The sequence below is a fragment of the Pagrus pagrus genome, assembly GCF_965226575.1.
Source record: "Pagrus pagrus genome assembly, contig: HAP1_SCAFFOLD_61, whole genome shotgun sequence".
Lineage (NCBI taxonomy): Eukaryota > Metazoa > Chordata > Actinopteri > Spariformes > Sparidae > Pagrus > Pagrus pagrus.
The window spans coordinates 21,691-93,779 of NW_028175402.1; the positions used below are offsets into that span (position 1 = coordinate 21,691).

General features: G+C 42.3%; 2 protein-coding genes and 2 long non-coding RNA genes across 10 annotated transcripts in view; 3 read left to right on the forward strand and 1 right to left on the reverse strand.

The window, feature by feature from the left end:
* Positions 1 to 2,776, forward strand: part of LOC311252655 — a 24,451-nt gene extending 21,675 nt beyond the window's left edge. For both annotated transcript variants that reach the window (XR_014621553.1, XR_014621554.1), the window contains one exon: positions 1,391 to 2,776. This is a non-coding gene — a long non-coding RNA (uncharacterized lncRNA). The remainder of the gene's footprint in view (positions 1 to 1,390) is intronic.
* An 11,701-nt stretch (positions 2,777 to 14,477) lies between these two features.
* Positions 14,478 to 16,636, forward strand: LOC311252664 (uncharacterized protein). 2 transcript variants are annotated; one of them, XR_014621561.1, is made up of 3 exons: positions 14,478 to 14,875; positions 15,471 to 16,081; positions 16,168 to 16,636. XR_014621561.1 is itself a non-coding variant. In XM_084384138.1 (2 exons), the coding sequence occupies exons 1-2, from the start codon at positions 16,054 to 16,056 to the stop codon at positions 16,521 to 16,523; spliced, it is 384 nt and encodes a 127-aa protein (XP_084240264.1). In that variant the 5' UTR covers positions 15,421 to 16,053; the 3' UTR covers positions 16,524 to 16,636. The 2 variants fall into 2 exon arrangements, 1 of the variants encoding a protein (XP_084240264.1); XM_084384138.1 differs by lacking the exon at positions 14,478 to 14,875 and having other exon boundaries at positions 15,421 to 16,081.
* Positions 16,637 to 23,416: 6,780 nt separating this feature from the next.
* Positions 23,417 to 27,578, reverse strand: LOC311252674 (uncharacterized protein; the record flags this gene model as incomplete). Its single annotated transcript, XM_084384140.1, has 4 exons — positions 27,547 to 27,578; positions 26,784 to 27,412; positions 23,663 to 23,986; positions 23,417 to 23,572 (listed from the first exon to the last, which is right to left on the reverse strand). The coding sequence occupies exons 2-4, from the start codon at positions 27,270 to 27,272 to the stop codon at positions 23,417 to 23,419; spliced, it is 969 nt and encodes a 322-aa protein (XP_084240266.1). The 5' UTR covers positions 27,273 to 27,412; positions 27,547 to 27,578.
* A 28,047-nt stretch (positions 27,579 to 55,625) lies between these two features.
* The window catches only part of LOC311252632, a 54,136-nt gene continuing 37,672 nt past the window's right edge, over positions 55,626 to 72,089 (forward strand). For 2 of the 5 annotated variants that reach the window (XR_014621546.1, XR_014621550.1), the window contains exons 1-4: positions 55,626 to 55,707; positions 57,629 to 57,791; positions 59,010 to 59,117; positions 69,908 to 70,030. This is a non-coding gene — a long non-coding RNA (uncharacterized lncRNA). The remainder of the gene's footprint in view (positions 55,708 to 57,628; positions 57,792 to 59,009; positions 59,118 to 69,907; positions 70,031 to 72,089) is intronic. The other 3 variants (XR_014621548.1, XR_014621549.1, XR_014621547.1) reach the window with 2 other exon arrangements.

Genomic DNA, 72,089 nt, shown 5'->3' on the forward strand with positions numbered 1-72,089 from the left:
AACATTCAACCACTTCCTCAAAGGCTAATATAAAAGAAAGTGATGTTAAATTCAAAATGAAAAGACGGCCGCATCTAAAACTCTGTCAGTGATTTTTATTACGGCTGCAGCCGTGTTACTTTTTTTCCCCACAGAAAATGTCTGCTTCCTGTTTTCTCCCCTGTTGCCATGGTGAATCACAGTATCGGAGCTCCATTGATGATGGCTTTTTACTAGTCGTCAGGCACGAGCTCAACTCAGAGTTAACGTACTCAGAGTCGACTTACCTAACTCAGATCAGCTATCCTGGAACTGAAAACTCAGAGTTTCACTTCACAGGGTAAGTCAACTCAGAGTTCAGGGATAGACTCAGAGTTTGTTGAACCTCCTTTCTGGAATACCACTCTGGAAATGCACGAGCAGACGCAGCTGCTAAAGCTGCTGCTGGAAAACATGGAGTAAGACACACCCACACCCTGCTTCACTCTGACCCTGAAAAACACACAGACACTAGTGCTTCCAACTCTGACACACACACACAGATATTAGCGCTTCTGCTGATGAAAAAGGAATCTGGCGATCACTCGACTGCACATACACTAACGGCATCTGGCACGGACCTGACAGTAAACCATGTTTACCAAAACACTTTTTTCCACATTTTGCCAAATTTGGGGGGGAATGGGGGAATGTTTGATCTGATAAAAAAACATTGGTTCACAAAAGGCTTTACAGCCTATTCTCAAAGATTTTGCCAATCCTGTCATATCTGCACTACACATAATGCAGGTAAAACTACACGACAGCCACAAGCAGCACATCCACAACCAGAGGGACCTTTTGAACATGTCATGATGGATTTCATTGAACTAACCCCAAGTGAAGGCAAGAAATATTGCCTTGTGATGGTTGACATGTTTTCCAAATGGGTTGAGGTGTTTCCCACCTCAAAGCAGGACAGCGCTGCTGTGGCCAAGGCCCTGATGACGTGTGTGATACCACGATGGGGTATCCCCAGGAAAATAAGTAGTGATAATGGTACACCATTTGTGAGTGAAGCTATTAAACAGCTAGGAGGTTTTCTTGGGATTGACTTGAGACAACACTGCTCCTACCATCCAGCGAGTGGGGGTGCAGTGGAAAGAGAAAATTGCACTTTGAAATCAAAACTTGCAAAGTGTTGTGAAGAAACAGGTCTCTCATGGACTAAAGCCCTGCCGATTGTGCTAATGTACATGAGAATGAGAAAAAGAGCGCGCGCAAATCTAAGTCCCTTTGAAATCCTCCTTGGCAGGCCTCCCGAACTGGGAGTAGGGCCTGTTAATAGACCACTCCCTGAGACCTGTTTCTATGAAAATGATATGTTGCAATATTGCCAGACGTTGTCCTCTGCTTTATCTCAAATCCACAGACTGGTAAAGGACGCCCTTCCTGCTCCGGCCAACCATCCTCTCCACAGCCTTACTCCAGGCGACTACATCGTGATTCGTGACCTCAGGCAAAAACACTGGAGGTCCAAAAAGTGGAGCGGCCCGTTCCAGGTCCTCCTCACCACCCACACTGCCGTCAAAATCGCTGAGAGAGCCACCTGGGCACACGCCAGCCACTGCAGGAAGGTCCCAACTCCACAACACGCTGAGGACCAGGAGTGTTCATAACGCCAGGAAGAGAAGCAGACGGTCACAGTATTGACATACTGTGGGAGGAAACAACTTTCGGAGCGCCGATTGATCAAAGCACTGATTCACCTGTGTGCAACATGGAAAGACGTCAACGTCCGTGGCATCCATTCAGGCAGCCAGGCATGTGCGGTCTCCGAGGCACCTTGTGCTGTCTTGTGGGGATCGCTGTCATCATAGTGGTACCCATATTATGGCCTTCGTCTCATCCCAGCAAAAGTGTCTCACAAAACACTACCACTCACAACAACACTGCACTTCTACACAGAACCAAAAGACACCTGACCTCTGACCCCTATGGACCAGACAGGGCCCCTGAAGAATCTGTGGATGCAGTATGTCAATTATACTGCACGCACAATGACAAACTCATCATGCCTCATCTGTCAAGGCTACACAGCAAACCTGTCACTGGTCAGTCTGCCTGGAAATCCTCATTGTCGCACTGAACCCAAACCAAGAGTGGGTCCCTTTGTAGTGTGTCTGGTGGACTGTTTGCTCACTAGAATATCTACACAACCTCACTGGAGGTACAGCCACTCACTGTTCAAATCTTGCCCTCCGCTGCCCCGTTTCTCAGTTCCTTCACCACCATTACCAGTTGCAGGACAAGTTGAAGTAGCATCGGGTGCTACCTTTATTTGTTTCAACCGCACCTATGGCAGTATCAGTGTTGGACAGACACGTCTTAAATGTGCAAAAACTCATATCCTGTATCCTCCTGACAGCAGCAGGCAAAGAACTAATCGAGGATGGCTCTTATGGTCGGCGCTGGAAGCGTGATGCGTTTGACTATAAGATAGAGCCATACCCAGACATCTACTGGGATTGTGGTAGAATGCGAAAATCTCTACCTGCTAATTGGACTGGTTTGTGTGCAGTAACCATGTTTGCTTCGCAGGTACACCTGTGGCCGGTTGGAGAATACCATCACTCCCAAAATTACAGGGTGAAACGTTTCTCTAACCCACTTGGCAGTTTTGACAAAACAGTGTACATCGATGCTATAGGGGTGCCTTGTGGTGTCCCTGATGAATTCAAAGCTAGAAATCAGGTTCTTGCAGGCTTTGAAACAGCTTTTTGCTGGTGGTGTACACTGAATAAAAATGTGGACTGGATTAATTACATCTATTACAACCAACAGAGGTTCATAACTACACACATGATGCCCTCACTGGACTAGCTGAGCAGATGTCAGCAACATCTCTGATGTCTTGGCAAAACAGAATGGCGCTTGACATGCTGCTGGCTGACAAGGGGGGCGTCTGTGTAATGTTTGGTGACTCTTGCTGTACTTTCATTCCCAATAACACAGCCCCAGACGGATCTGTCGCCCAGGCTCTTGAGAGACTGAGGTCTCTTCGTGGAGAACTTTCTGGTATTAACAGCACCTTTGGCTGGTTTGATACAATGTTTGGTAAATGGAAAGCACTGATCTTGTCTCTGCTCACTGGGCTCATTGTAGCATTAACTCTCATGGGACCAGGGCCGCCCCTGGCCAAATTGGGGCCCTAAGCAGAGTTTTATTTTGAGGCCCCCCCCCCCATTACAACATGACTCTTTCAACAATGGAACAAGCCTTTTACAGATGCACACGTCTGCATTTTCTGGATGCAAAGTCATCAATGAGGTCATCATATGACAGCTGCTGTGCCACTTCTGAGTTGATGCTTATGATAGCCAGGCCACTAAAGCGTTCTTGCGCCATTGATGAGCTTCAGTTTTTGCTCAGCAAAGGCAACTGTAACAGGGAGAGTTCCTGCAATGGTGCTAGCCTCCTCACAAAGATTAAAATGCAATTAATGCAAATACGACTACAACTAATAATAATATGCATTATGATTTGATTTGATGATATTTCTATATTTAAATATTTTTTATATACTTATTTATACATTTAGTAATTAGGTTCTATATTCACACTGCTGTTTGCTGCTGCAACGCTTTAAATTTCTCCATTGTGGGTCAAATAAAGGATTATCTTAATTTATCTTATTTTATTTTATCTTATATGACTGTTATGAATTAAATTCACCAAGAGATGGCGATATTTTACCTCCATAAAAACAGCCCAAAACTTCTACTGATAGCATAGATTGATAGGCTATAAACCTGAGCCAACATACGACCACCAACTGGTCAATTAACCGCTCCTTTTTCAACAGAGGTGAATGTATATGCAGTTAACAAGACATTCAATAAATGATAATCAGGGCCGCTGGAAAATTTGATCTCCAGTCCACATCTAGACAGAATTATCCTCTCTTCTGTCTCATGATTAGCAGGCTAGCAGCTGGGGTGTTTATGCCACAAAGTTTGCTTTTTTATTTCAACAACATACCCACCTTCAAGTGAAGCACGAGCCTCCTCTTGTTTTCACTTTGTCTTTCTTTTGCTTGCTCCTGATTCATGTTGCCGTTTAGAGGCCATCTCTCCACCTGCATCCAACTGCCTGTTGGCGCATCTGACCGCTGATTGGTCAGATATTGCGTGCTGTCAGTTGTTGCGGCAACGTGTGCGGTGTCAGATTACTCGTCTCTTTTTTTTCTCTCCTGCCTCGGACTGACTTGGTGCTCTACGCGCGCCTCACGGCAGCGATGCGCATCCTTTGCGCATTTGCAGAGAAAGCGTCCCCTTGCGCAAAATGGGCCCCCCCCACGGATCGTGGGGCCCTACGCACAGCGCGTGTTCTGCGTTTAGGGAGGGGCAGCGCTGCATGGGACTGTGTGGTTGTTGCATCATTCCTTGCATTTTTTTTTTAAATTTATTTATTTAGCACAAACAATATCATATAAAGAAAAAAACCAACATGAACAATCAACATGACAGGGATGTGCAAAGGGGAGGTATGAAACCCAAAAGGGCTTATATGAAAACCTCACCCACATATTCAAAGATCAAATTTAATACAGTTTAAAAACAATAACATAGGAAAATAATTAAACAATAATGAAAAATAAGTAGAAAAGTAAGTGATTAAACAGTAAATGTAAGGAAGTAAGGGGAAAAAATACATACATAAATGAATAATACAAAACAGAAATAATGAATGAGATGATAAGGAAAGAATAAGAAGTGTGAGAGAGAGAGAGAGACGAAGGAAAATCATGACAATAATTGTCTTATGTTTGATGGTACATGGTTTGACTGATTAGGTACTTTTTGAGAGCCTTTTTAAATGACGATAAATGAATAATTTTTTTCAGATTGTCGGGTAGCTGATTCCAGAGACGTAATTGCATTAGAGTCTTAATTGTTGGAGCCATAGATAGGTCCATCTCAACGTCAACTGGAATGGCATCACTTGAACCACCTCCATATTCAGAAGATAATTCCCTTGATCTGTTCCCTCACCCTGGTTGGTCCCCTCCTCCTTATCCTGACTCTGACGATGAAGACGTGTAAGGTGTGGTGAGTTGAAAGAACACACAGAGACTAATGAAGTCACTGTGTGTGATATCAGTATTATTTTTCTCAAGCTTATACTATTATGAAAAGTTTTGACATTTAGTAACAAGTTCACTAATCATTTTTTCTCAAATGTTTACAGCTATACTTTTATGATTATTGTTTACCCATTTCTAGTCATAAAATATGTGATGAATAAAGATCAGGGATTTGCAGCAGAAGACGACATCATACTACCTTGTGATCGTGCTCGTAACCTCTCCAAGGTAGTGGCCCCCTCTACGCTTGCAAAACACAGGGGCTGGAGAGGAGCAAGCCTGCATCCCTGAATCCATTTTAGCTTGATAAATTGAAAAATATTCTTTAAGACACATAGATGATTAAGATGTGTTGGTCTATTTTATTAGTGGATGTTTGCTTAAGAATCAAATATATGCAGTGTTCTATATTTTTGTTAGAAATAATCACATGACATGATCAGTAATTCACATGTGTTTTGCCTCCTCCCAGCTTGCAATGAATACTAGTAATGTCTATGTTCCACAAACACAGCTATTATTGATTTTCAACTATACAATATGTGATAACTTAAATTGAATCCTGAGTGAATTTTTAAGTTTGATGTCTAGTGTGTAGTTTGTATATACTTAAAGTGATCAATAAATGATCAAAAGGGAGGAGTGTAATGGGAAATTGTATTACTATACCATTTTTATTCATTATTATGTCTTACATTGTCTTCACTGTGTTCTTCCCACATCCTTGAATGTTTGTACTGTCTGCACAAAGAGAGATATGTGCTTCTTGTTATGGGAACGGAGCCTGGTACAGACATGAGAAGGACACAGTGTAGGAGATACACTAGTAATAATTGTAATTTATTAATCACTGGCGATTAATAAAACACTCGTTAATGGGGCACCACCGCCGATGTTTTGTCTATTTGAATAATCCGGAGGTAATTAATCAAATCCGACTAAACAAGGTTAACTTGTATCAATTCTAATCAATTTTAAATCAATTTATTCAATCTCATAAATGAAGTAGTGAATTCTACACAGTTTCCATCGGTTCTCCACATTAAAAACAAACCTGCACAGACAACGACATACGGTTAAATAGGTTTATTGACTAAATAATTCAGATTAAATAAATGAAATGGCAATTTAAATGAATAGCAACAGGGAACAGGAAATGTTACCAAATTTCTCTTAAACTAAAAGATCAGAACCCTAAGACACCACTCATTTATCATGTGTGAATCCAGCTGTTATGGGTGATGGAGAGCCTACTTTCTTAGCAGAGTGGCGGAGTCAGCGGCGGAGGGTTTCTCTCCGGTGGTTTGCGACTCTAGCCGGAAGTCCCGGTCCAATGGCCGAGTGTCAGCTCATCGGGAATCAGCCGGTTGGGGACCACGGTCCGATGTCTTAGGAAGAGTGTGGCTGGTCCAGTACTGAGCCGGTGACGATTCTGGCTCACTGCCCAGCGGGGAGTTACCGCTTGAGAGCGTGCTGTCTTTCACAGGAACTCACTAAAACTAAACTATAGTTTTTAAACGTTTCAAAACAGTGCTTCACCTTTCACAGAATCTCACCATGGCTCAATAGATGAACTTTGTCTATCATGAAAAAGGATTATGTCATGATTAAAAATCACTGAACAATTAAAGGAAATTAAAACAGGATCAAAATAAAAACACACTTGAATATACCGTAGAACTAGTAGAATTGATCACTTACTTATTCCTCCTGGTTCTAGCTTAATACTTGTTAAAACAAAACATATCAGAAACATTTACTAGTTATCAAGGAACTTATTACACAAAAGATCTCCTGAAGGTCTGTCCCAATCGTACCAGAGCTTATCATCAGGAGGTGCTGTGGTTTCACCGAACACAGGACACATTAAACATTAAACTTGATTTTAATCAAATTTCATCACAGAGACACGGGGAAAAGTTCAGTGTTATCAACTTCTTTAGCTGTTTCTTAATCTGTTAACATTAAGAGCATAAGTTCCTGGTTTAATGACAATTAGAACTTGCTTAAAATCTGGATGAGTGCAGAAACCATTATAGGATGGAATGTGTGATAAGAGAGGCATAGTCCTAAACCATTTGGGCAGGAGGGCTAGGAAAACAGAGGAGAGGCCCAGAGTGCTTTTACTCTGGAGGGTGTACTTGATAATTCTTGTCACAAGAAGACAAGAAGACACAGAACATCAGAGTCGTTACCTAATTTACAATTGCAAAGAAATAAGTTATAACACATGATTATGACAGTTCTTCTGTTCCTCATCATCTCTGAAAGGAGATTCATTTGATGATGAACTCGACCTACCTGAGAGAAAGGAGTGTTCATCTTGAGTGGGGGAAGAGGGCAAAAAGGGTTATTCAAGCTGTAAATAAAGAAGAGGGGTTTTTCCTGTGATGCGTCAATCTGACGGTTTCATTGGAAGCAAAACAAGTCAGGTGAAGAGGTGAGAGACTTCATAGCGTCTTTTTCCTGAAAACAGTCAGCTTGCAGATGAGAGGAGTAATTAATGCAAGAGCAGAACCTCAATGGAATGTAGAGGCGATGGACATGTGTTCCTACAACAGGGCATTCCTTTCCTTTAACAAAAAGGGTTCTCAACTGTCTCATCTTGTTCTTCTTTCTGCAGACCGCATGCCACTCTGTTGACTAATGAACCTTCTTTATAAAGAATAAAATCCTTAAAAGACAACTGGTATTTCTTACAAGTTTCTTTCAGATATCTCACAAATTAGACAAATTTCCACAACAAGCCCAACAGAGGATGTTCTTCCTGCGGCAGCTGAAGAAGTTCAACCTGCCAAAGACGATGATGGTGCACTTCTACACTGCCATCATCGAGTCCATCCTCACCTCCTCCATCACCATCTGGTAAGCTGCTGCCACTGCTAAGGACAAGAGCAGACTACAGTGTATCATACGTTCTGTCGAGAAGGTGATTGGCTGCAACCTTCCATCCCTTCAAGACCTGCACAGCTCCAGGGCTCTGAGGCGTGCAGGTAGGATTGTGGCCGACCCCTCCCATCCCGGTCACAGACTATTTGACCCTCTACCCTCTGGCAGGAGGCTGCGGTCCATCAGGACCAAAACCGCCCGCCACATGAACAGTTTTTTCCCCTCTGCAGTTGGGATCCTCAACAAGTCCCGGGTCCCCCACCCCCACTGACACTGACTCTTTCACTCCTGCACTCAAACCCACCTCTGCCCTTGAATCTTTGCATTACATTAATGCAGAATTTGTACATCCTGTATTTTTAATATCTTCTATATTTTATCTTCCGTCTTTATTTATCAGCCATCCCACACTTTTTGCCTCTGTGTGTTGATAGCGTTTATATTGTTTATATTGTATATGTTATAGTCACTGTTTGTTTGTTTATTGTTTATTGTCTTCAATGCATGCACCTTATTCACCAAGAAAAATTCCTTGTCCGTGTAAAATCCCTCTTGGCAATAAATCTGTTTCTGATTCTGATTATTATGAATGCAGAATTGACTTCAACATAACACTGTAATGTATCTTATATTAGTGACAGGGGGTTGTAACTGCATGTGTTGGCATGTGTTGAAAGGCGTGCAAGATTACAAATTGTTATGTGTATGTGGATGGATTAGTATTTTGCACTGCATTGCTTTAGGCTCAAGTTCACATAGAATTGTTACGTTTATGAAATAAGAAAAAGTTTGGGAAATACTTCATACTTCAAGTCTCATGTGCTGATCAGAGTTGTGATTAAAAATAAGGGCGGGCCCCAGATGATTTCCAAATACCAATAGGGTCGCGTCATTCTTAAAGTAGGGAATGACTACACTCCCATTAAGTGTAATTGTTGTTTTTGTACACTTTTGTGCAGTTATGGTTACACATACCCTTTTTCCACCCTCCCACTCTTGTATTTCGTTTGTTATTCATTTGACATAAAAGAGAAAAACACACAGTAAATCATGCAGTGAAAAGCTGACAGCCCTATGCCAAACACATACTTTATATGACTTGTTAATATGGATTCAAATGGGCAAGCTGAATCATCAAGATACACATTTTGTAAACAACCCTAACCTGAAGCTGCACTTGTACTACTGGGATTGCTTTGAGTGTTGCTGTATATAATCTGAAACCATAGACAGCTGTTCTTGATCACGGAGACAAAGATCACAAACAACAAAGCATCAGGGTACTGTCAGTCCAATGGCCATTGTTCTCGAACATTTTTCAAAACAATTGAAGCACCCAGCCTTTACACCCACTGACTCATCCTCAGCATTTTTTTAATGTACCACAGTAATTTAATTTTTTTTAATGTAAAGTATACACTTACTTACTGGACAAAAGATTATGAGGTGCACACTCCACAGTAAACTGCACCCCAATAGACCCTAAAAATTGCTTCTTTTTTTCTTTAATGCCACCTAAAGATGTGCACTGAGCTCAAAACTCATATCTGCATATTTTGTTGTAGCCACACAGATATTGGCCGCGTTTCCCAGATACCATAATTCTTAAGGACTTAAGAAGGCTTGTAAATGACCTTTAATATGAGCATAGTATTTCTATAAATGTGTTTTTATGTTTACTTATTAACATTCTTTAAAGCCAGGCTTTTATTTTTTATATATTAAGCAGACGTTACATTCAGTGCTTTTATTTTGAAAGCGTCTCGCCGAGACCTCGTACACATCCGGTGCTTCGGACTTTACCTGCAGTAGGAAAAGTGTGTCTGCAAGGCCAAGAGTTTGTCTTCAATGCTAAAGTGTGCCTAACTCACATGAAACGCCCTAGCACCTGGCTAATAAGGGGCACAAGGTTTGTTTTGTTACCTTTTCATGCCATATTTATGTCCGGCTCGAGTTTGGTTGCCGTGGATATTTTCATGTATAGAACGTGTTGTGGTTAACGGTAGCTACTATTAGCAACGGCCAAGCTGTCGTGTCGGTCTGTATTGGAAATGAGATGAAGCTATAAGCTAACTCGTAGGTTGTTTTATTAGTGCAACAGGATGTATTTTGTCTGTTTTATGTGAGATCTGCTGAGGTTAAAAACTGTTTTTTTTGAGTTAGAAACGAACGGTTAAAAATGCTAATTTCATGTTAAATATTGTTTTATATTTCACTCTATGGGAGGTTGTCCTTCAGTTAAAATATGAATTTTCCTTCATGATTGTTACATCAATCGTAGCAGTTAAAATATATATTTAAATTCATGGAGTAAAACCTGTGAGTCTACAATGAGTTTATTAAAATAGTTAAAAGGAGAGTCAACTTACATGATTGTTTATGGGATAAAAGCAGTTAAAAGTAATTTCATTTAAAGGTAACTGTATTTTGTTTTCTTCTTTCATAGCTCTTACGGTGTGTTTACATTGAATATGGTCCAAGGAGTAAATCATTGTGAACCATAAGTTTGAGAGTTCGACCATCATTTAGCCGGGGATGCTACAAGGCTCTTAAGAAGGGTTCGGCTAAGAAGGAGCGCTAATACACGGGTGTTTCCCAGACGCGTTCTGAACTGCCTTCTTAGGAGAACCTTAAGATCAAGCAAAAGAAGCTCTTAGTGGGAGCTGTCCACCGCAGTGGTGCTGAAACTGAATCAATCGATGCCAGGCAAATTGATCACCCACCTCTTTATCAGCACAAAAGTCACACACAGCGCCCCGTGGTCCCCCCACACAGTGCAATTAGGCTACGCATGTATCGTGTGTGTGTGTGTGTGTGTGTGTGTGTGTGTGGGGGGGGGGGTTGCGGGTGTGTGTGTGTGCCAACAGGTGTATCCAAGTAGTAATCAAGCCCATTAGCGCATATATACCCCTGTGGATATAGCCACACACGTGAGAATGGAAGAAACTGGCAGCAAAAGAAACAAGCGGGCGTCTTAGTGGACGAGGTCTGGCAGCACCGTGATGTTTTATTCGGGGGAACAAGGGGCAAAAAGAACATCACAGTGAAGAACAGTGTTTGGCAGGCCATAGCCGAAAAGATCTCCCCCTCCAGCCCATGTGGCCTGCGTGAAAGTCCTCTCCATCATCGAGAAGACGGCCTCTGAATGCATTAGTGGGGGCATCGATGTTCAGGGGGACGAGGGGCTCTCAGAAAGTGAGGATGAAGAGGAGCCATCCGGGAGCGGAGCAGGGGTGTGCCCGCCCCCAGGAGAGGACGACCCCCACAACAGTGCCCTGTCCCTGCGCCAACCAGCAGGGCCTGCTGTCTGCATGCGGGGAGGCTTAACAGGGCAGCCCACAATAACGACCTGCGCCTGCAGCGAGATGCTGGTGGAGAAGCTGGTGGTGCTACGGGGGATAGAGGGCCGACTCGAACGACAAACTGCCCTGCAGGAAGAGATGGTCCGGATAAAGCAGGAGAGGTTGGAGCTGCACCGGAGACAGCTGGCGCTTGCCGAGGCGCAGTTCAACCGTCCCTCCATCTCGGTTCCAATCATCCTTCCCCAGGATTCAGGTACGGGGCATTTCTATTTTGTATCTGCATTATGCAATGTATCCCGTTCAATTTTACTAATCAATCTTCCTTCATTGCAGGTGATGCAGACGCCCAGTAAAGACAGTGCGGAGCCATAATGCTATCCGCAGCTCGAACATCTGCATCCCAGCTGACTTTGCTATCATTAGTAAGAGGATTTAGTAAATCTAATGCTGGGATTCAAAGGAAAATATCTGTGAATGAATGTTTAATTTTCATAGTTTTGGGGGGCCATTTCGATAAATTATGATAGTCTAAATAATATAATATAATATAATATAATAGTAGTGACCAAAATAAATTTTGAAATTAGCGCTAGCTAAAAGTAAGTAAAGATATTTTACTGATACTTTTCTAAGTTTGATATATTCCAGGTATGTTGTGCCGTTCTCACTACCAGTGAGTCAAATACAGCAGCCTGGTCAGTTGTCCTATGCTTCTGAGTACGACACTGTAGTTACCCCTCTATCCCATTGTACAGTGATTCCCAAAGTGTGGGCAGCAGCAGGCTGTGGCCCCTGGTGGGCTGTGAAGGTAATTCACAATAAATAAATATGGTTTAAAAAACATAAACACACACAATAAAACTAAAATCACAGGATCGTGACAAGAAATTTCATTAACAGTCTGATGATTGCCTTAATAGATGTGTTCAAAATACACAAATCACAATTTCCCTCAAGATACAGTAGAGGATAAGGAAGATACGATTTGGATAAGGAAAAACTCCCAGCTTTGAATTTACAACTGACAACTTAAGAGCTATTTGAGAAGGTGGTTACATGCTAAAGTTGATACACAAACAATTACCTTACCAACATACAGTAGGCTAGCAAGGGATATTGAGCGGTAGGATAGCAGATAGGGATGCTGATTATCAATCACTGATCGAAACACCGTTAAGAATTTTTTGTCGTATTTAGTTTATTTTTCATGTAACTTGGTGTATACCTTGTCTGTTCCTTTAACTCATAATGTAGCCTTATGTTGGGACCCACAGATGAAGTCATTCATTGTGGATTTCAAAATGGACTCTGAACTGAACTCAGTGTCCCAGAATTCCCCATTCTTCACACCTAGGTGCAATATTTAGCTTTGAGCTACTATTGGTCAGGGTGACAAACCCCCCTCTGATCAGAGAGTCAAAACTCCAGCGCCTTCCTTTGTTCTCTCTCTTCTCCTCAAGCCTCTCCGCTCCTTTGACTTCTTATCCTCAAGGGCTCCTCTCCATCCCCCCCCCACCGGGCTGCCTGCCCTCAAGATCTCTTCTTCCGGGCTTAACAGCTGCGGAGAGCTGCAAGCTTCATTTGCAGCAGGCCCAAAGAACTTCTCCTCACTGCAGCGGCACGAGGTCCTGCCAGTATTCCTGATCAGTTAGCACCAGCAGCTGCGACACAAAGCTTGCCAGCTAACTTCACCATCTGAGGAACACCAAGCAGGTTAGCACTGAGCTGCTACCCTCGCAAAGGACAGGAGCGAACCTTTTCCTCCTCTGCTGACTTTCATCGGTCCTTGCACAGCAAGAACAGCATTCATTGGAATCCCAACGTTCTCCTGCAACCACCGACACCTTTTCCTTAAAGACTGGTAACATTGAACTGGGCTTAGATAGCATAGCATAGCACAGCTAAGCACAGGACTTTAAACTCTGATTGATGTAATGCATGTGTGTTCAATTTATGTGTGTCCACTGTTTGAGTGTTATTGTAATCTCAGGTCAGGTTATTGGTAGTTTGCTTTCCTAGACGGCTAATTCTACATTAGTCGATTGATGCTTCACACAGACTCAGGGTCTTTGCATGCAACTAACCATCTTCTATAACCTGGCATCCCGTCACACACACACACACACACACACACACACACACACACACACACACACACACACATTCCTTGAGCCTGGAGCATATCAAACCCACATGTGATATCAGTGACCACCATTGTTTCTTTGTTCTGCCAGACACACACTCACACACACACACACACACACACACATACACACACAAACCTGTATATAGTACATGGAAGTTAGTGTGTTTCATCTTTGTAAATAAAAGACTTTTGAACCCACATGTTGTCTATTTAATAGTGTACAAGAGTGATTGTTGCCAACTTCTACTTTGTCAAGAGCTCCAAAATCCTTCAACCATTACTAGCTGTTATGGTAATTGGTTGTAGTTATTAAGTTCATTATTAATCAGAGTTACAAACAGTTTAGTACCTTTTCTGAGACTGATTTGGTGAATTGGCTTTTTTTCCCTTCTTCAAGGGTGGTGCCCCGAGGTGATCTAATGTAAATTGGAACTTATTAGTAATCATAATTTATAATTATCCCTGATAATCATTAATTATTATTGATAGCCAAATTTAACCCCAAACTCCCTATTACTGTTGCATGAAGCACTACATTATGGTGGCTCGTGTGTTGTGAGCACAACACTTATGTTTAAAGTGTTTTCCATAAAACAATGTTCATATTTCATATATTATTAATGATTAATTGATAATCAGCAAAGTATCAATTAAAGAAATTGTTTAAAATGTACATCCCTAGTAGCAGATACTACGAGCAGTGTTACTTTTAAAGCCCCACTCCAATATCCAGTGTTACTTCATTATTAACAGTTTTGTTGTAACATTCTTTTCTAACAGACTATGAGCATTTCTCAATACCAAGAATGCAAAGAATGGACTTGTGTTCTTGAGGAGAATGTTCTTGCTAGTCGTTCTCCGAAGAATGAACTCCGGAGATCACAAGAATACAGAATGCTCCGTTTTCAGTTTTGAGACGATGCATTCTTGTGGAGCCAAATGCAGCCTGCACTGATTAAACAGCTGGGCGTTATCATCCAAAACAAGTGCTCTCTCTCTCTCTCTCTCTCTCTCTCTCTCTCTCTCTCTCTCTCTCTCTCTCTCTCTCTCTCTCTCTCCTGTGTATGTGACATGTAAATAAATAAATACACACGTACATAAAGCAGCAACAACCTTCATTCGTTGTACATAAGTATGTTATTTTATTTTTAAGTGCTTCTCAATCTCACGAGCCAACAGCGGGAAAAAAAACCCGCGAAAAGGCTGTTGTTTGTAGATGATCGCCATTGTGGATTTGTGGATTGTGTAGTTAGTAGAGTATTACCACCGTTAAATATGGACCGGCAAGTGTTGCTAGCTGTCGCGGTCGGTATTCTTTACTGGGAGGCTGAGGAGGAAGCTGCTGAGCTGAGGGGGCGTCTTCAGCGGAGGAGAGCCAGGATGAGGAGGAGGAGTCTGGAGAGACCTCGCGCTATCCTAGCCTTTGCTGGATTCGTAAGTTATCTTTTCTTCGGGAGCACTTGGTTTTCCATTCATATTAAAGTTAACAAAATAAATATGGTACGGTTTAGAAGTATTATTATAAATATTAATGTATGAAACAGGATTAACAGGGTCCGCCCCAAACTGTTTAGTAATAGTAACGCTATAGACCCACCCCTTTCATTCATAAATTTCCTACTATGCTACTATACTTGATATGTGATACCTATCACCACCTACTGGTGAAATCATGGGGGGACCCAACAATTACAGGTGAAATAGAGGAGCATATTAAGTTGTATAATTTCTTTATTTCTGATATCTGATACAAGTCTGATAAGTCTTGTGTAATGAATCAAGTGAAGCTCATTTGTATAGAACACAAAACATACATTAAGTTTCATGAGAGAACTATAAATACATTTTTACAGCATGTGTTTAAATTCATCAGTCTATTCAAATATTCATAGTTGATAGTTAAAAGCAAGTCATTAATAAATAAATAAATACATTCAAATATTATTTCATAAAGTAATAAATAAATAAATAAATTCAAATATTATTTCATAGTTTTACTAATTAAAAAATATTTTTTATTTTACTACAGGATCATTCTCCTCGAATGTATGCACAAGTTAACAACACTGTGCCCATCCTCTGCGCCTTCTTCTCTGAGGAGGCTGACCTCAAACCAGCCTTCAGGCTGTCAAGGGAGACCATCAATCTGTTGGTCCAGATGTTGCCCCGGCTAAAGCCACATGGCTGGAGCCACGAAATTGAGGTGGCTGTCTCTCTGTACTGGCTGGCATGTGGCACTTCCTACAGGGTCACGGCAGACATATTTGGAGGCCATGATGGGCATCCTCCACAAGGCTATCCATTTCCCCAAGCCTGAGGAGATGGAGGAGGTGGGAGCAGGTTTTGCTCGGCTGGCTGGGCATGAGGCTTTTCCGGCGTGCAGTTGGAGCCATAGATGGATGCCACATCCGGCTTGTCCCACCTGCGGAGCAGAAGAAGAGCAACAGGGGATTTTTGCATTTTTGGATGTTTACATCGGCAACACGGGGTCAGTCCACGATGCCCTTGTCCTCCAGAGGTCTCCTATGTACAAACAGTCCCTCTACTCACCAGCTGGCTTCTTCCTCCTGTGAGACGGGGGGTACCCTTGCCTGCAGCATCCGGTGGCCCTCATGACTCCCTACCGTCAACCTGTAGCAGGTGAGAGAATAAATTATTTATTACAGTTGTTACTTTGAATTTGAATTCCTGGATGTATTCTACATTACCTGTATTTTAATCAACAGGCCAAGTTGAGGCCCGTTTCAACAGGCATCACGCCAAGGCCCGCAACATTATTGAGCGCACCTTCGGGTTGCTCAAAACCCGCTGGAGAGCCATCTTCCTCCGGGCTTTGGAGATCCGGGCTCTGTTCGCCCCCAAGGTTGTTGGAGCATGCTGCATCCTCCACAACCTTTGCCTGTTAGCTGGTGACATCCAGGAAGAGGAGGAGGCAGAGGAGGATGACTGGGAGGATGAGGAAGCTGGGGGGAATGCTGCCCAAGGTCAGGAGCTGTCGGGAGTCAATCTCAGAGGCAGACTTGCTGCCGAAGAGTCTGCCCCTCAAGAGCTCCCGGCATTTCTGAGGGAGCATGATTACTAAAGAAAAACCCCAAATTCATAATCAGTTCAATAATTATTTGTAATTTTAATTAATGTTAATTGTAAATATTGTTTTGCTGATTAATTAAACATATAACAATGGTTAATTGTAAATATTGTTTTGTTGATTAATTAAACATATAACAGTTAGTTAAACATATAACAATGGTTAATTGTAAATATTGTTTTGTTGATTAATTAAAAATGATTGTATAGTTTATCTCAATTAAAAATGATTATATTATGTGTATAGTTAAACATATAACAATGGTTTGAAAAAACACCTGTAAGTAAAGTCAACCTCCCAATCAGATTTCAGTTTCAGAAGCGTTTGTTGTGACCACCGTTACAAGCCTTGGTGCCTCGATTTGTCTAGGAAGACGTTTTACCTCTCATCCAAGAGGCTTCATCAGTTCATGTTCGCTGACCAGGCTGAGACTGGTCCAAGGTCCGAGGACCAGTCTCAGCCTGGTCAGATGCGAACATGAACTGGCAAATAACTGACAGATAACCAAGTCCAGTTGCGTTTCGAATTTCTTTGAGACCACTTCATTCACAACTCAATACTCACACTATTTAATTGACAGAATAACAATAAAACAACAACAAAGAACTACATTTAAAAATTACCTACAACTACTACGTATATACACTATTTACATTTTCTCCACAAGCCTCTCAAAGAGAGACAAATACTTGTCAGCTCTCTGACTTGCTGCCCTCTCCCTCTCTTCTTCCCTCGCCTCTGCCCTCTTCTCCCTCTCTTCCTCTTTTTCTGCCTGCTCTCTCAGAAAGTCCATCAGCTGCCCACTGGCCCTGGCCCTCTTGGGACCTGGTGGCTTTTCCCCTTCTCTGGGAGGGGCAGAGGACGGGAGGGTGACAACACCACCTGTAGCGGGGGTCAGATTGGCCGCAACTACCAGGGGCGGACTAATGGAGTGCTGCCCCTGGAGTGCGGCATCCATCTGACCATACCATGGCCAGGTGGCAGCTGTCACCCCTCCTGCCTCCACCCCTTTCCCCGTTGGTGGGTCCCTAAGCTCCTAAAAAAATAAAAATTCACTGAATGAATGTTGCCATGTCCAACTTGTTTACTGAAAAGTAGATAGAATGGTGGTACCTTGTACTTTTCTTTCAGGTTATTCCACTTCTTTTGCGCCTGTTTGGGGGTGACAGGCACAGCACTGTCTCTCACAAAGACTCTGGATAAAGCACACACATTCACACAAAAAAGGACAACTTAAACATATTATTACACATTGAGAACACGTTAACAAAGATATTACAGTGACTAACACACAAGCTGACAGAGACTACTGAATGTGATGTAGAATAGGGATTCTCTATTCTCTTCCTTGCATGCATGTAAGTGCAATCATATTATATAGTGAATGTCTGTGTAAATACAAATACTTCATCAATAGTTATATTGATAATATATAGTTAATATTGTTAGTACAAACTAGTATATCACTTAGGTTGATAACTACACCTGTACTATTGCTGTTGCCCTTCACTTGTACTTTGTGGCACTTTAAGTCATTTTTGTTCACCAGGTTACAATTCACACTACTTATTTGATTTGTAGTATTATAAACATTTAGTTTAGCTTTATACTATATTTTCCTTTTATTCATTTAGGTTGCATCAAACTATTTTAAGAGGCTGTGAAGTCTGGCACAAACAAACACACCACCGGACCACTGCTCCTCGTATAAAAACACATAAAAAGCTTACTCACTCCCATCCGGTTTTAGACGAATTCCTCCATCTGGTGAAGAGGGCTTCGTTAGCGGCTCTCCATTTTATGAGAGCTGCGGTTTCGTCAGTTGTCCCTTGATTGAAGTTAAAACAATACAAAAATCAACCAAAATACAGGTCGTTAAACATTTGGCTAGGCTAAGTATAATCTCTTGAACTGACGTTAGTTTACATTATAATTACTCGGATATTAATTTGACGGAATGGCAGCTGTACGAATATGAATTGAAATCGGGGAGAACGGAGGAGCCTGATCCGGGGCCGGGGAGCGACTGAGCAGGAGAGGGAGACCAAAAAAAAGACATAACATACACACACATGCGGGGCCGTAACACCATGCATGATGTACACTTATTTACGTTTGAAGGCACGGACCACAGCACCAAGCACGCAGCACGAAATACACAGACCACAGTACGAGTGGACAGACCACAGAACGAGAGCACAGTATACAGTACACAGCATACACACACAGACCACAGTGTACCGTGTAGATAGATAGTTTATTTCGAACATGTAAAAACCAAAATTATCATGTACAAAGTAAACATAAACTGAAAACTATAAATTCTGTTTACATATCCGAAAAGGAATGGGAGGAAGGATAAACTTATTTTATTCCACCCCCTTTTAATAAATAATACCACTGAAATACTTAAAAACAATATACCCCTATTGATTATCAAACACCTGCCTCATTTCTGTACCTTGTAAAAATCATCTCCTTATTTTTTTTTAAAAACTGGTTTATGTTTGGACATTCCCTGAGCGTCCCCTCCAGACTGTTCCATACCGTTCTAGTTTCTTGAATAATATATCATGGTTTATTGTGTCAAAAGCTTTTTTTTTTAGGTCTATGAATATCTCAACTGTATACTCTTTTTGGTCTACTGAATTTGTTAGTTCCTCAACTGAATCGATTAATGCCAGTGATGTTGCTCTGTTCGATCTAAATCCATATTGACTTTTAGTGAGTAATTTGTGTTATTTATGAAACTGTCCAGTCGGTTATTGAAATGTTTTTCTAGAATTTAAGAGAATCTATAGTAATGACACAGGTCTGTAGTTTGTGAATTGGTGTTTGTTCCCAGTTTTGTACAGAGGTATGATCTTTGCTATTGTCATTTTGTCTGGAAATGTCTGGATCTGGGATTTCAGAATCAGAATTCCTTTATTTGTCCCGCAAATGGGGAAATTTCTTTGTCACAGCAGCCAAAGGACAGTATCACACTTAAACAGTAATAAAAGTAAAACATAAACAATATAATAAGACATAAGAAATAGAATTTAACTGGTATATACATAATATCTACAATATGAAATTGGTATTTACATTATGACATAGTATTTATTATTTATAATATGGACAGTGTAAGTTTAAACAGTTGATATTTTTATTTACAAACAATAAATAATAAATATGGATATTAAAAATTGTCCAATTTGTGCAAACCAGAAAGTGTGTAGATATGTGCAGAGTTTTTTATTGTACAGTGCACAGTGAGGTCTACTGGGAGCAGTGCTGGTTGTAGACTCTGACAGCAGCAGGAAGGAAGGACCTGCGATACCTCTCCTTCACACACTTGGGGTGTATCAGCCTGTCACTGAAGGAGCTGACCAGTGCTGTGATAGTGGCCTGTAGGGGGTGGGACTCCTCCACCAGCAGCGATGATAGCTTGGCCATCATCCTGCTGTCTCCCACCACCTGCACTGGGTCAAGATTTGTTCTGCTAGGTCAGGTCCAACACTAACAAAAAATTTATTAAAGCTGTTAACTACTTCATTCATATCGTAAAATACTTAGGATAACTTAATTGTTTAGAGCTATTTTTTATTACAGTCTTCAGTATGTTCCATATACCTTTAATGTTATTCTTATCATCTAATAGTTTGTATACTATTCTTTCGGAGCTATTCTTATAAAAAATATAAAAACAAGTTAACTAATATTATATTTTTTTTCTGCCTCCTTGATTCTCTGTCTCATACTTTCTCTGTACAGTGTATTTCTCTTTTTGCAGGCATTCTGCAAACCCTTTGTGATCCAAGGATGATCAGCATATTTAAGTTTCCTATTAATTTTTATCATAGTGTTTTAAATATTTTTAAGAATTCATCATATGCACTATTTATATTATTGCTATTGTATACAATATCCCAGTTTTGCACCATTAGGTCATTTTTGAATGCTGTTATCGATACTTCTGTTCTCACTCTCCTGTACACAGTTTTATTGTCAAGTCAAGTCACAAGATAAGTCACAATTTATTTATAAAGCACATTTAAAACAACCTCAGTTGACCAAAGTGCTGTACAATTGCAAAAGCACAACAAAGTTAATCACAAACACTACAACAAATAATTAAAACAACATAAGGGATAGTAGTCAATTTAAAACAAATTTAGATTAAAAAGAGAGAATAAAAAAGGAGTAAAAAAGAGAGAGAGAGGGAAAGAAAAAGAGAGAGCCAAGATTGCTTGCTTAGCTGGGAGTGAACGCCAAGGAGAAAAGATACGTTTTTAGGAGTGTTTTAAAATGTTCAACGGACTGTGCAGCTCTAACATGGAGAGGTAGGCTGTTCCACAGCTTAGGAGCCGCGACTGAGAAGGCTCTGTCTCCACGAGTGGAGAGTCTGGACCTGGGTACTGCCAGGAGCACCTAAGTGCCCTAGCAGTGGTGTGCAACTGTAAAAGCTCAGATAAATAAGGTGGTGCCAGACCATTCATACATTTAAAAGCAATTAATAAAATTTTAAACTGAATCCTAAAATTAATAGGCAGCCAGTGCAAAGATGCAAGGACAGGAGTAATGCGCTCGCGTTTTTTCTTTCCAGTCAGCAGGCGGGCAGCCGCATTTTGAACAACCTGCAAGCGGCGCAGTGCTTTCTGGTCCAGGCCAACAAACAAGGAATTACAATAATCTAAACGTGATGTAATAAAGGTGTGAATTAATCTCTCAAATACATTTTTTGGGAGATAAACATTTGCTTTTGCCAACAGCCTTAGTTGGAAGAAGCTTTGTTTTGACTATGGAGGATATCTGCTTGTCAAACCTAAAGTCACTCTCTAAAATAACACCAAGGTTCCTTGCAAAAGGATGACAGTAAAACTTAAGGGAGCCAATGGCGCCGTCACATCCATCAAGCAGATTTTGTTGACCAAATAAAATGATTTCAGTTTTGTTTTTGTTTAAAGACAGAAAATTAACTTCCATCCAAGTTTGGATATCTTTAAGGCAGTCTAGTAGAGTCTGAACAGAGGCTTGCCCATTTATCTTTAGGGGTAAATAGATTTGTACATCATTGGCAAAACAATGAAAAGAGATGTTGTAATTTCTAAATATGGATCCCAGAGGCAACATATATATCGAGAAAAGGAGTGGGTCCAAAACAGAACCTTGGGGCACTCCACAACTTAGAGGGGAAGTGGCTGAAAAATGCTGGCCAAGCTGAACAGAGAAGCTCCGGTCTGAGAGGTAGGACTGAAACCACTTAAAAACAGTGCCCCTAATGCCCACACAGGTGTTCAAACGTGACAGAAGAATTTTATGATCCACTGTGTCAAAGGCAGCTGTCAGATCTAAAAGGACCAGGACAGCAGAGTTACCAGAGTCAGCTGTCAAAAGGAGGTCATTAAACATTTTTAAAAGCGCTGTTTCTGTGCTGTGGCGTGACTTAAACCCAGACTGGAACTTCTCTGAGATACCATTTTGATCAATAAAAGACTGAAGCTGTTCATATACCACCTTCTCCAAGACCTTAGAAAGAAAAGGAAGCTTGGAGATGGGCCCTAAAGTTTGATAAAACTGTTTGGTCAAGGTTATGCTTTTTGATGAGGGGCTGGACCACAGCATGTTTTAAAGCAGCTGGAACACAGCCGGTCATCAAAGATAAATTCATCAGGTCCATAACACGAGGGCCAATGATATGGAAAACCTCCTTAAAAAGGCGGGGGGGGGGGGTGCTGTCAAGAGGACAATAGGAAGGCCTGAGGTGCTGTACAATATCAGTTAAAGATGGGAGGGAGACTTGCTCAAAATTCTCAAAGACAGCAGGGCATATAGGAGGGACAGCAGGATCTGATGCAGACGGCAAAAGAGAGGACCTAATAACAGAAAATTTTATCAATAAAGAAATTCAAGAAATCTTCACACAGTTTGGATGAAGGAATAATAGCATTGTGATCACAGGGGTTCAAAATATTATTCAAAGTACTAAAGAGAAACTGAGGCTTATGGTTGTTAGCTGACACAAGATTGGATAGAAACTGACTTTTAGCAAATTTGACAGCTTTTTGATATTTGATCAGACACTCATTTAAGATTTCTATGGAAACTTGTAGATGATCTTTTTTCCACTTTCTCTCAGCAGGTCTGCATGTGCGTCTTAACGTGCGAGTGGTGTCATTAAGCCAAGGCTCTCCTACTCGCTTAGAGCGTTTGCACCTAAAGGGAGCCACTGACTCCAATATGTCAATACAGGTACCATTAAACATGTCCAAGAGCTCATTAAGAGTGAGACCACAGTCGTGATCCTGCAGTACAGAGTCGCAAAAGGCTGCAGAGAATTCGCAGGCAGTTGTAAGGGTTAATTGTGCGCACACGGAGCTCCGTGGTGCACAATTTAACCGGGGGATGAGGCAGTGTGATATTGAATAAAACAGCAAAGTGGTCGGAGATGTGTGTGTCAACAATCTCAATGACATTTAACTCCAGACCGAATGACAATATGAGGTCCAGTGTGTGTCCCTTTTCATGTGTTGGGTCAGATACAGATACACACAAATTAACTTTAATCTGTAGATGTTGCTCGCTGCACTATACTGTATAGTATACTGTAATACATACAAGCAATGATATATACCTATAAAGTCTCCCTAAATGTCCCACCCACAGCACTCTTTGTATATATAAACTGTATACACACAGTCCACATACACAGTATACGTATACAGTCCACAGGATATGAAAAGAAGGATTGGCTGACTGTGGCTATCCTGAAGAGACTGTTGCCGGTGTGGGGAAACGAACCCACCATAGATGATCCGTCAGATTCATAGTCCAGTATTTCAGTTTCAATTAAATTCTTTATTGGTGATTGAGCATGATTGCAAACTTAATTAGGTGTGGTTTTCCTATAAAAGGAAATAAACAACAGAAATAATAGCGAAGGCTTTGACCATCTGGAAGCCCCCGGCAAAGGCACGGACCGCCGGCGGCGAAGGCTCGGACCCTCTGAAGCCGGAGGCGAAGGTGGCTAGAACCCTCTGGAAGCCGGCAGCGAAAGGCGGCTGGAGGTCGGCAGCCAAGGCTCAGACTCTCTGGGAGCCGGCGGTGAAGGCAGCTGGAACCCACTGGAGGCCGACGGCGAAGGCTTGGACCCTCTGGAAGCCGGCGGTGAAGGGGGCTGGAACCCAATGGAAGCTGGCAGCAAGGGCGGCTGGAACCCACTGGAAGCTGGCGGCAAGGGCGGCTAGAACCCTCTGGAAGCCGGCGGCCAATGATCGGACTCTCTGGGAGCCGGCGGTGAAGGCAGCTGGAACCCACTGGAGGCCGACGGCGAAGGCTTGGACCCTCTGGGAGCCGGCGGCGAGGGCGGCTAGAAACCTCTGGAAGCCAGCGGCCAAGGCTAGAACTCTCTGGAACCCACTGGAGGCCGGCGGCCAAGACACGGACCCTCTGGAAGCCGGCGACGAAAGTACGACCTGCAGCGTGAAATACACAGACCACAGAACGAGTACCCAGTACAAATGCCGCATACACAGACCACAGTACGTACACCGAATACACAGAATAGAGTACACAGACCACAGTACATAGTATACAGCATACACACAGACCACAGTAAAAATCCACGGTATACAAAACAGTCCACGGTATACGTATCAATCCGAAGTGCACATACACGGTATACACAACAGCCCACAGAATACATACAGTCCACAGTATAAATCCACAATATACATAACAGTCCACGGTATACACAAGAGTCCACAGTGCACAGACACGGTACACATAACCGTGCACACAACAGTCCACAGTATGAATACAAGGTATATACATAACAGTCCACAATATGAATCCACAGTACACACAGTACACATAATAGTCCACAGTATGAATACAAAGTATACACAACAGTCCACATACACAAAAGTGCACAGTATGAATACAAAGTATACATAACAGTCCACGGTATAACTCCACAATATACATAACAATCCACAGTATGAATACAAGGTATATACATAACAGTCCACGGTATAAATCCACATACAGGGTATACATAACAGTCCACATACAATATACATAACAGTCCACACAGTCCACATAATAGTCCACAGTATGAATACAAAGTATACACAACAGTGCACATAACAGTCCACGGTATGAATACAAGGTATATACATAACAGTCCACAATATGAATCCACGGTACACACAGTCCACATAATAGTCCACAGTATGAATACAAGGTATATACATAACAGTCCACGGTATAAATCCACATTATACATAACAGTCCACACACAGTCCACATAATAGTCCACAGTATGAGTACAAAGTATACACAACAGTGCACATACATGGCATACATAAGAGTGCATACAACAGTCCACAGTATGAATACAAAGTATACACAACAGTCCACAGTGCGCATACATAACAGTGCACGGTATAAATCCACAATAGTCCACATAACAGTCCACACACAGTCCACAGTATACACAACAGTCCACACACAGTCTACATAATAGTCCACAGTGCACATACATGGCATACATAACAGTGCATACAACAGTCCACAGTATGAATACAAAGTATACACAACAGTCCACAGTGCGCATACATAACAGTCTACATAACAGTCCACGGTATAAATCCACAATATACACAACAGTCCACATAATAGTCCACAGTATACACAACAGTCCACACACAGTGCACACAATAGTCCACACAACAGTCCACAGTGCACACACATGGCATACATAACAGTCCACATAATAGTTCACAGTAGGAATACAAAGTATACACAACAGTCCACAGTGCACATACATGGCATACATAACAGTGCACGGTATAAATCCACAATATACACAATAGTCCACATAATAGTCCACAGTATACACAACAGTCCACAGTATACACACCAGTCCACATAATAGTCCACACACAGTCTACATAATAGTCCACAGTGCACACAACAGTCCACAGTGCACACACATGGCATACATAAGTCCACATAATAGTTCACAGTAGGAATACAAAGTATACACAACAGTTCACAGTATGAATATAAAGTATACACAACAGTCCACAGTGCACATACATGGCATACATAACAGTGCACGGTATAAATCCACAATATACACAACAGTCCACATAATAGTCCACAGTATACACAACAGTCCACAGTCCACATAATAGTCCACACACAGTGCACACAATAGTCCACACTGCACACAACAGTCCACACTGCACACAACAGTCCACAGAACAGTCCACAGTGCACACACATGGCATACATAACAGTCCACATAATAGTTCACAGTATGAATACAAAGTATACACAACAGTCCACATAATAGTTCACAGTATGACTATAAAGTATACACAACAGTCCACAGTGCACATACATGGCATACATAACAGTGCACACAACAGTCTACATAACAGTCCACGGTATAAATCCACAATATACACAACAGTCCATATAATAGTCCACAGTATACACAACAGTCCACACACAGTCCACATAATAGTCCACACACAGTCTACATAATAGTCCACAGTGCACACACGGCATACATAACAGTCCACATAATAGTTCACAGTAGGAATACAAAGTATACACAACAGTCCACATAATAGTTCACAGTATTAATACAAGGTATATACATAACAGTCCACGGTATAAATCCACATACACGGTATACATAATAGTCCACAGTATGAATACAAAGTATACATAACAGTGCACACAGCAGTCCACGGTATACATCCACAATATACATAACAGTCCACACACAGTCCACATAATAGTCCAGTGCACACAACAGTCCACATAATAGTTCACATTATGAATACAAGGTATATACATAACAATCCACGGTATAAATCCACATACACGGTATACATAACAGTCCACAGTATGAATACAAAGTATACACAACAGTGCACATACATGGCATACATAATAGTGCACACAACAGTCCACAGTATGAATACAAAGTATACACAACAGTCCACAGTGCACATACATGGCATACATAACAGTGCACACAACAGTCCACAGTGCACACAACAGTCCACAGTGCACACACATAAGTCCACAGTGCACACACATAAGTCCACAGTGCACACACATAAGTCCACATAATAGTTCACAGTATACATATAGTCTACATAAATTGTATACAGAACAGTCAAATCCACATACAGTCTACAGACCACAATAGACATAGCACAGTCTACATACCACCGACCATAGTATACATACCACAGTACGAGGATCTTCTGGAAGCCTGCGGTGAAGGCGGCTGGAACCCCTCTGGAAGCCAGCGGCAAAGCAAACAGGAACCCTCTGGAAGCCGGCGGCAAAGCCAGCAGGAACCCTCTGGAAGCCAGTGGCGAAGCCACAGACCCTCTGGAAGCCGGCAGCAAAGCTGGCTGGAACCCATTGTAGGCCAGCAGCGAAGGCTTGGACCCTCTGGAACCCGGCTGGAACCCACTGGGGGCCGACGGTGAGGGCTTGGACCATCCGGAAGCCAGCGGTGAAAGCAGGGACCATCTGGAAGCTGGCAGTGGAGGCTCGGACCCTCTGGAAGCCGGCTGGAAACCACTGGGGGCCGACGCTGAGGGCTTGGACCATCCCGAAGCCGGCGGTGAAAGCAGGGACCATCTGGAAGCCGGTAGGAACTTGATGGAGGCCAGTGGCGAAGGCTCGAAAACTCTGGAGTACACAGACCAAAGTATGAGTACACAGCATGCAGACCACAGCAGGAAATACATAGAACGAATGCTGAGTACACAGTGCAAATACACAGTACCAAGTACACAGACCCTCTGGAAGCCAGCGGCGAAACTGGCAGGAACCCACTGGAGGCCAGCGGCGAAAGCTCGGAACCTCTGGAATACACAGTACGAGTACACAGCATACACACAGACCACAGTACGAATACACAGTATGAGTATACAGCATACATACAGACTGCAGTATCAATACACAGTACGAGTACATAGCATACATGCAGTCCACATACCACAGTAAAAAAGGATTGAATCCTCTGGAAGCCAGCGGCGAAACTGGCAGGAACCCACTGGAGGCCAGCTGGGAAGGCTCGGAACCTCTGGAAAACACAGTACGAGTACACAGCATTCACGCAGACTACAGTACAAGTACACAGATCACAAAACTAGTACACAGATCACAGAACAACTACACAGTACGAATACAGAGTAGACAGGCAGACCCCAGTACCAACAAAGAATACACAGTACGAGTACATAGACCACAGTACATGCAGTCCACATACCACAGAACATAGTATACATACCACATAAAAAGGATTGAATACTTTGGAAGCCGGCAGCAAAGGCGTGGACCCTCTGGAAACCGGCAGGAACCCACTGGAGGCCAGCGGCGAAGGCTCGGAACCTTTGGAATACACAGTATGAGTACACAGCATACATACAGACCACAGTACGAATACACATCATACATACAGACCACAGTACAAGTACACAGCATACACACAGACCACAGAACAAGTAAACAGCACAAAATACAAATTATTATTATTATTATTATTATTATTATTACATAAGTTTATGATGAAACCTAAATGCAGTTTAATTCATGGTTCTGCCATCAGACTTTATTGAAATGTTTAAGTTAAAATAGTGGTGAGAGATTACTTCCTGTCGGACTAATGTAAGACGTGAGCCGGAAGTTGTGAGTGAGAATTGATGAAGAGAAAAAGAGACGAGAGAAACTACTGGCTAATCAGGCACACACGTTAATTATTCTGTATATTTGTGTACGTTTTGTATGGTAAATAATTTCTGAGAGTGATGTATGTGAATTGTGTTTGTTGCAGTTTTCACAGTGCTCCGTAACTTTCAAAGAGAGAAAATAAATTGATTGTGGACATCAGTAAGAGGCGTGATTCCTTTAACCAGAGTAGATACAGTGAAAATGTGTCCTAATCCATCACAAGGCTTCAGAGTTTCTCATCCGACTACGGCTAAGACGAGTGGCAGTGCTTACATCCTGCAGCAAGCTACAGGCTGCAGCAAGCTACAGGTTTCGGTGGGCAGCAGTGCTTCTCATCCTGCAGCAAGCTACAGGTTTTGGCGGGCGGTGGTGTTTCTCATCCTGCAGCGAGCTACAGGCATCGTTGCTACACATCCAGCAGCAGCTGCAGGTTTCAGCGGACACGCCGTGGAGCAGTTTCGGGCTACAACGTGAGTCCTCAGGTCAGACTGCAATTATTATGCCTCAGGAAATCGATGGATAGAACATAAACTACCGTTTAATCTCGACAAACAGGAGTAAAGGGATCCTGAACATCAAAAAAAAAAAAAGGGAAAAAAAGGGGTCTATTGAATGCTTTAAAAATAACTGCTATTGTTTTGCCGAAAAGACTGCTCAATATTACTTGATTTCATCAAGTTGGGAAAGTTAATTTCAGGTACTAACTACATATTAAGGTGTCACTTTTGAGTGAAAGTTCAAAATGTCTCAAAATGGTGATAGTCAGTCTAATGTCATGTCACAAGGGCAAGATACAGGAGAGTTAGATGAGGAAAAAAAGAAAATCCTCTCGTGAAAGACGATTAACACCTAAAATGCAAGAACTGAAAGAGTAACAGTTAATTCAAAATAAGAAATTTAAAGTAACATATGAGAAATGGAAAAATATAAAGGAGGTATTAAGCTGGTTTAGATCCTACCTATCTAACAGAACTCAGTTTGTACATGTTAACGATGAATCCTCTTTGTACACCAAAGTGAGCTATGGCGTTCCACAAGGATCAGTACTTGGTCCAATTCTATTCATTTTATATCTGCTTCCTCTTGGTAGCGTTATTAAAAAATATGACATTAATTTTCATTGTTATGCGGACGATGTTCAGTTATACTTATCCTTTAAACCTAACGCAACCAACAAAATTTCTAAACTTCAAGCTTGTCTGCAGGATATTAAAATATGGATGACTCGTAACTTTCTGCTGCTCAACTCAGATAAGACTGAAGTTATTGTACTGGGTCCTAAACATCTTAGAAAACATCTAGTCAATGATACTGTTATTTTAAATGACATCTCTTTAACTTCAGCCCTCACGGTCAGAAATCTTGGTGTTACTTTTGATCAGAATTTATCATTTGACTCTCACATTAAAGAAATCTCAAGAACTGCCTTTTTTCATCTGCGTAACATTTCCAAAATCAGATCCCTTCCATCTCTAAAGGATGCTGAAAAATTAATTCATGCATTTGTGACTTCACGACTTGACTACTGTAACTCTTTACTGTCGGGTTGTCCGAGTAAGTCACTAAGGACACTCCAATTAGTTCAAAAACACTGCTGCCCGTGTCCTGACTGGGACGAGAAAAAGAGACCATATCTCTCCTGTCTTGGCTTCTCTACACTGGCTCCCAGTAACTGCTAGAATAGATTTTAAAGTTGTCCTCCTAACATATAAAGCACTACATGGTCAGGCACCCTCATATCTTTAGGACCTTATAGTTCCCTACCACCCAAATAAGACTCTGCGATCCCAAAATGCAGGCTTGCTGGCTGTGCCTAGAGTATTAAAAAGTAGTATGGGAGGCAGGGCTTTTTGCTATCGGGGCCCAACTTCTCTGGAATCAACTCCCAATTCAAATTCGTGGGACAGATACTCTCTCTATTTTCAAAAATCGACTTAAAACATTCCTTTTTAAAAGAGCATATAATTAGGGATCTGAGTATGGTATCTTATCTTTTTATTTTTTCCTCAAATTGATTTGTTTTTAACTTGGCCTAATTTTATTTGTATGATTGTTTTTTGTTTTATCACTGCTATTGTTTTGTTGTCACTGTGTATTTTTACTGCCTGACTGTTGATTAATACTGTTTTTAATTGTTTGATGATTTGTTTAAAGCACCTTGAGATGCATTTCATGTATGAAAGGCGGTATATAAATAAAATTATTATTATTACTCGTACAAGGTTGAAGCAAGAGTGCTCCGAGGGCGCCATGTATGATATGTTGGATAGAGCTGAGAAGCTTGGTTCCCAATTAAAGGAGCTGTACGATACCATCCGACTCCAAACTACACCAAGTCAAGAAATTTGGAGGAAAGTTGATGCATGCTCAGCTGTGACAGCAGACTTACCGCAATTAATGAGTACGCCTCACTGGAGGAGGAGATGAGTTTGATGCTCAGGCAGAAAGATCAAGGTTACGCATGCTACTTGATAACGACTATGCTAGGTCCATATATGGATCCGCAGCCTCCAGAGTTACTGCACGCAGCTGCCACCATTCTGACCATCTCTCAGAGTCACCTAGCATTTCGGCTAAGAGGGCAGAAACAGCTGCTCAGTTGGCTGCAAAGAGAGCTGAAATTGATATGGAAGCTGCCATTGAGGCAGGTGAAAAAAGTGAAAATCAGAGAGACATTGATGTTATTCAAGCAAACTAAATGTTTACACTGAAGAAGAGACAAAAGGAAAGGATGGATCATGCAGTCCTGTATGCAGCAAAGTTAATGATACGAACCCACTCACTCACTCCATCCCAGGCCAAGAACAGCAAGCTGTAAAAAAAAATGAGACATCCCTAGTCCAGGCATTACAAGAGTCATTAGCTCTCACTCGCCTTCCAACCCCAGAACCTACCGTATTCTCAGGTGATCCTTTGAAGTTCACAGAATGGAGTACAAGCTTTAAAGCTCTTATAGAAAGACGATGCTCTAATCCTGCAGATAGGCTGTTCTACCTGCAAAAGTACATAGCAGGGGAAGCTAAATCTTTTCCTGAGGGCAGCTTCTACAGAAAAGACGAAGAAGCCTATCAACAAGCATGGAATAGGTCGAACGCCAGATATGGCCATTCCTTTGCAGTGCAACGGGCTTTCAGAGAGAAGCCAAGGATCGGTGGAAAAAGAGTGTCAAGCTGAGAGAATTCTGTGATTTTCTCCAAACATGTAGTAATGCCATGTCCCATGAAGAGTTTACAGGTTCTGAACGACTGCGAGGAGAACCAGAAAGTGCTAGTCAAGCTTCCTGAATGGGTGACATCCAGGTGGAATTGCGTCACAGAGCAGCTGGATCAAGGCCGTGACTATCCAAGCTTTCATGAGTTTGCTTCATTTGTCGCTAAAGAGGCACATATTGCATGTAATCCAGTGTCATCCTTACATGCTTAAAGGCACTCTGCAGAGACACCAGCAAGAGAGATGAAGCGCTCAAAAGCGAATACGTTTGAAACAAATGTGAAGGCCCCAGTTTCATCGAGCTCCACATCCAAACCAGACCTTAATGAAATCCGGTTGAAAGATGCTGGAAAATCAAAGCAATGGAGCACACCGCTACAAAACTCAAACATAAGCAAGTGTATTTGCTGTGGAGAAAACCACTCCATACATAGATGCAAAAAGCTAACAAATGTCTGCAGGAAAAGAAAAAAAATTATACATGAAAATAAACTGTTTTGTGTGTCTGAGAAAAGGTCACAATTCTAAAGACTGTAGAAACAGAGCCATGTGTGGAACAGGCCCGGACTGGCCATAGGGAGAACCGGGAGTATTCCCGAAGCGCCGGCCTATGATTGGCCTGCTGGCCTGCATCTCTCTCTCTGGTACCTGCTGCGATGTGTGTGTGTGTGTAGCGAGTGGACCGGGAGAGGAGATGAGGCTTCGTCGATGATGGACCCTAACCCGGGTAAAAAAAAAGAGGAAAGGCAGTGCCGAGAGGGAGAGAGAGAAGAAAAAGAAAGGCGCTGGAGGATGACGCGGCCAAATGCCTAAAATTGACTAATTTATCCCCCATCTCCCATCAAGGGGTTTACCACCCCAGGAAACCAGACACGTTTCGGGTTGTTTTCGACTGCTCTGCAAAGTACAAAGGCACCTCATCAAATGATTATCTGCTAACAGGACCCGATCTTACAAACGGTCTCACAGCTGTACTGTGCCGTTTCCGTAAACATCCCATTGCAGTCATGTGCGATGTGGAAAAAATGTTCCACAGGTTTCATGTCAGCAAAGAAGATAGACTATTTGCGGTTTCTCTGGTGGGAAAACGGGGATACAAACTCAGAACCCACAGAATACCGTATGAAGGTGCACCTGTTTGGAGCATCATCTTCCCCTGGATGCGCCAATTATGGCATGAAACACCTCGCTAGTCAAAATGAGAAAGAGTGCCCCTTGCAGCTAGCTTCATCAGGAAGCATTTCTACGTCGATGATGGCCTCATAAGCGTGAAATCGGTTGGTGAGGCAATTGAGTTAGTGAAGGAAGCCCAAGTTGTGTGTGCTAAAGGACAGTTGCACCTTCACAATTCCTTTCAAATAGCCGAGAGGTACTAGATTCCATTGACATTGCAGAACGCGCTGTGGAGATAAAAAATGTTGATCTCAACCATGATGACTTACCAGTGCAAAGAGTGCTAGGTGTAAGATGGAACATTGAAAGCGACAGCTTCTCCTTTAAGGTGATACTTGATGAGAAATCAGCGACATGACGAGGGATTCTTTCAATCGTGGCCTCTTTATACAACCCTTTGGGGTTTCTAGCTCCATTTATCCTTGAAGAAAAAAAAGTACTGCAGGAGATGTGTCAGAGAGGTATGGGGTGGGACGAACCACTACTGGATGAAGGATTTGGAAAACCTTGAGAAGATCAAGATTCCAAGATGCTTCATACCTGATAGCTTTGGTGAGGTCCAGAGAGTTGAACTGCATAATTTTTCTGATGCGAGCAGTCAAGGATATAGCCAGTGCTCTTACATCAGGTTGTTGAGCAAAGAGAAAGTGCACTGCTCCTTGGTCATGGGCAAAGCGAGAGTCGCGCCAACCAAAATAGTCACAATACCAAGGTTGGAGCTAACTGCCGCAGTAACCTCAGCAGCCGTAAGCAACATGTTAAGGGAGGAGCTGGAGCTCACGATCGATGAGGAATATTATTGGACAGATTCTCAAGTGGTTCTTGGCTACATCAATGAAGCACAAAGGTTTCATGCTTTTGTTGCGAACCGTGTCCAGAGAATTCGAGAAACCACTAACAAGACAGTGGCACTACGTCGACACAGGAGAGAATCCGGCTGACGACCCCTCCAGAGGCCTCAAGGTGGCCGACCTCATCAACTCAAATTGGCTGTCTGGTCCTAAGATTTTATGGGAGAGAGATAACCACAAACCAGGTCACATCAGAGCTGTTGGTGGGAGATCCGGAGGTGAGGATTACACAGGTGCTGAAAACTGAGGCTATAAGGCAGTTTGACATCCAAGGACACCTGTCAAGGTTCTCAAGATGGACCACAGCGCTCAATGTCATTGCTTGTATCTAGCGGTTGGCTAAGAGAATCAAGACCACGGAACCTTTAAAAAGGTGGAAGAGAGAAGGCAAGCCGCACTGACTCATTAAGCTTGTGCAACAAGATGCCTTCCAAGAGGAGTTGGACATGCTCAGTGAGAAATCAGGAAAGCTGCCTTGCAACCACCAACTCAGCTTGACCCGTTTCTCCAAGATGGTATAATGAGAGTGGGAGGAAGACTGAGAAAGGCATCTGCGCCTTTTGAGTTGAGACACCCAGTAATCCTTCCTAAAGATGGCGCTGTCACAAACCTCATCATTGCACATCATGATAAAATACAACACCAAGGCAGAGGACAAACTCTCAATGGATTAAGAGCCAACGGTTACTGGATAGTGCGTGGAAGTAAAGCTGTAGCCTAATACATCAGGCAGTGTGTATGGTGCAGGAGGGTGCTTGCACCGCCAGAGGAACAACGGATGGTGGACTTACCGAGTGACCGTGTTGATCCTACACCACCGTTCACTTACTGTGGCATGGACTGCTTCGGTCACTTCCATACCAAGCAAGGTCGTTAGGAACAAAAACGGTACGGCCTCCTCTTCACATGTCTTTGTTCCAGAGCAGTGCATATAGAAATGTTGGAGGATATGACGACCGATGCGTTCATCAATGCCTTCCGATGCTTTGTCGCTATCCGTGGAACTGTTAGACACATTAGATCGGACCAGGGCACTAATTTCGTGGGAGCAAGAAAGGAAATGGCAAAGGCTCTGAAAGAACGCAATAAGGAAAGAGTGGCTGCATACCTGGCAGACAATCAGTGTGACTTCCAGATGAATACGCCGCACTCAAGTCATGCTGGAGGCGCCTGGGAGCGCCAAATCAGGACAGCGAGAAGTGTACTGAGCACAGTCCTTGCCAGCAGTGCTGGAAGGGTGGACGATACATCCTTAAGGACATTCCTTTATGAAGCTATGTCCATTGTAAACAACCGCCCACTCACTGTCGACAACATCAGTGATCCCACAAGTTTGGAGCCACTCACGCCAAATCGCTTGATCACAATGAAATCTTCTGTTCCACTCCCTCCATCGGGAAAGTTCATCAAGGAAGACCTGTACACTAAAAAAACGGTGGAGAAGGGTTCGATACCTGTCAGAGCAATTTTGGCACGGATTGAGGAAGGAATACCTATCAAACATTGCTCTATGACAGCGATGGCATGCGCCAAGCCGTAACATGGATGTGGGTGATATTGTAATCATCAAAGAAGAGGACGTCCCTCGCAATGAATCGAAAATTGCTAAGGTTGTTGAAGCACGTGAAGATGATGGTGGACTGGTACAAAAAGTGACAGTGCAAGTTGGAGAACGAAAGTTAGGAAAAGGGGGTGAACGCCTCAACCAGCCATCCATCGTTCAAAGACCCATTCAGAAGCTAAAAGGGGGAAAGATTAGTCATTGATTAAATGTCTCCTTTAAGCTAAAAGTGGTCATTAGCCGCTTCAAGGGACGTCCCCTTGAAGCGGCTGAGCTGCAAGCAGCAACAGAGCGCAGCAGAGCCAAGTTTGAGATAACTTGCACTACAAGGAAAGTGAAAAAAGGAGAAAAAGACAAGTGAGAGGAAATGGGGAAACCTAGAACAAACACCAGGTCGGAGAATAGCGCCGAAGCTGAGTCAATGTTGGACGCTATGAATGAAAGACTGGCGGCGATGAGAGAGGAGCTTAAGGAAAGCATGACCGAAATCATGAAGAAGATGGAACCTCTCCAAAAGGTGATAGCTGAAATCAAACAGCTCCAGGAAGAGAATGCAAAAAAAGACCAGCTGCTAAAGGAGCTGGGGAACAGAGTGGAGGAGCTGGAACAGCAGGGAAGACTCAATGAGGTGATTGTGACTGGCCTCAAAATTAAGCATCAGACATACGCAAGGGCGGCTGCGGCTGCGGCCAACCGGTCGTCGGAGCCTGATGAATCGGATACCAAATCTGTGGAGAAGCAGGTGTCTGAGTTCCTGGCTGACAAAGACATCGATGTGGATTTCAACAATGTGGAAGTATGTCACCTCTTACCCCGGAGGAAAGAGTCTGGAACGCGAGCTGTCGTGCTGAGATTCACCAATAGAAAATACAAGACAGCACTGCTGAAGCAGGGCAGGAAGCTCAAAGGCTCGGATGTCTACATCAACGAGAATCTCATCAAAAAGAATGCTGACATCGCCAGAAAAGCTCGCCAACTGAAGAAAGGGGGCAAGATTCACCACACCTGGACGGCAAACTGCAGAATCCACATCAAAACAAATGGATCTTCAGCAGAAGAAGTCATAATAATACAAATCAGGAGTGAGGACGAACTGGAGAAATTCAACAATTAAGGTATGGCTCACGAACACTCCATAACTACAGCACAGCAAAGGTCAAGGGTTTTTACACAGACTAAAAAGATGATGGAAATATCAGAGAGGATTGCTGAGCATGAAAGTGAGGAGCTGATTACAAATCAACATGTGAACCACACCTTAACAGACCCGAATGAAGGAATTGACCCGGATAATCACTTCTACTTTAACATGACTGAGAAATGCCAGTGCTACACTGAAGATCAATACAACGAGAGCATTGAGATGGATGGGAAACTGTCTAATTCACTTTAATAGCAGGAGTCTATAGACCAACTTCAACCACATCAAGGAATACCTAACATCACTTCAAAAATCCTTTCATCATTGCGGTGTCGGAAACATGGATTAATGAAGACGAAGGCACAGATTTTTGCCTGGATGGATATAAACTTGTTTGTGTTAACAGAAGAAACAAAGGTGGAGGAGGAGTGGCCCTGTTCATTGACAATAACATCAAGTATGAGACTGTACAAAATATGTCTAAAGCTGTTGAGCACTTAATGGAATGTGTGACAATTGAAATCTGTGACAAAAGGTAGAAATATAGTGGTAAGCAGATTCAAAAATAGAAGATATCAATGAATGTGTGGGAGGAATAATCTCAGAAACTAGCCAAAAGAGGGTTTTTATCTGTGGTGATGTAAATATTTACTTACTCAACCCAAAACAAAATACAGTGATTGATGAGTTCACTAATATGATGTATACGATGGGCTTACAACCTCTCATTACACGACCAAGCAGGATCACAACACACAGTGCTACTCTAATCGATAATATTTTCACTAATATTATATTATATTATATTATATTATATTATATTATATTATATTATAGGGAATGACATAATAAGAGGACTACTGATAAATGATACAAGTGACCACCTACCAATCTTTGCCATCTATGACTTGAAACACACTGAGACAGACACTGAACAAAAACACATATAGAAGGGTCAGGACTGAAGAAGGAATGAATACACTGAAAAATGAACTACTGAGGCAAAACTGGAACAATGTTTACAATGAAACAGATGTGAATGGTGCATATGATTCCTTTTTGCAAGTATTTAAAACGCTGTATAACAGACACTGTCCTGTGAAAAAAAGACAAATCAAAATAAGGAGGGGAAACCATGGCTAACAAACATTGCTAAATGCCTGCAGGAAGAAAAACACCCTGTACGGACAGTACATAAAATTAAGGACGGACCAGTCAGAAACGAGATACAAACGATATAGAAACAAACTAAATGGCATCCTAAATGATCACAAGAAAGAATACTACAGTAATCTACTAGCAGAAAACAGGAACTATACCAAAAAACTATGGGATACTCTAAACGATGTGATCAAGAATAAAAATACAAAACCTAGCTACCCTCCCTACTTCAAGGATAATACCATGAAGGAAGATAACATGAGAATCATAGCAGAAAGATTCAACAACTTCTTTGTTAATGTGGGGCCAGATCTAGCCAAGGACATTCCTGACTCATCCCTACACTGGGACCACTTTGATAAGGACAGAGGCAGAAATCCCAGCACAATGTTTCTCACACCAGTGAAGGACATAGAGATTAGACACCTGGTCAACAAATGCGTAGCAAAAACATCCACTGATGTCAATGACCTCGACATGAAGCTAATTAAGAAAGTATTAGATGGAATCATTTCACCTCTAACACATCTGCAACCTGTCATTTCAAACTGGGACATTTCCCACCAAAATGAAGTTGCAAAAGTTGTGCCACTGTTCAAGAAAGGTGACATACACGAAATTACTAATTACAGACCAGTCTCAATACTGCCACAACTGTCAAAAACTCTAGAGAAACTATTTAACAATAGGCTAGACAACTACATCAACAAACACAATCTGCTATACGATAGCCAATATGGATTCAGAAGAAACCACTCGACTGCTCTAGCTTTAACCGAGTCTGTGGAAATCATTACTGATGCTGCTGACCAAAAACTACATTCAATAGGAATTTTCATAGATCTGAAAAAAGCATTTGACAACATTAACCATGATATTTTGATAGCTAAACTGGAGAGATATGGTATTAGAGGTATAGTACTGGAATGGGTCAAGAGCTACCTACACAAGAGATCCCAATATGTTAAAATGGGTGATAACACAATAACTTGCTTGGACATAGTTTGTGGGGTCCCACAGGGGTCAGTTATGGGTCCAAAGCTGTTTATACTATATATAAATGACATATGCAAAGTATCCAATATTCTGAAATTAATATTATTCGTAGGTGATACTAATATTTTCTGTTCTGGGGATGACTTGAACCAATTAGTGGAAACAGTCAATAATGAAATGGCCAAGCTTCATATGTGGTTTGATATAAATAAACTATCACTAAATCTAGAGAAAACTAAATACATGCTGTATGGGAAAAAAGGCTACAAGAAGAGTATTAACATTCAAGTTAATGGAGTGAATATTGAAAGGGTTAGTGAGAACAAAGTGCTGGGAGTGATTATCGATGACATGTTAAGTTGGAAGCCATACATAAGACACTTAAAAAGTAAGCTGGCCAGGAGTGTGTCCATACTTTGGAAGGCACAAAAACTACTAAATCAGAAAGCACTTTATCTGTTGTATTGCGCACTAGTCTCTCCACACCTACAATACTGTACAGAGGTTTGGGGACACACTTATAAAGGCAACACACATGCCCTGCTAATACTCCAAAAAAGAGCTTTGAGAATTCTACATTATGCCAATTACAGGGAACATACAAATCAATTATTTATCAAATCAAAAATACTCAAATTATATGATTTAATAAACCAATTGTACCCAAACAATAGCTGACATTGAAAAGCACAAATGTCAACTTGTGTGAAGAACTCAGCTGACTCCTGTAAATCGAGACACTAAGGAGAATCAATTGGTCCATGATGGAGTTGCTAAGCTGGTCACTGAATGCGATTGACAGACTGTTCTCAACAAGGCGTGTGGGTTCTGGTGAACCTACATGCCCGGACCGGACCTTCCTACCTTCCTATCGGAGTCAGGAATTGAGTCTCTAAACGACCCGGACTGATTTGAATACTCCAGCCCTCGCGCTGGGTATCTCCTCCCACACTATGCCAGCTACCTTACTAGCTTACTTGTAAGGTAATTGGCATAGTGTGTAATCTTAGCTGCTGGCATGAGAGACCAGACCTGAGAGCACCAAAACGTTATCTGCAGTAAAGCAATCACTACTTTGTTTTGGAGCCGGAGACAGGGGTTACCTGCTACATGTCTGCTGTGCTACTATCAGTTATATGCAGGCACGGACACAGAAAAGTTGCTTTGCGTTGTGTATTGCCCGTTGCCATGGTCATGCGATGCCATCCTCACGTCTTCCTCCTGGCAGGAAGAGGTGGGAGGCGCATGCAGTAGGGAAAGGCACTCAAACCGGCCGCTTAGAGCAGGCCTGTGAAACTGGTGTGTAAAGAACCCTGCTGTGCTTAATCCTACGTTTTTTTCGACCAAAGCATGTTACTATCATTTCATTTAGACCATTTAGTCACCTTTAAAGGACACAACAGAACAGTACTCAGAAATCACCATTAATCATCTAATGAAGAGTGTAAGTGTATTTCACATCTCCATTTGTGCTAATCAAAGGTAATTTGGTGGGAGTGTAGCTGATGCTCGCCATAGCATCTATGTGTTACCATGGCAACACCGAAGTTGGGTTGATATCACATTTGACTTCTGAATAATTATTATTATTATTATTATTATATGATGAAACCTAAATGCAGTTTAATTCATGGTTCTGCTGTCAGACTTGAAATGTATGAAATGTTTAAGTTAAAATAGTGGTGAGAGATTACTTCCTGTCGGACTAACATAAGATGTGAGCTGGAAGTTGTGAGTGAGAATTGGGGAAGAGAGAAAGACGAGAGAAAACTGTCTACTACTGGCTAATCAGGTGCACACGGTAATTATTCTATACATTTGTGTACGTTTTGTTTGGGAAAATAATTTCTGAAAGTGATGTATGTAAAATGTGTTTTGTTGCAGTTTTCACAGTGCTCCGTAACTTTCAAAGAGAAAATAAATTGGTTGTGGACATCAGTAAGAGGCGTGATTCCTTTAACCAGAGTAGATACAACAAGTACATAGCATACATACAGACCACAGTACGAGTACACAGACCACAGTACATGCAGTCCACATACCACAGTATACATACCACGGAACATAGTATACATACCACAGTAAAAAGGATTGAATCCTCTGGAAGCCCGCAGCGAAGGCGCGGACCCTCTGGAAGCCGGCGGCGAAACCGGCAGGAACCCACTGGAGGCCAGCTGGGAAGGCTCGGAACCTCTGGAATACACAGTATGAGTACACAGCATAAATACAGACCACAGTATGAGTACACAGATCACAGAACAAGTATACAGTACGAATACAGAGGAGACAACACGCAGACCACGGTACAAACAACAAATACACAGTACGAGTCCACAGCACAAAATACACAGCAGGAAATGCATAGAACGAATGCTGAGTACACAGTGCAAATACACAATACCAAGTTCACAGACCACAGTATGAGTTCACAGCATACATGCAGAGCACAGTACGAGTATACAGCATACATACAGACCACAGTACGAGTACACAGACCACAGTACATGCAGTCTACATACCCACAGTATACATACCACGGAACATAGTATACATACCACAGTAAAAAGGATTGAATCCTCTGGAAGCCGGCAGCGAAGGCGCGGACCCTCTGGAAGCCGGCGGCGAAACCGTCAGGAACCCACTGGAGGCCAGCTGGGAAGGCTCAGAACCTCTGGAATACACAGTATGAGTACACAGCATACATACAGACCACAGTATGAGTACACAGATCACAGAACAAGTATACAGTACGAATACAGAGGAGACAACACGCAGACCACGGTACAAACAACAAATACACAGTACGAGTGCACAGACCAAAGTACGAGTCCACAGCACAAAATACACAGCAGGAAATGCATAGAACAAATGCTGAGTACACAGTGCAAATACACAATACCAAGTTCACAGACCACAGTATGAGTTCATAGCATACATGCAGAGCACAGTACGAGTATACAGCATACATACAGACCACAGTACGAGTACACAGACCACAGTACATGCAGCCCACATACCACAGTATACATACCACGGAACATAGTATACATACCACAGTAAAAAGGATCGAATCCTCTGGAAGCCGGCAGCGAAGGCGCGGACCCTCTCGAAACCGGCAGGAACCCACTGGAGGCCAGCTGGGAAGGCTCGGAACCTCTGGAATACACAGTATGAGTACACAGCATACATACAGACCACAGTATGAGTACACAGATCGCAGAACAAGTATACAGTACGAATACAGAGGAGACAACACGCAGACCACGGTACAAACAACAAATACACAGTACGAGTCCACAGCACAAAATACACAGCAGGAAATGCATAGAACGAATGCTGAGTACACAGTGCAAATACACAATACCAAGTTCACAGACCACAGTATGAGTTCACAGCATACATGCAGAGCACAGTACGAGTATACAGCATACATGCAGAGCACAGTACGAGTACACAGACCACAGTACATGCAGTCCACATACAGTATACATGCCACGGAACATAGTATACATACCACAGTAAAAAGGATCGAATCCTCTGGAAGCCGGCAGCGAAGGCGCGGACCCTCTCGAAACCGGCAGGAACCCACTGGAGGCCAGCGGCAAAGGCTCGGAGCCTCTGGAATACACAGTAAGAGTACACAGCATACATACAGACCACAGTACGAGTACACAGCACAAAATACACAGCAGGAAATGCATAGAACAAATGCCGAGTACACAGTGCAAATACACAATACCAAGTTCACAGACCACAGTATGAGTTCACAGCATACATGCAGAGCACAGTACGAGTATACAGCATACATACAGACCACAGTACGAGTACACAGACCACAGTACATGCAGCCCACATACTACAGTATACATACCACGGAACATAGTATACATACCACAGTAAAAAGGATCGAATCCTCTGGAAGCCGGCAGCGAAGGCGCGGACCCTCTCGAAACCGGCAGGAACCCACTGGAGGCCAGCTGGGAAGGCTCGGAACCTCTGGAATACACAGTATGAGTACACAGCATAAATACAGACCACAGTATGAGTACACAGATCACAGAACAAGTATACAGTACGAATACAGAGGAGACAACACGCAGACCACGGTACAAACAACAAATACACAGTTCGAGTCCACAGCACAAAATACACAGCAGGAAATGCATAGAACGAATGCTGAGTACACAGTGCAAATACACAATACCAAGTTCACAGACCACAGTATGAGTTCACAGCATACATGCAGAGCACAGTACGAGTACACAGACCACAGTACATGCAGTCTACATACCACAGTATACATACCACGGAACATAGTATACATACCACAGTAAAAAGGATTGAATCCTCTGGAAGCCGGCAGCGAAGGCGCGGACCCTCTGGAAGCCGGCGGCGAAACCGGCAGGAACCCACTGGAGGCCAGCTGGGAAGGCTCGGAACCTCTGGAATACACAGTATGAGTACACAGCATACATACAGACCACAGTATGAGTACACAGATCACAGAACAAGTATACAGTACGAATACAGAGGAGACAACACGCAGACCACGGTACAAACAACAAATACACAGTACGAGTGCACAGACCAAAGTACGAGTCCACAGCACAAAATACACAGCAGGAAATGCATAGAACAAATGCTGAGTACACAGTGCAAATACACAATACCAAGTTCACAGACCACAGTATGAGTTCACAGCATACATGCAGAGCACAGTACGAGTATACAGCATACATACAGACCACAGTACGAGTACACAGACCACAGTACATGCAGCCCACATACCACAGTATACATACCACGGAACATAGTATACATACCACAGTAAAAAGGATCGAATCCTCTGGAAGCCGGCAGCGAAGGCGCGGACCCTCTCGAAACCGGCAGGAACCCACTGGAGGCCAGCTGGGAAGGCTCGGAACCTCTGGAATACACAGTATGAGTACACAGCATACATACAGACCACAGTATGAGTACACAGATCGCAGAACAAGTATACAGTACGAATACAGAGGAGACAACACGCAGACCACGGTACAAACAACAAATACACAGTACGAGTGCACAGACCAAAGTACGAGTCCACAGCACAAAATACACAGCAGGAAATGCATAGAACAAATGCTGAGTACACAGTGCAAATACACAATACCAAGTTCACAGACCACAGTATGAGTTCATAGCATACATGCAGAGCACAGTACGAGTATACAGCATACATACAGACCACAGTACGAGTACACAGACCACAGTACATGCAGCCCACATACCACAGTATACATACCACGGAACATAGTATACATACCACAGTAAAAAGGATCGAATCCTCTGGAAGCCGGCAGCGAAGGCGCGGACCCTCTCGAAACCGGCAGGAACCCACTGGAGGCCAGCTGGGAAGGCTCGGAACCTCTGGAATACACAGTATGAGTACACAGCATACATACAGACCACAGTATGAGTACACAGATCGCAGAACAAGTATACAGTACGAATACAGAGGAGACAACACGCAGACCACGGTACAAACAACAACAAATACACAGTACGAGTCCACAGCACAAAATACACAGCAGGAAATGCATAGAACGAATGCTGAGTACACAGTGCAAATACACAATACCAAGTTCACAGACCACAGTATGAGTTCACAGCATACATGCAGAGCACAGTACGAGTACACAGACCACAGTACATGCAGTCTACATACCACAGTATACATACCACGGAACATAGTATACATACCACAGTAAAAAGGATTGAATCCTCTGGAAGCCGGCAGCGAAGGCGCGGACCCTCTGGAAGCCGGCGGCGAAACCGGCAGGAACCCACAGGAGGCCAGCTGGGAAGGCTCGGAACCTCTGGAATACACAGTATGAGTACACAGCATACATACAGACCACAGTATGAGTACACAGATCACAGAACAAGTATACAGTACGAATACAGAGGAGACAACACGCAGACCACGGTACAAACAACAAATACACAGTACGAGTGCACAGACCAAAGTACGAGTCCACAGCACAAAATACACAGCAGGAAATGCATAGAACAAATGCTGAGTACACAGTGCAAATACACAATACCAAGTTCACAGACCACAGTATGAGTTCACAGCATACATGCAGAGCACAGTACGAGTATACAGCATACATACAGACCACAGTACGAGTACACAGACCACAGTACATGCAGCCCACATACCACAGTATACATACCACGGAACATAGTATACATACCACAGTAAAAAGGATCGAATCCTCTGGAAGCCGGCAGCGAAGGCGCGGACCCTCTCGAAACCGGCAGGAACCCACTGGAGGCCAGCTGGGAAGGCTCGGAACCTCTGGAATACACAGTATGAGTACACAGCATACATACAGACCACAGTATGAGTACACAGATCGCAGAACAAGTATACAGTACGAATACAGAGGAGACAACACGCAGACCACGGTACAAACAACAAATACACAGTACGAGTGCACAGACCAAAGTACGAGTCCACAGCACAAAATACACAGCAGGAAATGCATAGAACGAATGCTGAGTACACAGTGCAAATACACAATACCAAGTTCACAGACCACAGTATGAGTTCACAGCATACATGCAGAGCACAGTACGAGTATACAGCATACATACAGACCACAGTACGAGTACACAGACCACAGTACATGCAGTCCACATACAGTATACATGCCACGGAACATAGTATACATACCACAGTAAAAAGGATCGAATCCTCTGGAAGCCGGCAGCGAAGGCGCGGACCCTCTCGAAACCAGCAGGAACCCACTGGAGGCCAGCGGCAAAGGCTCGGAGCCTCTGGAATACACAGTAAGAGTACACAGCATACATACAGACCACAGTACGAGTACACAGCATACACGCAGACCATAGTAGGAGTACACAGACCACAGTACATGCAGTCTATATACCACAGAACATAGTATACTTACCACAATAAAAATGCACAGGCCACAGTATGACTACACAGACCGAGTACACGGGTACGAACACCAAATCGCAGTAAGAGTACACCAACCACAGTAAACCGCATACCACAGTGTACATACCTCAGACCACAGAACAAGTACACGGTACAAATACCGAGTACACAGACCAAAGAACTAGTACACAGTATGAATATCGAATACACAGTACCGAGTACACAGTCCACAGCACGAAATACACAGACCAGGGACCACAGTAGACAGACCAAAGTACAAATATACAGTAAGAGTACACAGCACGCAGATCACAGCACAAAATACACAGTACGCGGACCACATTACGAAATACACAGCATAAACACAGACTGCAGCTTGTTCTTCATGTGCAGCTGTTTGTTAAACAGGTAACAGACAGAAAATCACAGGTGCTGTTTAAACAAGTCCACAGCACAAAATACACAGCCCACAGCACATAGCACACAATATGCAGACTGCAGCACAAAATACACAGCAAGCACAACAGTCAAGCAAAACTTTGTCGTCTTTTCAAAGATTTTTAAAAACGGGTATAAAGAACAGGATTGTAATGTAGGACAGTAGCTGAAATAATGCAAAGTACTAACTGGAAAATAAATCATATTTTAAGCCATCCCTGAATCAAGTTGATTTCCAAGTGCAATGTTATGCCCCTGGTCTAGGGGAACCCAGGACATAACTGGATGGGAATCTACCCATTCTTTTCACTCCAAAAGTCAGTGTCACAGAGGAGTCACATTAAAGAAGCATTTATTTTGCTTCAGAGGGAGAACAAGGCTAACACAACAAACAAAATCCGTTTACCCGAACTTCCTGCCTCAAATCAAAAATATAAAGACAAAATCTTCCCTCACTCCTAAATCAGTATAAACAGGAGAAAAATGGGTTATCCAAAGAAAAAGGCTTCTCCCTCCTACTATGCTAACACACAAGTAGTCTATTAATGAATTAAAAAGGACAGGTAAAACCAAATTCAACCAGTTCAGGCTATGAAACACCTTGAAAAACCTTGAAAAACCTTTTTTCAGTCAAATACAGCTTATGCTACTGTACAGTGCAAAAAGAGACTTCTCACTCAAAATTGACATAAGCCAGTTTTCACCCTTAATGAATTAAAGGACAGGTAAGACCTTGTTTGTCATGAAATTGATCCAAATTCAACATTCAGGCCAGGAAACTTGCTTGAAAAACCTTTTTTTCAGTCAAATACAGCTTATGCTACTGTACAGTGCAAAAAGAGACTTCTCTCGCTCTGAATCACTCAAAATTGACATAAGCCTGTTTTCACCCTTAATGAATTAAAGGACAGGTAAAACCTTGTTTGCAATGAAAGATCCAAATTCAACCAGTTCATGCCAGGAAACTTGCTTGAAAAACCTTTTTTCAGTCAAATACAGCTTATGCTACTGTACAGTGCAAAAAGAGACTTCTCTCGCTCTGAATCACTCAAAATTGACATAAGCCTGTTTTCACCCTTAATGAATTAAAGGACAGGTAAAACCTTGTTTGCAATGAAAGATCCAAATTCAATCAGTTCATGCCAGGAAACTTGCTTGAAAAACCTTTTTTCAGTCCAATGCAGCTTATGCTACTGAACAGTGGAAAAAGACTTCTCTCGCTCTGAAACACTCAAAATTGACATAAGCCAGTTTTCACCCTTAATGAATTAAAGGACAGGTAAAACCTTGTTTGCAGTGAAAGCTCCAAATTCAACCAGTTCATGCCAGGAAACTTGCTTGAAAAACCTTTTTTTCAGTCAAATACAGCTTATGCTACTGTACAGTGCAAAAAGAGACTTCTCTCGCTCTGAATCACTCAAAATTGACATAAGCCTGTTTTCACCCTTAATGAATTAAAGGACAGGTAAAACCTTGTTTGCAATGAAAGATCCAAATTCAACCAGTTCATGCCAGGAAACTTGCTTGAAAAACCTTTTTTTCAGTCAAATACAGCTTATGCTACTGTACAGTGCAAAAAGAGACTTCTCTCGCTCTGAATCACTCAAAATTGACATAAGCCTGTTTTCACCCTTAATGAATTAAAGGACAGGTAAAACCTTGTTTGCAATGAAAGATCCAAATTCAATCAGTTCATGCCAGGAAACTTGCTTGAAAAACCTTTTTTCAGTCCAATGCAGCTTATGCTACTGAACAGTGGAAAAAGACTTCTCTCGCTCTGAAACACTCAAAATTGACATAAGCCAGTTTTCACCCTTAATGAATTAAAGGACAGGTAAAACCTTGTTTGCAGTGAAAGATCCAAATTCAACCAGTTCATGCCAGGAAACTTGCTTGAAAAACCTTTTTTCAGTCAAATACAGCTTATGCTACTGTACAGTGCAAAAAGAGACTTCTCACTCAAAATTGACATAAGCCAGTTTTCACCCTTAATGAATTAAAGGACAGGTAAAACCTTGTTTGTCATGAAATTGATCCAAATTCAACATTCAGGCCAGGAAACTTGCTTGAAAAACCTTTTTTTCAGTCAAATACAGCTTATGCTACTGTACAGTGCAAAAAGAGACTTCTCTCGCTCTGAATCACTCAAAATTGACATAAGCCTGTTTTCACCCTTAATGAATTAAAGGACAGGTAAAACCTTGTTTGCAATGAAAGATCCAAATTCAACCAGTTCATGCCAGGAAACTTGCTTGAAAAACCTTTTTTCAGTCCAATGCAGCTTATGCTACTGAACAGTGGAAAAAGACTTCTCTCGCTCTGAAACACTCAAAATTGACATAAGCCAGTTTTCACCCTTAATGAATTAAAGGACAGGTAAAACCTTGTTTGTCATGAAATGGATCCAAATTCAACCAGTTCAGGCCAGTTCAGGCCACTTGCTTGAAAAACCTTTTTTCAGTCAAATGCAGCTTATGCTACTGTACAGTGCAAAAAGAGGCTTCTCACTCAAAATTGACATAAGCCAGTTTTCACCCTTAATGAATTAAAGGACAGGTAAAACCTTGTTTGTCATGAAATTGATCCAAATTCAACATTCAGGCCAGGAAACTTGCTTGAAAAACCTTTTTTTCAGTCAAATACAGCTTATGCTACTGTACAGTGCAAAAAGAGACTTCTCTTGCTCTGAAACGCTCAAAATTGACATAAGCCAGTTTTCACCCTTAATGAATTAAAGGACAGGTAAAACCTTGTTTGTCATGAAATGGATCCAAATTCAACCAGTTCAGGCCAGTTCAGGCCACTTGCTTGAAAAACCTTTTTTCAGTCAAATGCAGCTTATGCTACTGTACAGTGCAAAAAGAGGCTTCTCTTGCTCTGAAACGCTCAAAATTGACATAAGCCAGTTTTCACCCTGAAATGCCAGATTGTAGTGCAGCTGAGTTACTTACAACTGGTTTAGGTCACAAACAAAACACTGGTCAAACCAGACACTGGTCCATGTTGGAAGTGGAAGATTGGTGGAAAGGGAGATTGCAGTAAGCCGGTGGTTTAAAAAGGGCTGCTCTCCTCCCTCTGACCAATCCCATGTCAGCAATCAAGCTGAGCAAGCCAATCAGCAGGTCCAACCTGCTCTCAATCAGAAACACACACAATCACACAGAGACTGCTCACACACAACACTGAGGAGGAGATTAAGATCAGCAGCAAATGAAAAAAAAAAAAAACACAATCATGACTCAGGGTCACAACAGTAGGCCTAAACTATATTCACTATATATTTAATCACATAAATGTCTGAACTGATTACACTTAAATTGCAGACACGTGTTTGCTTTTATCACTATTGTCACTACTATTTGATCACAGGTAGGCCATATCCATGGACACCGCAGGAAATCGGTGTTGGGCTGTCGAGGTCATAAAACAGCCGTCATCAGAAACGGACATTGCTTCACGTGACGCTGCAGATGAAAGGACGTCTCACTTGTATTCAAACAGATTTCTTTGGTCCTCTCTCCTCCTGTGGTTTCCTCGGGTCTCTCCCTGAATCCTTGGGGGCTGGACTAAGACACAAGGAAAGGACGCAAGAAAGGACGCAAGTGAGTGAAACGTGGATGCAATTTACTGGCCAAATTGGGGCCCTAAGCAGAATTTTATTTTGAGGCCCCCCCTCCCCATTACAAAATTACTCTTTCAACAATGGAACAAGCCTTTTACAGATTCACACGTCTGCATTTTCTGGATGCAAAGTCATCAATGAGGTCATCATATGACAGCTGCTGTGCCACTTCTGAGTTGATGCTTATGATATCCAGGCCACTCAAGCGTTCTTGCGCCATTGATGAGCTTCAGTTTTTGCTCAGCAAAGGAAAGAAACTGTAACAGGGAGAGTTACTGGAATGGTGCTAGCCAAATGCAATTAATGCAAATACGACTACAACTAATAATAATATGCATTATGATTTGATTTGATGATATTTCTATATTTAAATATTTTTATGTACTTATTTATACATTTAGTAATTAGGTTCTATATTCACACTGCTGTTTGCTGCTGTAACGCTTTAAATTTCTCCATTGTGGGTCAAATAAAGGATTATCTTAATTTATCTTATTTTATCTAATCTTATACTGTTATGAATTAAATTCACCAAGAGATGGCGACATTTTACCTCCATAAAAACAGCCCAAAACTTCTACTGATAGCATAGATTGATAGGCTATAAACCTGAGCCAACATATGACCACCAACTGGTCAATTAACCGCTCCTTTTTCAACAGAGGTGAATGTAGATGCAGTTAACAAGACATTCAATAAATGATAATCAGGGCCGCTGGAAAATTTAATCTCCAGTCCACATCTAGACAGAATTATCCTCTCTTCTGTCTCATGATTAGCATGCTAGCAGCTGGGGTGTTTATGCCACAAAGTTTTCTTTTTTATTTCCACAACATACCCACCTTCAAGTGAAGCACGAGCCTCCTCTTGTTTAGACTTTGTCTTTCTTTTGCTTGCTCCCGATTCATATTGCCATTTGGAGGCCATCTCTCCACCTGCATACAACTGCCTGTTGGCGCATCTGACCGCTGATTGGTAAAATGCTGCGTGCTGTCAATCGTTGCGGCAACGTGCGCCATGTCAGATTACTCGTCTCTTTTTTTTTCTCTCCTGCCTCGGGCTGACTCGGTGCTCTATGTGCCTCATGGCAGCGATGCGCATCCTTTGCACATTTGCAGAGAATGCGCCCCCTTGTGCAAAATGGGGCCCCCCACGGATCATGGGGCCCTACGCACAGCGCGTGTTCTGCGTTTAGGGAGGGGCGGCGCTGGCAATTTAGGTGAAATGGGATGCACTTCTGCTGTGAACGGTTGTCAAGCTGTCTAGGGAGGGAACTCAGAACTGCATTGTAGGTGGGTGATAGGTAATGTCGTAGACCACCTCCTCTGTTCAAAGATGGTTGTTCCAGTTTGACATAGATGGACTCTTTTACTCCTCTTTCAAAACATCTGTCTTCTCTGGACAGGATGTTTACATTGTTGTCCTCAAAGGAATGATTTTTCTCCTTCAGATGTAAGTGGACAGCAGAGTCTGGACCTGAGGAGTTGGCCCTCCTGTGTTGTGCCATTCTTCTATGGAAAGGTTGTTTTGTTTCCCCAAACAGTATTATTTAGTTGTAAAGCCTGAAGCTGCTCCTCTGTCACTAACATAGTTTATAACTCCATGGTATCATAAACTGTTTGATATAAATAATCTAAATTCAAATATACTGTTATATCCCACATTGTTATTTATTCAACTGAACATCACCCTGAAAGTTTTAGTGTAGCACAGAGTGTAGAAGATCAATTGACTACTGTGTTGTTGTTTTTCTTTACTTTTTCTACAAGTGGAGTTTTGTAGTGTATTCCTGTTAGTCATTATATTTCATATGACTTTGTGCTCAGAATGCCGAAAGGCCTTGAAATTGTAATTTCCTAGAGAAAGATATCTGTATACAGTAATTGATAAAATAAAATAATAATAAGTATAACCAGTATAATAATACTGGACCAGTACTGAGTGATAAACCTACACTTGAAACAAAGATAATGATGATGGAATTAGTAAAGCTCATACCAACAATTGGAAAGTGTGTATGTTGCAGCTGCAGGTGTGCCACTGGAAGCACAATGACATCATGACTTGTAACCAGGCCACTCTTGTCCAGGTTCCCAAGCCTCCTCTGTACACCTCACAGCTCAACCGAGAGAGGCGTCACCATCAGAAGCAACGCTTAGCACAAGAAGCTCAGGTGTGATCCACATTAAATATTGATCGTTTATATTTTTTGCCTTGATGACAGGATGAGATAAACGGTGTTTTGTAGGCTAATGCTCACTGACAATGGACCTTAAATCTAGGCAAGCAGAAGTTCAAGTTTGTTATTGCTCAACACCTGTCATTGTTCACAGAGGGGATTTTGTTTCTGAGTCACTTTCTCTGTCAGGATGTAATTGGAATTCCAACTGATGGCCCTCTAAATTGATTAATTTGACTAAAGTTTAACAAACTTTTCTCCCAGCACATTTGTTTCACATGTCAAACAAAGAAGAAAACAAATGAGTGACATGAGTTTGTTTGTCTTGCTGTTATTATTGTAAAGTCTGTCCACTTTGTCCATGCAGATGGTCCAGACTTAAATAGCCCAGTTTGAGATGAACAGGAAGAAACTGGTTACTTATGGCTTTGCTTCCTCATCAAGGCGAAAGAGAAAAAAAACATTTCCATGTTAACATTTAAGTAGAATTATGTATTTTTTTAATTTAGTTTAAGGAGTTTTATAGCAATATTTACAATCATACATTAGAAACATGACATTATGTTTGATTAGAATCTTTTTTATTCCAGTGGTCAGCCCTTGCCTGGAGACTTTGCTCTTCCTGGCAGCAGTCAGGGCTGTGACGCCTGTTCAGAAAGCAGCTGTACCAGGAGCGGAGAGAGAAGGATTTTCAGGAAGCTCTGGAGAGAGAGGTGGTGAGATAGGATGAATAAGGAGGAAAAGAAATCCTCTCTATTGTCACTTCGTATTAAGCATATTAAGCACAGGCTTGACTGTGCAGTATCATCAACAGGGTGTTAGGTATTATGAAGAGAGAGAGAGGGGCAGGAGGCATAGTAAGACTATATGACCCATTACATGAACAATTATATGTTTATGCTATGTTTATGTTTAACAGCAATAACAAATTTAAGAATGCACAGATACTTGCATAAACACTGTTGGGACCCACAGATGAAGTCATTCATTGTGGATTTCAAAATGGACTCTGAACTGAACTCAGTGTCCCAGAATTCCCCATTCTTCACACCTAGGTGCAAAATTCAGCTTTGAGCTACTATTGGTCAGGGTGACAGACCCCCCTCTGATCAGAGAGTCAAAACTCCAGCGCCTTCCTTTGTTCTCTCTCTTCTCCACAAGCTCTCTTCTCCTCGCGCCTCTCTTCTCCTCCAACTTCTTATCCTCAAGGGCTCCTCTCCATCCCCCCCCCCCACGGGGCTGCCTGCCCTCAAGATCTCTTCTGGGCCTAACAGCTGCGGAGAGCTGCAAGCTTCATTTGCAGCAGGCCCAAAGAACTTCTCCTCACTGCAGCGACACGAGGTCCTGCCAGTATTCCTGATCAGTTAGCACCAGCAGCTGCGACGCAAAGCTTGCCAGCTAACTTCACAATCTGAGGAACATCAAGCAAGTTAGCACTGAGCCGCTATCCCTGCAAAGGAAAGGAGCGAACCGTTTCCTCCTCTGCCGACTTTCATCAGTCCTTGCACAGCAAGAACAACATTCAACAATGGAATCCCAACGTTCTCCTGCAACCACCAGCACCTTTTCTTCAAAGACTGGTAACGTTGAACTGGGCTTAGATAGCATAGCATAGCACGGCTAAGCACAGGACTTTAAACTCTGGTTGATGTAATGCAATTTATGTGTGTCCACTGTTTGAGTGCTATTGTGATCTCAGGTCAGGTTATTGGTAGTTTGCTTTCCTAGACGGCTAATTTGACATTAGTCGAATGATGCTTCACACAGACTCAGGGTCTTTGCATGCAACAAACCATCTTCTATAACCTGGCATCACGTCACACACACACACACACACACACACACACACACACACACACACACACACACACACACACATTCCTTAAGCCTGGAGCATATCACACCCACATGTGATATCAGTGACCACCATTGTTTCTTTGTTCTGCCAGACACACACTCACACACACACATACACATACACACACACCTGTATATAGTACATGTTAGTTAGTGTGTTTTCATCTTTGTGTTGAATAAAAGACTTTTTAACCCACATGTTGTCTATTTAATATTGTACAAGAGTGAATGTTGCCAACCTCTACTCTGTCAAGAGCTCCAAAATCCTTCGACCATTACTAGCTGTTATGGTGATATTGGTTGTAGTTATTAAATTAATTATTAATCAGAGTTACAAACAGTTTAGTACCTTTCCTGAGACTGATTTGGTGAATTGGCTATATTTTCCCTTCTTCAAGGGTGGTGCCCCAAGGTGATCTAATGTTAATTGGATCTTATTAGTAATCATAATTAATAATTGTCCCTGATAATCATTAATTATTATTGATAGCCAAATTTAACCCAAAACTCTTGCATGAAGCACTATATTATGGTGCCTCATGTGATGTGAGCACAACAACACTTTGCAAAGGATGATGGCTACAGTTAAGCATGGTTTCAGTGTTAAATACACAGTATGCTCGTCTTCATTTGTCCAACAATCCTAGAGCAGATTGTCGAGCAATTAAGTGTCAGACTCTGCGGTTATTTTCCATTTTCCAACTTTTTTAGGAGATTTAGGGAGAAAATCACAAAATCAAACGTACATCAATACTAGCAGTTTAATGAGTTATTAATTATGGTGTGTCCATTGACAAACTAGGGAGATGATAAAAATATTCCTTTCTTTTTACTGAAACCTTTAAAGGAAAAGTTCACTCTAAGTCCGGTGTAGTTTCTTATTCCTCAAAGTGCAGCTGGAGACCCGCGGGGGTACCCTCCGGCAGCAATAATCCATATAACGAGCGTTAATGGCGTCTGAAACGAAAAGGTCCATAAAACTACAGAAAAACTTTGTAATATTCCTCCATACTGCTCTTCCGCTGCAATCCAAGTGTCCTGAAGTGGTGACATCCAGAGTTTACTCGAAACAACGTCATTTAGTACATTTTTCTAGCCTAAACAGTCACTATACTATATTTGTTTGGAGGCATGCTCCCGCGTTCACGCGAGTCTCCCTCACAGCGTTTGCACTACGGAAGCCGTGCCAAACAAAATCAACGAGACTCGCGATAGATACACACCTGTAGTTACATCCTCCATTAAACCCCAACTAGTGTTCACCCAAAGGCATGCGGGAGACTCCAAGGTCAACTGGAAGAAGTTTCTTTGGTCTGATGAGACCAAAATGAATCAGACTAGATGCTATGTTTTGCAGACACCAAACACTGAACATCACCACAAACATACCATCCCCCCTGTGAAGCATGGTGGTGGCAGCATCATGCTGTGGGGAGAGGGTTTAATGAATGAAGCAAAATATAGGGAAATCCTGGAGGACATCCTGATGCAGTCTGCAACTACTACTTGGGAGAAGATTTATTTTCCAGAAAGACAATGACCTGAAGCAAACAGCTAATGCAGCACAGAAATGGTTTAAAGACAACAAGGTGAATGTTCTGGAGTGGCCCAGTCAAAGCCTAGACCTCAGTCCAATAGAGAATTTGTGGCTGGACTTGAAAAGGGCTGTTCACACCCGACCCCCATTCAACCTCACAGAGCTTGAGCAGTTTTGCAAAGAAGAATGGAGTAAAATTGCAGTGTCCAGATGTGCAGGCCTGATTAAGATCTATCCACACACACACAGAGTCGGTGATTGTATTGAGGCCAAAGGTGCATCTACTAAATACTGACTTTAAGGGGCAAATACTTATGCAGTCACTTATTTTACATTATATATATTCAGTTAATTTACATCAATTTGTAGAAATCTGTTTTCACTTTGACACTGAAGAGGTTTTTTTTGTTATATATTTTTGTTTTGTATATATTTTCTATATTGTCCATGATTCCATTTCTAAAAGCAATGAAAAGCATGTTAATTGAGATATGAGATCTCAATATCTGCTCTTATGGCAAGCAAAATGATTTGTGACAAAGCCCCTGCAGACCAGACTAGGAAACCCGTTTAATTCGCTGAGTAGCACGTTACCTTCCCTTCATTAAATCGCCATTACATTGTCACTTCCGCCGGTAGGCTTTTAATGTGAAATCTAACAGGAAGTGGACTATCATACAACCGCCAGCGTTACAGCGCCGTGCCACCGCTGAAGTCGATGAAACAGGGTATAACAAGCAGCGTGTTCAGTAAGTACTAAGTATTTCATTAAAATATACAGTAGCGTAACCATGACAAGCCATGACAGTTTGATGCGTTGTGTAGCCATTTTTTATTTACTAAAACTGTCGGCTTTCTTGTTTAAAGGTCGCTTGCCGAACACAGGTGTATCATAAATTAGCACTTGCTAACACTCACAGTCAGCTTAAGACAGTTATCAGAGTTTTCGGTCACCAGGGTGGACTGACTCGTTAAAATTAAGGTCATTTGTATGTTCGGGTGTCAGTTATTTTATTTATTTTTTATATTTTATGTTTGCCACGGTAGGAATGTAGCGGCTATATTCACTGAGTCCATCACACCTGGTGTGGGGGGATGGGTGGTTGGTTTCGCAGCACAATGCACTTGACTTGATCGCAATTTGACCTGAAGTCATGCTTATGTGGGCTACGATAATCCAACCATATTGAAGTGGGCGACGAGGACGAGGCGCAGTTAATATCGAAGATTTAGTGTTGGTTGGTTATAGTCATTAAACAGTGTAGCAAGCCAGGTTTTGCTTAGAATATTAATTAAGAATGTAGTGGACGTGTAACCTAAATCATGCCAGTGGAAATCAAATTCAGAGAATATATATGTATATATATATATATATATATATATATATATATATATATATATCTCATAGAAGAAAATAATAAATGAACAATATGTTAAATGAAGGATTTGGGGCCCCCACTGTACTGATTGATTTCATTACACAATAAACTCAATATTTCACAACTAAGTTCAAGCTGGATTTAACAGAAATTGAGCTGGAATAGCACAATTAAAAAAAAAAAGAGATGGTAAAAATGGAATGTTTACGCTTGCTGTTTTTCAGTTTGCTAAGGGGAAGAGTCCATATGCTACTTGGGTAACATATTGTTTAAAACCCTGTAACCTTATTTTACTAGAACTGATGCCTAAGCTATCTCATTTTTTATTAATTTCTTTGCAGTTTGATCCCAATCTGAGTCATTTAATATTTAGTATCTGCCGATACCAAGTCCCGATCCGATACTTAGCCCAATATTTTCTTAGAAAAATTTTTCTTGCATTACGAAAAAAAACACCTGCATCCAAGCTGTTCTTAATAGCTTTTTTTTATTTTGTTGAAACAAAGTAAATACTTTCATATGGCTCTTTCTTATTCTGCATACCCTATTGCAACATTGGTTTTCATTAGTTTAACAAAAACAACAAGTAAACAAAGTCAGTAAGTAAACCCTGATCCTCTACCACAGAGGTGGGCTGGTTATCCAGAGCGATGAATTCAATGACCTCTGTAATATTTGTTGCCATGTCGCTGACTCGAGGATATTTCTTTTTCCTTTGGAAAGTATCCACGAGTGTTTGTTGCTTCGGTGCCTTTGCCTGTATTGCTTGAGTGAACTCGTGTTTTTGTTTATGTGCTAAACAGATAATAAGAATTTTTTATCTATTATTATTTATTGTTTCTAGAGCAGCAACAGTAAACAGCAGGAACATCACTATATAAACTAATATATCACTGGAAATGAGTCAAAATGTAGGTAAACATAAATACATATTCCTTAAAATCATAATATTGAGTGAAGTTTAGAAAGGATAAAGAATACAGACGTCAGTCAGTAACAGCCATTCACCCTGTCCTCCTCCCTCTGCTGAGGTGATGCACTGCCTGCATGTATCACCTCAGCAGCAGCTTCGTGGCTGAAAACATTTTTTTCTCATGTTGACCCTTTTCTTTAAGAGCCCCAGCATATAAAGACAGGGCATGAGCACACCACTACCACTTTTTCATAAATTCAAATTAGTCATTATTCTCGCTCTTTATCTACAGTGTGTATTTTTTAATACATTAAGCAACAGATCAAAAAACAATTGTAGTGGACATAATTTTTTTTTTGTCTTATTTTTTTCTTTCAGGACGTGGTTTATTCACCCAAGGTTCATTCTGCAAAGGAGACTTTGTAGTTGAATACAGGGGAGATTTGATTGATGATGACAAAGCCCAGAGGAGAAGAAGCTCTGACCACTCCTCATGCTCTGCATTTTTGTTTGCATTCAAGTGGAGAGGGAAAACATGGTGGTAAGATTTTCAGTTACTATACTGCTTTATAGTTATATACATTGTTAAATTTGACATACAGGCTTGCACAATCAGTGATCGCCATTTTGCCATCTGCTAATATGATCCTGCAATGTAAATGAAATACATTTCGAAATGTATCAAAGTTAAAACAAATAATTGTATAGGACCTGTAGGAGACTATTTTCATTTCTGTAATATTTTCCCCCTCCCTTTACTTGTTTTTTTATCCTTTTTAAGTATTGATGCCCCAGAGAAGACGGTTTATTTGGGTGTTTAGTTAATGATGATGCTCTCATGGGTAACCACTTCTTCTTTTCTACTTTGTGTATGGACTTTTAACTTTGATGTGAAGCAAGACTTATTTTTTGTAAGATTTCTACATGTTTTATCCTGCCTTAGGACAACGGATAAAATTTAGCAACTGTGCTAACTCCGGCATATTTACATTGATGCTTTTCGCTGATATGTTGATTAATATGCATTGTCCTAATCAAATAGATAAATAAATAAATAAAAATGAACACAGACATCCAAATTGTAAGATGAAAAAAATTGATGTGGAAGGAAGACCACACTTGTGTGACATAAAGGAAGGTGAGGAAATTACATATGACTATGGAGGAGATGACTGCCCATGGCGAATGCAAGTTTGTGTCACAACTGCACAGTGTTTAAGTGTGTAGGGTTTATTGTCTCAGAATAACATGGTGGTTGAATGTAGCGTCATTTGAAAAATAAATGAAATCTAATCAATCTGTGTATGAATACTTTCACGAATTTGACATTTAGGACAGATCTGAACTTTAATAGACATGTTTTCCTTTGGCAGAAATATTACTCTAATCGGGGACATTCACAACGTCCCCACAGTGCACTTTTACTCTGGTGTACGAGTACAAACTTTTTTTGTTTCTGATGACCTGGAGACAACTGGTCCCCATAAATGATGACAACGTGGTGTGTGAAATGTCCCCACTAAGCTTCTTGTTTTCAAGATGTGTGACAGCACACAATAGCTGAAGTAATTGTAGGAAAAATGCAGTAGAATTGGGTGTTTGTTTTCCTCTGAAGTCTGGTGTGTAGGCATGTCTTTATCTTTAGAGCTACGTCCTTAAGAAAATGTATTACTCTAATTGAATATTATTAGTGTTAACATCAAATTGACCAATTGCTTAACATATTTTTTATTTTTTTTCTTCCATGAAATCATTGCAGACGACCACAACCACAAGGGATGTTCCTCCTGTCACAGGCTCCAACCATGCTGTCGTTACAGAGATGGAGATAACTGATGCTTCTTGTCCACAGGACACTTATCAACAGGTACGTTCATAGTTGATGTTAACTTCTGGAGTCTCTGTGAGTCTTCTTTTAGTGCTGTTGTTATCTTTAAGCAAGTAAATGCAACAAGTAAGGTCATTATGAGGGAAATCTATTGTGAATCAGGTGAGCCATACAGTTTGATCTACTGCACCCATAAGGCAGATGATTTAAGGGACATTTAGGATAGATCTGAACTTTAGTAGACATTTTCCTTGGACAGAAATATTGCTCTAATCAGGGAAATTCATGACGTCCCCACAATGCACTTTTACTCTGGTGTACGAGTACAAACTTTGTGTGAGGTTTCTGATGACCTGGAGACAACTGGTCCCCATAAATGATGACAACGGGGTGTGTGAAATGTCCCCACTAAGCTTCTTGTTCTCAAGATGTGTGACAACTAGACTTTTAGTCAAGACTGCCTAAACCGAGACCAAGACACTACCAAGACCAGAGAGTATCGAGTACCAAGACCAAGGCAGACCAAGTCAAGACCAAGACTAGTTCAGCTCAAGACCGAGACCAAAAGAAAGCTATTTTTTTTTGCCATTTTGCATGAGTTGTAGAACATAAGCACCATATTGGGTTCAGCTGCTTAGTATAAATATGAGATTGTATTATTTCAACTACAGGCACAATAATACAGAGACAGTGCATCTATCATAATGCATCAAATATGTGTAGCAATTGCATGACCGCTATTTCTACACTATTTGAGGATTGACTTCTTGAGTGCTGTTAAGGACTGACATGACTATAGTCCCAAAGTCATCTAACAAAATAACAAGCCTCCAACACCACCCTGCACCTCAAAAAAAGTCTATGAGAAATATGTTATGATTTAAATTAAATATGATTTAAATTGTACTTAATTTGTAGATGAAACGTGAATTTTAAATATAAAAGATACACACAATTATCAACTTGAAATTGCATTATTTCCAATTATAGTAGCCAAATTACACCGTATAATATCAGCATCACTGAAATGGCATAGGCCTAATGCTTAATCAATCACAACGATATGCAAATATTATTCAAAGGCCAATGATGCCATATATTTATTCAAAGGCCATTATAAGCACAATGTTTCACAATGTTTTCACAATGTTTCCATGGAGGGTTTCCACACTGTCCAGGCTGACAGGGACTGCACTATGAGCGGTAAGCGCAAAGGAGGGGGGCTTGCTGTTTATGTGAACAACAGGTGGTGCAATCCTGGTCACATTACTATCAAAGACCGCATCTGCAGCCCGGATATTGAACTGTTAGCTGTGGCTCTCCGTCCCTACTATGCACCCCATGAATTCTCACATGCTATTGTCGTGGCTGTGTATATTCCACCGTCCACTAACCCGACGTCGGCATGTGACGTCATCCACTCGACAATAGCCGGACTACAGACTGCTCACCCGAGTGCTCTCATTATAATCTCGGGTGACTTCAACCATGTCTCCATTAAAAAAACACTCCCGAAATTCACCCAGTATGTGACCTGTAAAACCATAGAGGAGAAGACCCTGGACCTGCTGTATGCTAATGTAAAGGACGCATACACCTCCACGTCTCTCCCCCCACTGGGAAGATCAGATCACAACCTGGTGCTTCTCACCCCCTGCTATGTGCCTCTAGTGAAGAGGCTGCCTGTGACCACAAACACAGTGAGGACATGGTCAGAGGACTGCTATGAGGCACTGCAGGGCTGCTTTGAGGTGACTGACTGGAATGTACTCTGTGAGCCACACAGAGAGGACATTGATGGCCTTACTGAGTGCATTACGGACTACATTAATTTCTGTGTGGAGGGCATTGTCCCAGCAAGGACTGTGCGCTGTTACCCAAACAACAAGCCTTGACTTACAAAAGAGGAGGAGCTGAGGGACATTCAGAGGGACCTGAATGTCAAGATCAAAGAGGCTAAGGACGGCTACAGAAGGAAGCTGGAGTGGAAACTCCAGCAGAATAACATGAGGGAGGTCTGGAGTGGTATGAGGACCATTACCGGCTTCAGACCAACTAGCGGTGGAGCTGATGGTAGTGTGGCTAGGGCCAATGAGTTAAATCTATTCTTCAATAGATTTGACACTGCAGCCCTGGCCCCTGCTGGCTCTCCTGTTGACTGTCTCCAGCCACCACAGCTTCAGACCCCCCCTCCTCCTCCTGCTAGCACCCCATCCAACTTCTTGAGCACCTCACACCCATCCCCCACTCCTCACACCTACTCTGGCTCCCATGCTACCTGGCCTCCTCTCATTGTGGACTCCAACTCTCCCCCTCCTCGACCTGCACTGTTTACACCGCTTCATGTCAGGAGACAGCTGAGCAAACTCCCCGCCGGTAAGGCTGCAGGCCCTGACGGTTTCAGCCCACGGGTTCTCAGAGCCTGCGCCGAACAGCTCTGTGGAGTGCTTCATCGTGTCTTCAACATGAGCCTTAGCCTCCAGAAGGTCCCTGTGATATGGAAGACGTCCTGCCTCGTTCCAGTGCCAAAGACGCCGCAGCCCAGTGGTTTCTCGGACCGGTGGCACTGACGTCACATATCATGAAGACCCTTGAGAGACTCGTCCTGGAGCAGCTCAGGCCTATGGTCAGGCCGCACCTGGATCCCCTCCAGTTCGCCTACCGGCCCCGGATTGGAGTCGGGGATGCCATTATCTTCCTGCTGAACCGTGTCCACGCCCACCTGGACATGCCGGGGAGCACTGTGAGGGTCACTTTCTTTGACTTCTCCAGTGCTTTCAATACCATCAGGCCTGCTCTACTGGGTGACAAGCTGACGGCGATGCTGGTGGATCCCCCCCTTGTGTCCTGGATTGTGGATTACCTCACTGGCCGACCACAGTACGTGCGCTTGCGGAACTGTGTGTCAGATGCTGTGGTCAGCAACACCGGGGCTCCACAAGGGACTGTCCTCTCTCCTTTCCTCGTCACACTTTATACCACGGACTTCAGCTACTAGACAGATGTCCCCATTATGGACATCTAAATCTACCCAGCTCAAACCAAACTGGGGACAAGTAGTGGCGGCTCCAGAGATTTATTACTGGGGGGTCCATGGGGGGGGGCCGGATTGTTTATAGGAGGTGCTAGTGAATTCTGACACAACAAACACCAAAAAAATTATCTTAATAATAAGATTTATTGATCCCAGGTTAATATACTGTACATAAGGGTTTTGTGTTTTGCTTTACTTCAATTATCAAAACAATCATACAATCAACCCAGTATTTATGTCCCCTAACCAAATAACATGACGGCACAAAACAAAAACAGCAGCTGATCACCATCACTCCAAAACTAAATAGAAAGGGTTCCAGATCTTGTCCGACTTGTGTTTCAGGCTGTAACATGTAACATCATAAGCACTGTGAATTATTTTAACAAGCACCACAGAGAACATCTGTAGATTTACAAAATAGTGCAACTGTGAGCAGCAACAAATGTAGCACAGTATATAGTTAAATATACAAAGCCATCTAACAAAATAAACTGTTACAGGCTACATAACTTGTGTGTCACTCCTCTTGTGTGTCCTATAAACTCCTCTCCACTCCCATCCTCCTCTGTTCTCCCCTCCTTTTAGGGCTCCACTGAAACTAACAAACAATAAGTAGCATAATTCAGACCTGTCAAAAAAGAATTGTGTACTCACTAGTCATAAGAGAATGATCCGCCTGTTGTTGTGATTAGCTGCGAAGCGGTCAATGACTGCATCCACATCCAGTTCTTTGGTCCTTTTTGGAGCTGATTGCCAGCACACCCAGATTGCTGGTTCGGGCATCTCCACTTCTGTTCCTGAGGTAGGTTTTTAAACGCCGTAAGCAGGAAAAACTCCTCTCACATGCAGCTGATGTGATGGGCAGTGTCATGGAGATGCACACAAGTTTGCACAGGTCGACAAAAGCATCCTTGTATGTCCTCAATAGCACCAGCACATCATGGGTGGTGCTGACAACGTCCTCACTTTGTTTTTTCCTCACAATAAGTCTTTTTACCTGGTGAAGTTCTGCTCCAAGGTTTTCCTCCAAGACTCTATAGTGTTTAGCCATGGGCAAAAGGGCATTTTTGTCCATGAATGTCTTGTGTTTGGGGTTAACAGCTGCTGCTCCTTTCAGAATGTGGCAGCTTTCAGAAGAAAATCGCCTGTTCAATTCACTGATTAATCTGTCGATTACTGGGGAAAAAGCAGTGCTTGCAATAGTCATCTGAAGTTTCCAGTGGCTCTTTTGATCCTGTTTGGCTCTTCACCACAAACTCCAGCAGGTGGCGGGGCTGTTTTTTTCTCCTCACTTGTGGGCGCTGCATGTCAATGCTAAGTGACTCACACATGTCACTGGCACAGTCCCAGATTTTTGTCCATGTTTCAGCATTGCGTTTGTCATTGAGGGCATCAACAACTGCAAAGACCAGGTCAATGGCAGATGCCAGCTCCAAATCTGTGGCCTGTAGATGATCAGATAAGGTTTTTGTGAGACTAAATATGCTCTCCAGCATATAGATGTGCAGAACAAACTGTGCATCAATAAGTCCAATCAGTGATTTCGCTTCAGTAGCTCTATGAGCATTCGTCTGGTTGCTCACATCCACAAGAGTTGCTAAGATAGAAGGGATTGTTCTTTTTATTGCCCACAGTGTAGAATATTGGCAGGCCCATCTGGTATCTGATAGTCTTTTCAGTTCTGCTGTTCGTTTAGTGGGCTCGAGTTCTTGCTGTTTCTCCATGAACACCTTGTGTGTCACTGCCCCAGAAAAAAAGTTGTACAGCATCTGGACTGTTGCAAAGCATTCTGCAACTGGTTTCACATTATGCACACAGTCAACTAAAACTAAGTTTAGTCTGTGCGCTTCGCAATGGATGTAAAGTGCATGTGGCACTTCTTGGCGAAATTTTTCATGGACACCGTTGTTGCACCCGGACATGACAGATGCCCCGTCATAGCACTGTGCAATGCATGCATTTTTGTCTATGTTGCACTTAGCCAATGTCTGTTTAACTGACTTGAGTAAAGACTGTGCATCCAAGCCATCTGCAGGGATAAAGTCCAGAAACTCCTCATGAATGTTGTCATTATTTAGGTAACGCAGAACAACAGATATCTGCTCTTTCTTGCTCACATCTTTTGTTTCATCCACCATTAGAGCAAAGTGCTCTCCTAGCTTAACCTCGTTGCTTACTTGTTCTCTCACCATGCTGGACATAATATCAATCAGCTCATTTTGAATATCATGGTGCACATATTTAGCATTACCGGGTCCACTAGATAATTTCTTTGACACAGTACTGTCAAATTTCCCCAGCAGATTTAACAGTTCAAGGAAATTACCTCTGTTGGTGGACTGCTCATCCTCTCTGTGCCCCCTCTGTCCAAACTGCAGTGACTCCACCACTGCTTGCATGTACTGCCTGTTTTCTTGTACAATCTTGCTATGTCCAGTATCAAGGTGCGTCAAAATCCTCGTCCCGCTTTTCTGTTTTTCCTTAAACTCACACCATCCTTCCATGGCTAGTCTGTGAGAAGCACTTGCATTGTGCTGAGCCAGTTTCTCTGCTCCTTTTCTCCAGTTTGTGAACCCGGCATGAGTGAAGCTCTTTTCTGTGTGACTCGGCCCATGGCCAAGGTGGTGGAAAAAATGCCTACAGGCATAGCAAATGGCCTCATCAATTGACAGCGAGTATTGCAGCCACGAATACTGTTTGAACCACAAGTAGTTTAAACTCCTTAAAGTTGGCTGGGAATGGGATCCAAATCTCTGACGCGTGTATGACTGGAGTTGAGGCCGCCTCGGTCCCTCTGCTGGGTCTTGGCTCAAATCCACAGGGCCACCAAGATTCCTGCCGCCCGTGACCACAGCTTCACCGCTCGTTGAAGCACGCCCTTCACTCTCGGCACCGTTCTCATTTTCGTGTCTGTTAGCATTACCTCCGGTCTCAGAGTCAGAGTCTGTTGTTGTTGGAAATAAACCCTCTGCGGATGCAGCAGTCGCCGCTGATTCCGCTGACGCCGTTCCAGTTAATGCCTCTTCCTTGTCTTCATCCTCCCCTTCATTCTCATTCTCCACGTTTGGCACCATCACTCTATCCTCCACGCTGGCGCTTGAATGTGTGTGTGAATCGCCGCAACCGCCATCGTCCACTCTCACTCGTTTTTTTGGGATAACGAAAGTAAATCGGTCCATGATGCTAACTCGCAAGCTAGCGGTTAATAGCCTACGCCAAGCAACGTCAAAAGGTCAAATGTAATGTGCCGTCTGCGTGCGAAACCAGCCAATCAAATCACGTGACACAATAGCAGCAAGGGTCATCATCATTTAAAAAAGTTATGCCGGTGGCGGCAAGGAAGAAGATCCGATGATTAAATGGCTCCTCGGGATCCCCCTGCTCCATGTTGATCCTTCTGAAGATCCCTGAGAACCTCTTCTCTAAAGACTTTTTTAGTGCTCTAACTATTGTCACAATCTGCGGCAGCTGCATCTTGTTGAGGTAAGTTCCAGGACGGTGGGGACCAACATGCTGATGGTAACCACAATATCTCCTTCTGTGAGGTCTGTTGCCTCAGAAAAAGGCTCAAGCAAAGTAAAAAGGTCTTTCAGCTGGGCCCATTCTCGGACTGAAAACGCAATATTATCTGTATCACATTCCTGCACATTTCTGTGACAGCCCGGTGGTCAAGTCTGGTGAGAGCTTTTAACTGTCTTAAGGTGCTATTCCAGCGTGTATTGTTAGCTGCCGGGATAGATTTATTAGCCCCAAAGTGGGTCTCAAACATGTCTCTGACCTTAGAACTGCTGTGAAGCAGGGTTGTGAACTTGGTGGCCTTAGCAATGGCTCTTGCAATTACCTTCACTTCTTTCATGCCATCACTGACGACCAGTTGGAGCGAGTGTGCGAAGCAAGACAAGCGTTCACCTGATGACCACGGCTGTTCAAAGTCTTCTACGTCCTCCCACATCATTTCATCATCAAGGTCATCACTGTCACTTTCAGGTTGCTCTGAGTCTGGCAATCTCACTTTAAGGGCCCGCTTCATGTTGGATATGTTATCCGTCAGAATGAAGCTTATTTTGTTGCTAATGCCATACTCCTCAACAATTTCATCAAATTCTGAGGTGATTCGTTCACCACAGTGCTTCCCTGTGAAACGCCGACAATCCAGCAGAAAGGATTTTTAACTGTAGGAGTCCTTGCCTTCGCAGGCAATATGCGCAGTAACCCCAAGGAAGGAGCGAAGCCTCCTGTCAGACCAGAGGTCGGTTGTAAGTGCAACACTTGCCTGAGCTTCCACCGCTTTGATGATGTCATCCTTAACCTTACTGACTAGATAAGGTATCTGCTTCTCTGTCAAGCTGGTCCTAGACACAGGAGTGTATTTGCAGTCTATGACAGAAAGCAAGCAAAATTTGGATTTTCTACTAGAGACAGGGGCAGAGAGCATCCAATGACATGGTCCTGGAGGATGGCTTGTGTAATGGCCTGTTGCCTGGATGAATGGGCATATAAGTGGATTCTTTGCGCGAAGGAAGGTATTGTCTGCTGTGTGGTGTCTGCCATTGCCAGTGATGCAGGTCCTGCATTGTACTCCAAGTACCTGCAAAATAGGGAAAGAGACATCTGTAAGACATCTGTTCATATTCAACCACAACCAACTGTCTTGCAAGTGATATGAAAATTAAGTGTACAGTCTGTAAGGGAAATTCTCCTTTGTGAGGTTGAGAGTTGCTAAATCTCAGAAGAATTGTAGACTCAGCGTGATGAATCGGATCTCTTTAATACATGCAGCATGGAGAGAAGACCTGAAGTGTTCTCTCCCGTCTTCCAAATGTTTCTGACTTAAACACAAAACAGAGTGGGGGGTTACAACATTTCTTCCCAGAACAATGACCCCTTGATGTTTGGTGGATCGTCTCTTTCCCAGGACAGTGACCCTTTTGATACTTCATTAGAATGTAAATTTCATCTACCATCTATCTTCCTGTAACACCCCAGACGAGAGGCAATTGTCTCTCGTCTGACTCTGACACTTACGGCAAAAGGGGTTTCTCCCCTTTTGCTCTCACATCCTGATATGGTGTTTACAGTATATTTCTTACTCAATGGAAAACTATTTAATTTCTCACAAGTCTAAACATCAGGTCTTTGCATTATGAAACCTAAATCCAATCCAGTATGACACATTAACAGATCATCTCTGTATTTGACTTTATCTTTTTGCATAACTGCAGCACTATGCCTGCTCCTCCTGTCAGCCAACTAACTCATGTGTATTGCTGCTGATAAGAAATGAAACCAATCTTAACAGAAAATACACTTCTGCTCTATAAGGTCTGATGTTGTTCTCTACAGAATCTGTAGCTTAAACCATTCTGCAGCTGTAGTGGCATGATAGGCTCATAGGGCCACACAGAAGTGGACTTAACCGTGTTAACCACATCACACATTATACATACATGTACCATAAGGCTGTGTGTGTGTGTCTGTGCGCGCGCTCTCACGGATTGACAGACTGTGTGCAGCGACACTGTGCCGTACCGTATCCACCCCCCCCCCTTAAGACAGTGATGAAAGCCATGATCCCAAACAAAGAAAATACTTTCTTTATGTTGTACTGGATGACTGCGGTATGGAGAGTCCCACCATATGTGACGGCACAACACCTGACTTGGACATCAACTACATCGCATCTGTCACCACTATTGAAGAAGAACCCTGCTCAAGTCAGGACCCCAATGGCAGCGTAGTTGTTGGTGCTTTCCAAAAAAAAATGGCAAAAGAGTCTACAATAAGAGACACTTCTGTGTCCATTGCAGTAAGCCATATGCCAAAATTGCAAGGCATCTTGAAAGTGCACACCAAGATAAAATGGATGTGTCAAGAGCTCTTAGCTTTCCAAAGGGATCCAAAGAGAGAAAACAACAGCTAGAATATATTCGTCACAGAGGCAACTATGTTCATAATGCTGCTGTCATGGAGTCGGGGAAGGGACAACTTGTCCCATTGAAACAGCCACCAAAAGAAGTGCAGGCAACTGATATCATGAGCTGTGCGTACTGCCAAGGACTCTTTACAAGAGAGGTTCTGTGGCGACATGTGCAAATTTGTAAACTCAAGCCTGGGTCAATCAAACCAAAGCCCGGAAAGAACCGTGTTCAGGCTCTGTGTACATACACAGGTCTTGTGCTTTTGCATATGAACAGGCACTTGTGGGAAGTTGTCAGTGCTATGAATCCCAGTCCTGTCAAAGAAATTACAAAAAAATGACCGCGTAATTACTGAGTTTGGAGAGCACATGCTCAATAAAGGTGGGATGACAGCAAAAAATCAACAGTGCACTCGAGAAAAAATGTGTGAACTGGGACGACTGCTGGCTAATGCCAGGAAATTTACATATTTACATTACACAATTTACAATAACAAAGATGGAGGATTTTATTAATTATACCTAGAGTTGGTCAGAGCTGTCAAAGTGACATGTGGCTATGAGAGCAGCACAAACACTTTTGCCATTCCGTTACTTGCAACTAAACTTGGAAACTCTCTGGTAAAAGTCAGTAAGCTCATCAAAGCTCAGGCGCTAATATCCAATGATCAGGAACTTGTGAAGCATGCCACAGAATTCCAGCAAGTGCACAGTGAAAAGTGGAATGCAATGGTTTCTGCAACAGCACTGAGGAACATTGTTGAAGCCAAGTGGAATGCACCAACTCTAATTCCCTTTTACTGAAGAAATTCAAAAAACGCACCGGTTTCTAAATGACTTCCAAGGTGAATGCAGTGGTGCGCTGTCCGAACGTCCTTCTACAAAGGCCTGGATAGATCTGGCAAAGGTCTGTTTAAAACAAACCCTGCTATTCAACAGATGCAGGGAAGGATGCATTTTTGTCAAGGGACACATCTGAGCCCCATGAGGATTTGAACTGGGCACTGTCTGAGGTGGAAAAAAGCTCTGCAGACATTTCTCAACGATTATCATCAGAGGAAAGCGAGGCAGACCAGTTCCAATTCTTCTGACTTAAAAAATGCTCTGTGCATTAGACATCCTTGAGAGGCTTGAGGGGTTCTTAAAGACAATTGTTACATGTTTGCGAGACCTGCAGCTATGTCACACTTCCATGGTTCAGACTGCATTCGTGGCTTTGCAAATGCGTGTGGTGCAAAGTGTCCCAAGGCATTGACATCAACCAAACTGTGAAAGCATTCTGCGACCCTTTCAACAGTCCTGAACAAGACAGACATGGAGATGGACCAACTGGCCAACTTTCCACGACATCAGACTACATCGTGAGTTCTATCGACTCGCTGAGAAGACGCTGCAACTCGCGAAGATCAGCAAAGTTTTTATGGCACTTGAGCAGGAAAGATTGGTCGAGTTCCATGACAAGAATTTGAATGAAAACACAATTGATCCAAATAGTATGTTTGATTTCCATTTTCCTTTGTCTACCATTCTTTTTGTTTGACCAGATTTATAAGCTTGGTATGTCTCCTGCAGACAAAGTTCTGGGTAGTGTTGATAAAGATGGGTGCAGAGAGGAAGGAAACCATTCACCTTCTATTGATGGTATTTTTTATTTAGTTTTTAAGTAGGTTGTTGTACCATTTATTTTTGTCTCATATTCAAGATGACGTCTTTTATGGTACATTTCCTCACAACGTTCAAATACATTTGCAAATTAACACAAATATAGAATTTTAAAACTTTAATCTTTTATGGCACTGAAGTGTTTTGACACTTTATGGTCAGCATTGTTACAGCACAACTGAAGAACATGTCTGACTAAATTATGTATTTCAGCAGAAAATAATGTTGCAGGTAATGAGGGGGATAACATCCCACTAACACGCAAGAGACGCAAACAACCATCAGCAGAGGATGGCGCATATTCTGGAGATGGTGCTGTAAGACCTTCTTGCAAAGGTGAATTTTTACACAAGATCAGTAGATGAAAAGCGTTTGAAAATAAACAAAAGATTCCTTCCATCTTTTCAACCCTGAGTTTGGGGGTGCAGAGGCATTGTTGATGATCAGGTAGAATAAAACAGTCACAACCTGGTATAGTTTACTGCAACCATTACTTTTACTGAAAATATTTGAATTACATTATCCCAATTCTGCTTAAATTCTTCAGTAACATTTGCAGTGAAAGATATTTCCTTGTAAGTGTGATATTATTTATTTTACTTTAAGTATAGGTAAAGTAAAAGATCAGAATACTACGCCCACCACTTCAACCAAAAATATAGAAATATAGACACTGCATTGGCTGCTGGATTGTACCTCAACGTCGCCTCCATATTTGACCTGGCAAAGACTCGCCTGTACACGAATACAAATAAACAAGGGAACTGTGGTTTTTCTGGGTGAAAAGTGCTATAGCATTGTAATTTCTCAACTGGTTTTGAGAGTAGTAAAAAAATAGTATTAAACCATTGAATATAAAAATGGCTCATTGAAATTAGTTGAGAAATTCAAATGTTATAGTGCTTTTTAATCATAAAAAGCTCTGTAAGCTTTACTTATATACATTTACAGGCCAGTCTTGCCCAGTCTGATATGGTGGCGAAATTGATTGCGGTAATAAACCAAAGTCAGTGCAGCATGTACATGTACATGCCTTTTGTAAGCAACATTAACACGTCAGACTAAATAAGAGCTTGAGTCCCTGTGAGCTTCAATAGATTAAACAGTGTTTAAAAGATTGGTTAATTGAGCCTTTTTTCAGGTAAATACTGGATGTAATTCAGTGACAGTGAAGAAGTTGATTGTAAATCAGTTCTACAACATTCAAATGCATTTGCAAATGATGAATGCAAATACAGAATTTTAAAACTTGAATCTTTTATAGCACTGAAATGTTTTGACACAATTTTTTTTTTATGGTCCGCATTGTTACAGCACAATTGAAGTATTGTCTTGTGACGAAGAGGACATCGTCACCTTGCTTTGCACACATGGCACCACGCACTTTGGACTACAGTTTAATAATTGCACAGACACTTTAAGAGGAGCACCAGCACTTTATTGGAGATTTGCACAATACATTTTAACACTATTTTTTGCACATTTGTATGGATATGTTTATCGTATTTATTGAACGTTTATTGTCCTTGGTCGGGTCTTGGTATTGCAGGTGGGTGCTGTGTGTGCCACGCAGCTCCACCTAGAGCAGAGGGACAGAGGGTTAACAGTGCATAATAATTGTGTTAATTGCTTCAACAAGGAGCTAAGCTAAGAATGTGTATTGTGTTGCTCAATAAGTGCATGCAGTGAAGAAGTCAAGTGTGTTGTGTACTCACCGGTCTTGTCTTCAGGGTGTGCAGTCAAAAGGCTTCCCCCAGTAAAAGGGTAACCAAGTGTAAATTGGTGTGGGGGTAGTGGATGTGTGTATTGTATTTTAGTAAATGTAATATGAAGTGGGATGTGTATTTTTTTTGTTAGGGGAGGCAAATGAGGGTGTGTATATAGGTTACTGATTAGGTAGTGTAAATATAGGAATAAAAATGGTGGATTAAACATGTTGATAGGCAGTGGATCCCTGTGGATGGAATCTTCCAGGGTCATTAGCTGTGACACCAGCTGTCGTACTGATGTGTTTATGCTGTTTGCTGAGATGGAGGAATAAAGAACCACCTCTGTGACCCACCTTAAACCTGCCTGTGGATCATTTTTTGCTGCACCATCCAGCCGTAATTGTGGTCATTCTCACAAGTGGTGTCAGAAGCTGGGGCCCACGTTACAGCAAAGGATGCCAAGGCAGGGGAAGAAAAATGGCCAAGAAGAACCAGATGAGGGGCCCTGCGGAGCAGGTGCTCCAGACACCATGACGGATGCTAAAACAGAAGACAAGCTGGATGAATTAGCAGGTATGGTGAAATCACTCATGCGAGCACAAACGGAGAGAGACCAGCAAAGAGAGAAAGAGTCCTCACTTCAAGAACAGCGATGGAGACACATGCAGTATCAAGTCTCCCAAATG

What these genes read in the sequence shown, in the direction of transcription:
- LOC311252664 (XM_084384138.1), top strand. Translation starts at nt 16,054, where the DNA reads ATGACTCCCTACCGTCAACCTGTAGCAG. An exon ending in CTACCGTCAACCTGTAGCAG is followed by an intron (nt 16,082 to 16,167) that starts GTGAGAGAATAA and finishes TTTAATCAACAG; the next exon opens with GCCAAGTTGAGGCCCGTTTC.